A 72,089-nucleotide genomic window follows, 5' to 3' on the forward strand; every position below is an offset into this window, starting at 1 on the left:
TTATTTACCTATTTATTTATAAAAGATTGCTTCTTTCATATCTAATTTTAGTAGTATCAAATATTCTTAGTATATTTTTTATTTTTTTTTTTTATTGAAGAACTTTATTTCTTTATTTTTTTTTTTTTTTTTTAGTCGGTACTTGATTTTTATCAAGGGCTTGACAGTATGCATTGAAAACGTACTAATTGCAATAAGCGTAAAGTACATGCAAAACAAAACACAACATGGAAATAGTCAAAGTCTTCTTGTTTTGTGAATATATGTATAGTTTTTGTTTTCTTTATTTCTTGGACTTCATACAGTCTGTGAGTTGTTTCTGGGGGAGTGCAAGCCTCTGGGGTTAGCATCCCACTATCAGTGACTGCATATTATGTCTGTTCTTTTGTGACTGGGTTATCTCACTCAGGATGATCTTCTCTAGATGCAGCCATTTTCTTAAGAAATTGGTTAAGTCATTGTTTCTGGTGGCTGAGTAGTATTCCATTGTGTATATGTACCACAATTTTTGTATCCATTCGTCTTCTGAAGGACATCTGGGTTCCTTCCAGCTTCTGGCTATTATAAATAGAGCCGCTATGAACATTGTGGTGCATATATCTTTGTTGTGTATTAAAGTGTCTCTGGGGTATATGCCCAGAAGTGGAATAGCTGGGTCTTCAGGTAGTACTATATCCAATTTTCTGAGGTATCGCCAGACAGATTTCCAGAGTGGTTGTATTAGCTTGCAACCCCACCAACAGTGGAGAAGTGTTCCTATTTCTCCGCAGCCTCGCCAGCATCTGCTGTCATCTGAGTTTTGGATCTTGGCCAATCTGACTGGAGTGAGGTGGAATCTTAGGGTTGTTTTGATTTGCATTTCCCTGATGGCTAAGGATGTCGAGCACTTCCTCAGATGTTTTTCGGCCATTCGGAGTTCCTCAACTGAAAAAGATTTGTTTAGCTCTGTACCCCATTTTTTAATAGGGTTATTTGATTCTCTGGTGTCGAGCTTTTTGAGTTCCTTGTACACCTTAGATATTAGGCCTCCATCTGATGTGGTGTTGGTAAAGATCTTTTCCCATTCTGTTGGTTGCCATTTTGTTTTCTTGACGATGTCCTTAGCCTTACAGAAACTTTGCAATCTCATTAAGTCCCATTTGTTAATCTTTGACCTTAGAGCTTGAGCCATTGGTGTTTTGTTTAGGAAATTTTCTCCTGTGCCTATGTGTTCTAAGGTTTTCCCTACTTTCTCATCTAATAATTCCAGTGTATCAGGTTTAATGTGGAGATCTTTAATCCACTTACACTTGAGCTTTGTACAAGGAGATAAGAACGGGTCTATTTTCATTCTTTTGCATGTTGAGTGCCAGTTGGACCAGCACCATTTGTTGAATAGGCTGTCCTTTTTCCATTGAATGTTTACTGCTCCTTTGTCAAAAATCAGGTGACCATATACATGAGGGCTCATTTCTGAATCTTCTATTCTATTCCATTGATCCACTTGCCTATTTTTGTACCAGTACCATGCAGTTTTCAGCACAATTGCCTTGTAATAAAGCTTGAGGTCAGGGATAGTGATTCCCGCTGATGTATTTTTGTTGTTGAGGATGGTTTTCACTATTCTAGGTCTTTTGTTATTCCAGATGAAATTTCACATTGATCTTTCCAATTCCATGAAGAACTGGGTTGGAATTTTGATGGGGATTGCATTGAATCTGTAGATTGCTTTTGGTAGGATGGCCATTTTTAAGATGTTGATCTTTCCAATCCATGAGCATGGGAGATCTTTCCATTTTCTGAGATCCTCCTCAATTTCTTTCTTCAGAGGTTTGAAGTTCTTGTCATACAGGTCCTTCACTTCCTTAGTTAGAGGCACACCAAGGTATTTCATAGCTTTTGTAACTATTGTGAAGGGTACCTTTTCCCCAATTTCTTTCTCCACATGTTTGTTTTTTGAGTATAGGAATGCTACTGATTTGTTTGAGTTAATTTTGTATCCGGCCACTTTGCTGAACTTGTTTATCAGCTGTAGGAGTTCTCTGGTGGAATTTTTGGGGTCACTCAAGTACACTATCATGTCATCGGCAAAGGGTGATGTTTTTATCTCTTCCTTTCCGATTTGTATCCCCTTGATCTCCTTTTGCTGTCTAATTGCTCCAGCCAGGACTTCCAGTACTATGTTGAATAGGTAGGGAGAGAGTGGGCAGCCTTGTCGAGTCCCTGATTTTAGTGGGATTGCTTCAAGTTTCTCGCCATTAAGTTTGATGTTGGCTGTTGGTTTGCTGTATATTGCTTTTATTATGTTTAAATATGGGCCTTGGATTCCTGTTCTTTCCAGGACTTTTAACATGAAGGGGTGTTGGATTTTGTCGAATGCTTTCTCAGCATCTAGTGAGATGACCATGTGATTTTGGTCTTTAAGTTTGTTTATATGGTGGATTACATTGATGGATTTCCTTATGTTAAACCTTCCCTGCATCCCAGGGATGAAGCCTACTTGGTCATGATGAATGATGGTTTTGATGTGTTCTTGGATTCGGTTTGCAAGGATTTTGTTGAGTATTTTTGCATCAATGTTCATAAGTGAGATTGGTCTGAAGTTCTCTTTCCTTGTAGGGTCTTTGTGTGGCTTAGGTACGAGGGTTATTGTAGCCTCAAAAAATGAGTTGTGTAATATTCCATCTGATTCAATCTTTTGGAATAGCTTGGTGAATATTGTTGTTATATCCCCAATAAATGTCTGATAAAATTCTGCACTGAACCCGTCTGGACCTGGGCTTTTTTTGGTTGGGAGGCTTTTGATGACTTCTTCTATTTCTTTAGGTGTTATAGGGTTATTTAGATGGTTTACTTGGTCCTGGTTCAACTTTGGTATTTTGTATCTGTCTAGGAATTCGTCCATTTCCTCCAGATTTTCCAATTTTGTGGAGTATAAGTTTTTGTAGTAGGATCTGATGATTTCTTGAATTTCCTTAGTTTCAGTTGTTATGTCACCACTTTCCTTTCTGATTTTGTTAATTTGGATACTCTCTCTTTGCCCTTTAGTTAGTCTGGCTAGGGGGTTTATCAATCTTGTTGATTTTCTCAAAGAACCAACTCTTTGTTTTGTTGATTTTTTCAATGGTTTTTTTTGTTTCTATTTGGTCTATTTCTGCCCTAATTTTGATTATTTCTTGCCGTCTAATCTTTTTGGGCAAATCTAGTTCCTTTTGTTCTAGGGCTTTTAGCTGTGCTGTCAGGTTGCTGATGTGAGCTCTCTCCAGTTTCTTCTTGGAAGCACTTAGAGCAATGAGTTTTCCTCTCAATACTGCTTTCATTGCATCCCATAGGTTTGGGTATGTTGTGTTTTCGTTTTCGTTGAATTCTAGAAAATCCTTAATTTCTTTCTTTATTTCTTCTTTGACCCTGAAATCCTTTAGCAGAGTGTTGTTTAGTTTCCATGTGTATGTGGGCATTTTGTTGTCTTTGTTGTTGTTAAAGACCAGCCGTAGACCATGGTGATCTGAGAGGATGCATGGGAGTATTTCAATCTTCTTATATCGATGAAGGCTCGTTCTGTGTCCAATTATGTGGTCAATTTTCGAAAAGGTGCCATGGGGTGGTGAGAAGAAGGTGTAGTCTTTTACTTTAGGATCGTATGTTCTGTATATATCTATTAATTGTAGTTGGTTCAAAGTCTCTGCTAGTTTTGCAGTGTCCTTGTTCAGTTTTTGTTTCCCTGATCTGTCCATTGGTGAGAGTGGGGTGTTAAAGTCTCCCACTATTATTGTGTGGGGTGAAATGTATTTTTTGAGCTTTAGTAGAGTTTCTTTTATGAATGTGGGTGATTTTTTATTTGGAGCATATATGTTAAGGATTGAGAGTTCCTCCTGACAGATTTCCCCGGTAATGAGTTAAAAGTGTCCTTCTTTATCTTTTTTGATAACTTTTGGTTGGAAATTTACTTTATTCGATATTAGAATAGCCACTCCAGCTTTCTTCTTGGAGCTGTTTGCTTGGAAGTTTTTTTCCCACCCTTTTACTGTGAGATAGTGTCTGTCTCTGTCTCTGAGACGAGTTTCCTGTATGCAGCAAAAGGCTCGATTTTGTTTATGTATCCAGTCTGATAGTCTGTGTCTCTTTATTGGGGAGTTGAGCCCATTTATGTTAATAGATATCAAGGAATAATTGTTTCTGTATCCTGCCATTTTTGCTTTTTTGGGTTGAGTTGTGTCCGTGTTTTTTTTCTTTTTTTAGTTTTCTTGTTTAGGAGTTTTCTTGTTTTTACTAGGCTGTATTTTCCCTTTTTGTGTTGGGTTTTCCACCTGTAATTCGTTGTAGTGCTGGGTTTGTGGTCATATATTGTGTGAATTTTGATTTGTCTTGAAATATCTTTGTCTCTCCATCGATGGTGATTGATAGTTTTGCTGGGTATAGCAGCTTGGGCTGGCACTTGTGCTCTCTTAAGGAGTGCATGATATCTGTCCAGGCTCTTCTAGCTTTCATAGTCTCTGCTGAGAAATCTGGTGTGAGTCTGATTGGTCTGCCTTTATAAGTTACCTGACCTTTTTCCCTTACTGCTTTTAGTATTCTTTCTTTGCTTTGGGCACTTGATGTTTTTACTATTATGTGTCGGGAGGTATTTCTTTTCTGGTCCAACCTATTTGGAGTTCTGAAGGCTTCTTTTATGCTCGTGGTCATCTCATTCTTGAGGGTAGGGAAGTTTTCTTCTATGATTTTGTTGAAGATATTTACTGTGCCTCTTAGTTGATACTCTTCTCCCTTTTCTTTTCCTATTATCCTTAGGTTCGGTCTTCTCATTATGTCTTGTATTTCCTGGACATTTTGGGTTAGGAGCTTTTTGTTTTTTGCATCTTCTCTGGCTGTTTTGTCTATGTTTGCAATGTTGTCTTCTGCCCCCGAGATTCTCTCCTCGATCTCTTGTAATCTGTTGGAAATGCTTGCTTCTGTGACTCCTGATTTCTTTTTTTGGTGTTCTGACTCTAGGGTTATCTCTTTTAGCGCTTTTTTTATTGTGTCAATTTCTGTTTTAATTTCCCTCTTCCATTCCTTTATTTCCTTGGTTCTGTTTTCGTCTCATTCTTTGAGTTCTTTGAGTGTTTTTCTTGTTTCTTCTTTAAAAGCTTCTGAATCTTTTTGCTTTTCCTCCCTTTCTTGTTTAAGTAACTCTATCAGCGTCTTGAGGCATGTTTTCAGGTCTGTGTCTTCTTTCTCTGGAGTGTTTGGCATTCCTATGTTTGCTACTATCGGAGAGCTGGGTTCTGGTGTTGCTAGATTGTCTTGGTTTCCTTGGGATATACTCTTTCTCTTTCCTCTTGCCATTTTGTTGTCAGTGATATGTTCTTGCCTTTCCCTTGTATCTGGTCTGTGTCCCTGGTACACTTTCCGTGTGCACTCCTCAGAGATCTCTCTACTCCCCAGCAGCCCAGGTTCTGGGTGGCAGCTGGGCCAGGCTCTGCTCTGCGTACTGAAGTCACCTCCGGGTGGGAACAGATGTTCCTAAGATTTGTTCCTGGGCACAGTAGCTCAGCCTGTACGAGCTGCCTTTCCGGCTGGTGGTTGGGCCAGGCTCTGCTCTGCGACCTGAAGTCCTCTCCGGGTGGGAACAGAAGTTCCTAAGATCTATTCATGGTTACTGGATCGGGGAGGACAGGGCAGGTCAGGGCAGGGGGTGCCCTTTCCGTGTACACTCCGCAGAGATCCCTCTGCTCCCCCGCAGCCTAGGTCTCCCACTCACCAGTTGCTCAGCCTGTACGAGCCGCCTTTCTGGCTGGAGCCGCCTTTCCGGCTGGTGGTTGGGCCAGGCTTTGCTCTGCGACCTGAAGTCCTCTCTGGGTGGGAACAGAAGTTCCTAAGATCTGTTCCAGGTCTCAGTAGCTCAGCCTGTACGAGCCGCCTTTCTGGCTGGAGCCGCCTTTCCGGCTGGTGGTTGGGCCAGGCTCTGCTCTGCGACCTGAAGTCCTCTCCGGGTGGGAACAGAAGTTCCTAAGATCTGTTCCTGGTCCCTGGATCAGGGAGGACAGGGCAGGTCAGGGCAGGGGGTGCCCTTTCCGTGTGCACTCCACAGAGATCCCTCTGCTCCCCCGCAGCCTAGGTCTCCCACTCACCAGTTGCTCAGCCTGTACGAGCCGCCTTTCTGAGTAATCATTTTTAATTGAACAACTTTATTTTTAAAAACAAAGATAAATATACAGATTTTAAGCATTTTTGCATAAAAGTAAACAAATACATTTTTGTCAGTACTTTGTTTTTTTAAAGGTTTGATAGTGTGCATTAAGATCTTACTATTTACAATGAGCATAAAGTACATGTAAAACAAGAGAGAAGATGCAAAACTCTTTTATATTATCAATGTTTTCAATAAATATTAAAGTCTTATGGTATGATAAAGATTTTCTTATACATACATGGATAATAGAAAAGAAGGAGATATAGTCATTTTTCTCATGGAGTGTCTAAAGCGAGTGACAAAATTGAAAACAAAAGTTTCCACCTACTCTGAGGTTGAAGGGACATCAGAGAATTTGGACTGGAAAAACTACACGAGGAAGAAAATGGTGAAGAATACTCTCTCTTCTGAATAGCACATGATACTGCAATCATGCACACACAATAGTAGTGACCATCTTCTCAAAAACCCATAAAATAATAAGACAAGAAATTTGGGAGTATTAGAGAACACATATGGAATTTTTTCAGTATGGAGTAAGTAATGATAGAAAAAGAATAAAAGAAGGTAATGGAATATTGAATAATATTACAATAAATTATATCCTTGAATATATAATTACAATAAATTTTGTAGTTACACACAATTGTATATTGAAACTATTAAAAATTGAAAATAGAAATTTATGTGACCAAAGAAATGCTAAAAGCAACCTGATATTTTCAGAAACATTAACAGAGTATTATTGGAGAAATTAAATTCTTTGAAGTTTGTCAGTAAGAGCAATGACTATAGAGGAGAGTAAAAACATCAAGCAATCAAATACATTGAAATCCAAAATAACAGGATATAGAAGAGTAATAATAACAGAATATAGATATTTTATAAGAAACAGAAGTGATTAGAGAAATCTTTATTAAAGACGAGGCAAGACAGAGTATGTATCCTAGGAATCTGACTCTGAGTAAATCTATAGAGACAAAATATAATGGTTAAGCAGCTAAAAGAACAAAGGCATAGATCTTTCAGTAACTAATAGCTTTCAGATCTAGTAGATTTCAACCCAAAGAGCAAGATGAATAATGAACAAGAGACCTTGTGAATAGTAACTGGGAGAGAGACTCACTAGTAAGTGTTCAGAGACAGAGATGAGCTTAGGCTGAGTTTGTTCATGACTTAATTTTTAAAAACTATTTCATAATGCATATACATAATAATAGGTAAAAGCTATGAAAACTGTTGGGGCTTTTGATTTGTTTTCTTGTTTTGTATTTTATTTATTTGTTTTGGATTTCTCAGTGTAATAGCTCTGGCTGTCCTGGAACTCATTTTGTAGACCAGGTTTATCTTCAGCTCACAGAAATCTGCTTCATTGGGAATGAGATTAAAAGTATGTTGGAGATTTTTCCAAGCATTGAGCAAAGGTACTTTGGCATTGTAGAGGAAAGAGACAGGGTAACAAAATCAGAAGTCCAATGAAAATGTGAACGTGTCTCTACTTGGGCATTATTAGATGTATTAGTTATACTAAAGACAAAATACTGCTTCACCTCATGTTTAAAACAAACTTACACATGGCCAGAACTTCAATTTATAATGTGTAAAGAAACATAAAGAAAATATATAAGTATTTATTAATAGAAAATGGTGGATATAATGTATGTAGTATATGTCCGCCTGAACTTCATGCTGCCCTTAATATTTTATGCAATTTAATGAAGCTAATTGTATGTTAATTGTAATTAATCAGTAATTTATTTGTATATTCACTATGATTTTTACTTTGTTTTCCTTGATTTCAATCTTTTGTTGGTTGACATGGAGTAGATATATGGAGGACTTGTTGTACTGATCTTTTCTTGCATGAATATATTTATAAAATTCAGCTAATATACTCTTCTTCTCAAACAAAATATTATTTTATTCTCAAAATATTTTATATTTTATATTTATATTCTGGTATATGTTCTCTTGTTCACTATACATAACTAAATCCACAGAAAAGATATATGTAAAAGTTAGAGTATTATCTTAGTCTGAGTTACTGTTGTGGTCATGAAATACTGTGATCAATGAAACACTGGGAAGAATAACTTATAAGGTATACATTTCCATATCATCATTCATCATAAAAGGATTCAGAACTGTAATGTACGGTGTTTGAGACATCACGTCAAATGGGGAAGGAACCTGGACTCAGGACCAGTTGCCGAGGGCATGAGTGAAGCTTTTTAGTGGCTTGCTCACCATTGAATGTTCATCCTGCTTTTATAGAACCTAGGACAACCAGCTTAGGAACTGCCTAATCCATAATGGACTTGAACTTTCCCCATCAATAACTAATTTAAGAAAATAGACTAAAAAAATGCCTATACCACAATCTTTGAGAGGCATTTTCTCAATCATGGCCCCTCTCTGATGACTATGAGTGTATCAATTTAACAGAAAACTAACCAGGAGTGATATGTCATCATGTACAAACTTTCATTTGGTAATCATTATAAAGTATGCCACTCAGTATTTAAAATAGAGTGTATGGGTCAAATAAGGATGCATGATGGCAGGCTGCTGTTATTCAGAAGGATTTTTGGGTAACCTGAAAACTGTTTTAATCCATTTTTACAGAGCAAACATACAAACATGCATTTTCAGGAAATGTGATGTAAATACTTCCTATGTAACTATTCTGAACTGAAGCTTATTTTAAGTTATATTACAGAAAAATAAATACTTGTCAGTGTGTGAAAATGAAAATCCATAGGCATAATTAAAGTCTGAGGTTTGTTTCTCTATATACATGATTATTTGAGCTATTTATTATTCTAAACACATCAATACAACTTTTATTTTGCAATCTTATTACTAATATTACAAATATGTCAGATAGCATGTTCACTGTGTGCTTCCTTGTCTAGACAGAGCAGCAATGAGGAGCAAAGTTTTGCATGCAGAATAAACAGGTAAGAAAAATCACATATGAATATAAGAAACACATTGTTCTGAGTATCATTTTAATTTTTAGATAAAATGGAATTTCAGAAGACTACATCATTTTGAGGAAGTTTTTAAGTTTTGATTTTTAGTGAGTTTCAGTATACTCTGGGATAATCAATCAATTACATGTGCACTAATGTTGCAGTAATTCTATTCATCTGAAACAAGTAAAACTTAAAAGAGAGAAAAAATAATATGCTTGTTGAAAGGATAATGCAATTTCTATATTTCTAGATAAAAGATGGTAGAGAAAATATAATAAATAAATGAGGTTTATTAATGTGAACTGTGTGAAGGCTTATCTGTGAGCATCAATTAGCATGTCTTGGTATCTGTCTTTCAGAATCAGGTCCTGTATGGCTTGTGCTACATGCTCAAGTCCTTTGACCTGAGTGGTATCATTGATAAATTTGTTTAGGCTTGAGGAGCAGTAAACACAAACTAATGTACATACATTTGTATCTGTAATAAGTTCTCCTCATTAATTATGAATATTTATGTGACTTATCTTCTTTCTCCCTCTGTTTTTGAAGACAATTTTATTCTAAAACAGCTCATGACAAAAAAATTGAATCAGTATTTTATAAAGGACATTATATTTTTCAGAATTATAATTTGAGAATTTCAAAAATGGAAAGTAGATATTACTGACATGAAATAAGTTAATAAAATACTTATGAAAATCTGCAAGGCAAACAACATCAAAATAATAATAAAAAAACTCAAAACAAAACCAAATCTTCTGTCAGAGTACCCTTATCTGTAGCTAATGCAGAAGTCTGACAAAACAGAAAAGGCAATAATACACTGATTTTTCAATCTTCACGTTATGAGAGAAAGAAAGTACAATGATTCTTCTTATTTGGGGCTTTATTGTTGTTAGAGAAGAAGACAGAATAGTGTCCTTGCTATAGCATGAATCAAGCACTATTTATGCTTCCTATCTACAAAAACGCTGCTTTTAGTTTTTCAAGAAATCTCATTTGTTTTTCATTCTGTCACCCCTTCAATTATTAAACTACATGTACATATATATAATTGTGTATGTAATTGTTGAGAAAGTGCATTCTTTATGTGGTCCCAATGAATATGAATAAACTTTGCTTTCTAGTCAATCAATATTCTTTTGATATATTTAAGGCCTTACCTATATTCCATTAGAAACATTGATGTAATTTTTGGAGCAACTTGAATCTGCCCTCAAAAGAACTTCCAAACTGAGGGGTGTAGGTACAAAAACAACGTGTCCTGTTGTAATGGTAAATGGTGATCATATAATATTACATATTATATATAATAGCTTCATATTATATATAATATATAATGGCACATATGTCACATATATAGGATCATAAAATTATAATGAATAATAAATTATGTTAATAACATTAAAATTAAAATTCTAATATGAATATATTTGAACATAAAGACCTTTTAAAATATCTTAATTGCCCATAGTTGAAACCCTGTAGGTATTTAACTACATAGTTAATAGAATTAATAAATGTGTCTTAAACATCTAAGCTTCATTTTACTGAGCAAATATTTTTCTCTGAATCATTCTTCTCATAGCTTCTTTGGCCTCTTTATTTCTCACGTTATATATCAAAAGATTTAGTACTGGCAGCAAAAGTGTATAAAACACAGATAAGATTTTTTCTGTATCTTGGGGAAAGCTGGAGCTGGTTCCTAGGTAAGTAAATATCACTGTTCCATAGAAGAGAGTCACTACAGTCAGATGAGAGGTACATGTAGATAGAGCTTTATAACTTCCCCTGGCAGAATGTATTTTCAGGACAGTAATAAGAATACCCAGATAGGAACTAACTACTATCAGAAAAGTAATTATGGACGTAGCACCAGATAGAACAATGAATAAAACCTCACTGTCATGGCAGTCAGAACAGGAGAGCTGAAAAAGCAATGGAATGTCACAGAAATAATGGTCAATGACATTGGGACCGCAGAAAGTCAAACTGAGAAGGCTCCTCAAGTGGGTAAGTGAGTTAGCGCACCCCAGCAGATAAGAGGCTGATACAAGGTAGATGCACACCGCGGGGGTCATAAGTCCTCTGTAGTGAAGTGGACAGCATATGGCAAGATATCGATCATAGGCCATTGCAGCCAGGAGGAAGCATTCTGCAGTCAGTAACATGTTCACAAAGGAATACTGTAGAAGGCAGGCATGGTAGGAGATGCTGTTTTGTCCTAACAAGTAGTTTATCAGCATTTTGGGAAGAAAGACTGATGAATAGCAGAAATCCAAGAAAGCCAAGTGACTAAGGAAAAAGTACTTGGGGGAATGAAGCTGGTCAGTAGCTAAAATTATCACAATAATCCACAAATTGCCTGCTACGGTAATGACATAAATTAAGAGGAACAGCACAGAGAGAACAGTATTCAATACCGGGTCCTCGGTCAGACCCAGGAGGATAAACTCAGTTATCACAGTCAAATTTCTGTCAGCCATTGATGTGACTCCTTTATAAGAGATCTGTTAAGAACCAGAGGAATAAAAAAAAAATGTCCAGAGATCACATTTGTAGAGATGAAATCACTCAGTTAGCATCTTTTAAATCTGCAAAGGTTTCATCATTAAATAAAATAATCCAAGTTTTATTTAAGTTTCCCAAGTGTGAAAAGTTAGCTTTTTTTTTAAACGACTTTATTTTGCAAAACAAAGATAAATGTAAAGATTTTAAACATTTTTTGCTTAAAATTATACATTTTTGTCAGTACTGTTTTTTCAGACATTAAAATAAATTTTACATAAAACCATGTGAATATGTTTTTTAGTCAGTACTTGATTTTTTTCAAGGGCTTGACAGTATGCATTGAAAAGTTAGCTTTTAAAAAACTTTCTCTTGCCTCTAATCAAGGAATTAAAATTAGAATTATGTATTTTATGAAGAAAAATTCTTGCAGAAATTGCAATAATATTTGTTTCGTACAGTAATAATAAAGCCTTTAGTTTTTTCCTGGTAGAGAGTTCAGTCAGTGGGTTTTCTTAACAGAATATTCTATAAAAACACAATGAGAGAGAAGAACTTTACTTTTTAGTAGTGAACACTTACTATGAAGAATAAAACAAGCAAGAAAACAAAAGATCTTTTGTCATTTACCAATTTAGGAGGAGTAGAGGAAAAAGAAACATGATCTGAATACAATGTATGAAAAAGAATGTTCTCTTGGACAGGTGTATCCTCACAGCAATAGAGAAATAACTAATATAATAAACTACTTTAATAATTTTGACTGGAATTGTACTTCTTTCTTTGTAATTTATAAAATTAAAAAAATGTTAATTATAAAATTCATCTAAAAAGTTCTGTATCATAATTATGTAAGTTAAAAAGTAAAACATAATATAAATGTATTAAGTATACTGTAAGCATGAGCATAATTTTATAAATATAAACAGATATATGGAAAACATGTGATTTAATTTGTAGTATATAATGAAAGAAAATGAGACTGAGAGAATCTGCACTATGAAATGAAAAGAAATTTTCATGTTTAACTCTTTAAATGACCTTACTCCAGTAGTGGACACATTAATCTTTCACGCAATAAATGGTAGTTACCATATGTGCTCTGATTTGCCACAGTCTTTACACTTTAAGTGTGGATTAGTAATCATCATATTTTTTCATAATATTCTGATGTTTTACTTTAGCCATTTGATCTCTGAAATCATTGCTACAAATTTACTTTAAGCAGGAATTTGTATTCTTATGACTTACTTGATGACTTACAGATTAATCTTTTAATTCACAAAAGATAGGATGTTAGGCAACCTTGATTTTAAAATATAACCCTAAATATATAATATCACTTGTTTTTTATAACATATTTCAAAAGTACTGAGAAATGAATGTTTACAAAATATTCTTAATGACATAATTCTAGAAATATATAATATGCTGAGGTGCAAGAGTTTTAGTAAGATAAATTTAGAGAATATTCCACATAAATTTGATGGAAAACTTTATTTTAGCTGACCAACCATAATAATGATATCTGACAATCAATGTTCCTAAATTACCCCAAGGAAGACAGTTTCTTCACCTTTATAGTAGAATGATGGATAATAAAGTATATGCTCTACTATCAAACCTTGAAAAAAAATCAAGTACTGACTAAAAAATATATTCATATAGTTTTATGTAAAAATTATGTTAAAATCTGAAAAAAGTACTGATAAAAATGTATAATTTTAAGCAAAAAATGTTTAAAATCTGTACATTTATCTTTGTTTAGTAAAATAAAATTGTTTAAAAAAATTGCACAATCAAATAAAAGATCAGCAAATGTTAAAAAAAAAGTATATGCTCTGATTTCTCTGTAGATATTATAAAACTAGTAAAATATTGCAAATTAGTATTGACTTTCTGTAGTTTACTGAAAACACAAGTCTAAAAAGATGGATGATTTCTACAAAAGCACTCTGTGTCTTTGTGCACAAACATTGGGATGTTGTAGATTTTACCTGGAAGCATTTTGAAAAATTGTCACATGTCATGTAGGGTGCCCAGAAATACTTTGCTGATACAAGCCTAAAAGTCACAGAAAATAAATCCAAAATAAATTTGTGATGTGTAACTTCACAATTTTGGATTAATTTATTTTAAAATAATTTTTGGTTTAACAGTGTTCAGCATTTGTCCTTATTGAGTTTTATTTTAAGAAAACCAAATTTGTGAAGTTTCCTTTTTTTTCAATTTCAGTGATTTAATAATTGATAATTTAATTTACATAGTTGCTCTTTGCTTTTGCTTAGAGTTATATTTCAATAAATAGATATCTGAGTCTCTTTGCTGATTTAGTGAAGGTAAATTTTAGTTTATTTTTCCTTTATTTAGATTAAGTAACAGTAGTTCATAGGAATTCTTCCTGATTTTGAAATATATCTTCAACGAAATTCTCTTTACAACTTGCAAACAATAAATTAAGGATTAAATATTATAGCTGTCTGAGGATAAGCTTACAGTGTGCCACAGAAGTGAACACTGAACATAGCATTTGTCTAAATATATTTCCTGAACTGCATAGTCAGAATGACAAGACTTACATCATGATATACTGCTGATTAGGGACATTGTTCAGTTTGAAGACTTGGGAAGACAATTGTAGTCATAAATACTGTGTTGCAATACATGAGCAGAATACCTACCTGTTGTGAAGAATCAGAGTTGGCCTGTGTCTAAATTTTCTTACTGTTGAGTTTATATTTGGCTTTTTGCCTTTGGGGTATGGAATCCCCAGGGCACTGTAAACACTGGGATTCATTAAAAAAGACTACCTGTAACCCTGAGGAAGATAAGAGCCTTAGTGTAATTGCAAAATGAAGTACTATAACAGAAATAAAATTATCTTCTTTGTAAACATGAAAAATTATTTTCTATTTTAATATTATGATTTATTTACCTCTCTTACATGTCTTAGTCAGGGTTTATATTCCTTCACAAAACATCATGACCAAGAAGCAAGTTGGGGAGGAAGAGGTTTAATCAGCTTACACTTCCACATTGCTGTTCATCAACAAACAAAGCCAGGACTGGAACTCAAGCAGGTCAGGAAACAGAAGCTGATGCAGAGGCCATGAAGGTATGTTACTCACTGGCTTGCTTCCCCTGACTTGCTCAGCTTTCCTTCTTATAGAACTCAGATCTACCAGTCCAGGGATGTCACCACCCACAATGGGCTGGGCCCTCCGCCCTTGGTCACTAGTTGATAAAAATGCCTTACAGCTGGATCTCATGGAGGCATTTTCTCAACTGAGGCTCCTTTCTCTGTGATAACTCCAGCTTGTGTCAAGTAACACAAAACCAGCCAGTGCAATCACTTTTATTGACAAATCATCCTATATTTTTATTTGTAGCAATTATGGATATATATATATATATATATATATATATATATATATATATATATATATATCCATACATACATATTGAAAACACAAACTTGGAGATAATTTAGTTTGAAGCCTATATATGTAGTTATGTTGCTCTGCATATAGTTATACACTAGATAATTAGTAATATGGCCAATTGGGTTACTTGTATATATAAATTTTTAAAATTTTCACTTTATATCCCATTCACTGACACCTCCTAGTCACCCTCTCTCACAATCATTCTCCCTGCCTCTTCCCCTTCTCCTCTGAGCAAGTGGAGGTCCTCCAGAGTATTCACCCACACTGGCACTTCAATTCTCTGAGGCTAGATACATCCACTCCCACTGAAACAAAACAAGGCAGCTCAGCTCAAAAGAACATATCCCACACATATCCCACATACAGGCAAGAGGTTTAGGGATAACCCTCATTTCATTTGTTCTGGATCCACATGGAGACTAATCTTCATACCTGCTACACATGTGAGGAGGCCTAGGTCTAGTCCATTTGTGTTCTTTGATTGGTGGTTCAGTCTCTGGAAGCCCCAAAGACCTAGGTCAGTTTACTCAGTTGGTCTTCCTGCGGCATTCCAATCTCCATTGCGGCCTGAAATCCTTCCTCCTATTCTTCCAAGTTTCTGCCACTGTTTAAATATGGATGTCTGCATCTGTCTGAGTCAGCTACTGGGTAGAGCCTCTCAGATGACAACTATGTTAGATTTCTGTCTGCAAGTGTAACAGAGTATCATTAATAACATCAGGGATTGGTGCTTGCCCATGGGGTAGGGTAAAGTTTGGACAGTTATTGATGGGCTATCCCTTCAGTCTCTGATCCATCTCCCATCCCTGCTTTCTTTTAGATAGAACACATTTTGGTTCAAATTTTAGTAGGTGAGTTGGTGTCCCAATTGCTCCACTGGGGTTTCTGCCAGGCTATAAGTGGTTGCCTCTTCAGCTTCCATATTCCCAGTATTATGAGCTAAAATCACCCTCATTGATTCTTGGGTGCCTCCTTCATGACAGGACTCTGGTCCTGGAGATGACCCTCCTACCTCCCAACCCTAGTCAGGTGCAGATTTTCATTCATTCTCATGAATATCTGCCTTCATTTTTGTCCCTCTCCTCATCTGATCCTGAACTACCACAATACTCCTTCCCATCTGCTCTTTCACTAAGTTTCCTTTCTTTATCTGCCAATTATGAATATGTTATTCCCCCTTCTAAGTGAAATTCAAGCATCGTGCTTGTGACTGCGTTTTGCTTTAGCTTTTTGGGTCTGTGGAGTATAGTATGGATCTCCTATGTTTTATGGTTAATGTCAAATTATAGTGAATACGTACTATGCATATCATTTTGGGATTGGTTTCCCTCACACAAGGTGGTATTCCCAAGTAACCTCCATTTGCATGCAAACTACATAATGATCTTGTTTTTAATAGATGAATAGTATTTTCTTGTGTAAATGAACCAGGGATTCTTTATTCCATTCTGTAGTTTAGGAATATCTGAGTTGTTTTCAGATTTTGGCTATTAAAAATAAAGCTGCTATGAACACAGTGGAGTAATGTCTTGTGGTATAGTAGATATTTTTGCTTATATACATAGGAGTAGTATAGCAGTGTCTGTAGGTAAATGTATTCCCAATTTTCTGAGAAACCAGCAAACTAAATTACACAGTCATAGTAAAAGATTACACTCTTAACAGCAATGAAGGAGTATTCCCACTGCACCACATCCTCATGAAGAAGTGATCTCTTGAGGTTTGATCTATGCCATTCTGAAAGATCTAAGACAGAACCTCAGAGATGTTTTGATTTGCAGTTCTCTGATGACTAAAGATTTTTGAACATTTCAATAAAAAGACTTCTCAGACAATTCAAAATTCTTCTGCTGAGAAGTCTATGCTCAGCTCTATACACGATTTTTTTGAAATTTTTTATTGTTTTATTTATTGATATTTCAAATATTTTATTTATTTTCATATCCCCTATCCTATCTCACCTCTCCCATGCTTTTATTAAGGTGCTCCACAAACAATCCACCCACTCCTCACTTATAGAACAGAATAATCCACACTTTGATCGTCCTTCTTCTTAAGCTGTATATGGTCTTGAAGTTGTATCATGGGTATTCTATTTTTTTCCTAATATCCACTTATCAGTGAATGCATAACATGTATGGTTTTTGTGACTATGTTACCTAACTCAGGATAATGTTTTCTAGTTCCATCCATTTGCATGTGAATTTCATGAACTCACGATTTTTAATAACTAAGTAGTAATTTATTATGTAAATATTCCATATTTTCTATATTCATTCCCCTGTTGAGGGGCATCTGGATACTTTCCATCTTCTGGCTATTATAAATAAGGCTGCTATTAACATATCAGAGCACATGTCCTTGTTTATGTAAGAACATCTTTTGGGTATATGCCAAAGATTGGTATACCTGGGTCCTCAGATAGTACAATGTACAATTATTTGAGGAACCACCAGACTGATTTCCAGAGTGGTTGCACCAGCTTGCAATTCTACCAACAATGATGGAGTGTTCTTCTTTCTCCATATGCTCACCAGCATCTGCTGTCTCCTGAGTTTTTTTTTTTTTTTTTTTTTTTTTTTTTTTTTTAATATCTTAGCCTTCATGACTGGTGTGAAGTGGAATATTACAGTAGCATATTTATTAGTGTTCCCTTTCTTCATTTCAGATTTAAGAAGACATGTTGGATCAGTTTCATGAGTTTAGCATCTGAAAGTCCCAGGAAAAAAATCTCCTAGCAAACTTTTTAATTCTCTGGTTTTTACAACTTTTCTGTTCACTCTTGAACACTTGTACTATGTTCCCTTAACCTTAGGTATGAACATATTTTGTAGATATATTCACTGGGACTTGGCTCCACAACTGTGCATACTGATTGGTTTTCTGTAGTAGTACCTTTATTGCAAATAGAAGTTTCTTTGATTTGGACTAATAATTACATTTATTTCTTATATAGATTGGTGCTAAAGATTATGTTAGATTATGAAAGTAGTGGTTTTGAATTCTCTTCCAATACCCATGATTTTACGACTATTGAATGTGTAGGCTTTCAATACTAAGCACGGTATCTCACTCACTGAAGAGATATTAAGTTCAATTATAGAGATTTCAGTTACTGTCAAATTTTGTGGGCCATTTTTGGACTCATAAGGTTACCATACAATGCTTGCTATTGATAAGGTTCATAGGTATCCTACTTGGGTCAGACTGTTAGTGTATCCACCCTTTAGATTCATGCATAATGCCTTTGATACCTTGAAGCAATTCCTTAGGTGGGAGGCATCCAGTTCACTTATATTTCAGGGCTCTCTGGGCACTATTTCTAAAGTTCATTGGGTTTTTAGCAATAGTGAGTTACCTTTCCCTATGGACAATTACCAAGGGCAACAGCAAAAGGGTGTATGCTTTGGGTATCCTTTAGACGGCTATGGGCAACAACTCAAAAGTGAGATTTTCATGTCTGATATTGATTTTTTGTCATATGGCATTTGGGTATTAAAGGTAATTTTAAGGTAGCACATTTACTTTAGATATTAGACTATAAATAAGCAGAGAAAGATTTTTAAACACATATCTGGATATATTCTAGATAAAACAATTACCAACACTGCAGTGTGTGGAAATTATATTTTTCGAAAAGTAAATATGCCAAAATCCATTTTAAATATAATTTTTAATTTTTAGGTTTTCTTTTATAGTATTTTTACTAATATGTCTGAATATTTATATGATTATATATGTATACCTATTTCAGATATATACATATTTATATGAATTTCAATTCATATTTGGGAATGAATCTATTACCAATTATCTGAGATAAGTACCCTAAGTCAGAGTTTAGGGCTTAAGTTAGACAACAAAATACCACCCATATATTTGTGCTATATTTTTAAATATATTTTAACACACAGGATTACATTTTTAGAAACACTACAATAAATTATATTTAGCCTTATTTATTTTTTATAAACATTATTATTTAAGTCAGTAATTTCTGCCCCATTGTTATAAATCAACAAGATAAACATTTTATCTCCACAAGCCTTTCATTTCTAGGTGTCCTGTTTGCTTCCTTATTCCTTAAGCTATAAATCAATAGGTTCAACATGGGAATTACCAGTGTATAAATACAGACATCACATTCTTTTCTTCTAAGAAGTACTTTGAGCTTAGTTGAATATAACTGTAGCTGATAGAGGCATAGATCAAGTCACTGTTGTAAGATGGGAAACACAGGCAGAGAATTCTTTGTTTCTGCCTGTTGCTGCATGTATCCTCAGGACAGCAACAACAATGAAGATATAGGAGATCATTGCAGTGAAGACTGTAAATCATCACAATGATGTTCTTGAAGACCAACAGCAACAACTCATTAATGAAGGTGTGAACAGAACAGCTGCAGCAGAGGGTCTTTTGGGGGTAGGAAGAGGTTACAGAAGTTCCTGATGACTTTTGGTCCACAGAGTAGCTTCATTAAGCCAATTGTATTTGTAACTCAAATGATTAAACCTCCTATACATGAATCTAACACCAGCTCAACACAAATTATTTTAGTCATAGTCAGTCTGGAGAGTAATGGGTTCACAATGCCTAAATGCTGGTTAGAAGCCATTGCAACAAGAAAAGTCCTTTTGTAAGCAGAGTTACAAACAAAAATGACTGCAGAGTATATGCAGAGGATGAGATGGTCTCTCTTTTAAACAAAGTTCAGTAGCATTTTGGGTGTAAATACTGAAGAATACCAAGCATGCACAAATGACAAACAGCTAAGAAAGTAATACATGGGTATATGGAGTTTGGGTGTTATGTGGATCAGAAAGAACATATATACATTCCCCAACAATGAAATTACACAGTTAGAAACAATGTCAATGGAAATATCTTGAGCTCCTCACAATCTGTCAGCCCCAAAAAGATATATTCAGTCACAAATGTGATGTTAACATCTACCATATAAGTGTATATCTTGGTACCTGCTAATAGTAAGAGATTCAGATGGATTGGCACTAACAGTAGAATCTTAACATCTTAGTAATTTGAAACTAGCAACATCTGAAATACAAAATTATCTTCTCTGATATTCCTATTTATATAAACATAGAAACATTTTTAAAAGTTGAAAGCATTTAATAAACTATAAGACTGTTTCCTGTTAGTAATATCCATAGTTAGATAAAGCAAATGCAGGGGTTTTAGATAAATATTCTTAAAATGAAAATTTGTATTAGATACTCTCCATATTTACATTTCAAATGTTATCCCCTTCCCTGACCCTGCTTCCCTCTCCCCTCCCCCTCCTCTTGTCTCCACAAAGGTGCACTTTCTCCCAATTACCCTCTCAACCTCAGTATCTTGGTATTCCCCTACATTAGGAAAACATTACTTCACTGGATGAAAGGCCTCTTCTTACATTAATGCCAGACACTGCTATCATCTGCTGCATAAGCAACTGGAGCAAACTCTGGAGAGAAATTTTCACTAAGAACAGTTAATTCCTTGTGTATAAAACAAAGAACTGATGCTGGAAATTTAATCATAGTCTTCATTTTGGTATTCCTTTATCACTTTAATAGACATTAATAGTAATAATTCAAAATATGCATATAAACAAAATATATGTTAAAAGCAGCAAGATTTTAGTCAAACAGCAGGGTTGAAACTAAAATTTATCCTATGTAAAAAAAAAAAACTCAAAGTCAAAGAGTTGTTGAATTGAAAATATGAGTGGGATCATTAATAGTGTCATTGGACATATTCAGATACATCTTTCCAGTTATATATTTGCCTTGTTGAAAATGGAACCATCCCTGGAATAAACTTCTGATTCAAAGACTGTAATGAACTAGATACAATGTTTCCTTGTTTCTTCAGGAACTTAAAACATTCTCAAGAACTTAATGGAAGGGTAGATTACCAGGTGGGGCAGTCCCAGGATAGCCATTCCTTCAGTTTCTGTTTCATTTTTTTGTCCCTGAATTTCCTTTGCAGGAACATTTCTGGGTTAAAGAATTTAGAGATAGGTCAGTGGCCCCAGCCCTGAACTAGGGACCATGGCTATCTACTGGAGGTGGTCTCTAGGAGCTCTATTTCCCCTTCTCTGCACATTTTGGCTAAAATCATCCAAGTTAGGTTCTAGGAGTCACTTGCTTCCTTGACGTCTGGGACCCTCCAGTGGCTATTCCCAGTTCCTCATCTCCCACTGCTAATTTTATTTTTATTTTACTTCCTAGTAACATTTTGAGATATATCAAATATAATGGCTGAAGAGAACAGCTACATTAAAGAATGTATTGGGAGAAACAGTAACTGTATGTGACTGCTGAGAGTAATTTCAATTGCTTCAAACAGATAAAAGTTCAGTGTCAATGAATTGTAAATTCATTCTTTATCTTGCCTACAAAAAGTTACAAAATTGATTCCATGTTCTCTCATGTTCCTATGATTATATGTATTTTACTCCTTTTTCTTGGGTCTATATAAACTCCTTGCTGAATCTACACATTATAAGAGCACAAATGGCTCAGACATATTGTATAATGCCCTCCATGGGACTGGAATGAGTTTCATTGCTTTAATTGTTATATAGCATTTGTGAGATTATGGCTTCATCTCCTGCACCCTAAATGAGTTTGGTAGATTGATATTGACTGACAGTCAATACCATAATCAAGATATGTGTGTGTGTGTGTGTGTGTGTGTGTGTGTGTGTGTGTGTGTGTGGTGTTTGTGTGGTTTGTGTTTGTGTGTTTATATTGAGCTACACGCTATCTCTCTCATTTTATTTATCACATATTATAATTTTCATATTCATTGATTATATTTCTTATTTAGATGTGATGATAGCTAAAATTTTGATTTTGTGTATTATCATAAAAAAGAGAAACAGTAACTTGTTCATTATACTACTTTCAACATGTGCTGCAAGATATCTTAGAATTTCAAATATATTTTCATAATTTCCACATTTCTGCTAAGACTTCATGTAAATATTTGTCATTTGCATCCCCAACCAAGACCTTTGGGGGCAGGAGATAAGAAGGCACAGAATCAACATCACAGTCTCCAGAAGTTGGGCAAGAGGAAAAGGCAGACTTCTTCTAGGCAAACCTTAATACCCTGTTCCCAGCGTCTCAGATATGATGTTTTATTTTTCTCAGTGGCTTTCTCCATCACGTGATCTAGGATCAGAGGTCTCTAGTTATGCTGTCAGATTCTAGGCTGGCTCAAGGAAGAAGTATGAGTGGTCCACATGCCAGCATAATGGCTGGGCCTGATGGCTATGTTCCTCCTACTAGTATTTACTCATAGACTTTTTATGGTATTTATTTTAATTCTAGTGCTAAGGTATCCAATAGCATTGCTGGACTCCTTGGGTACAGAGCTGCATTTACCACAACACACAGCACACAACCTCTGTTTTAGTTAGGGTTCTCTAGAGTCATCGAACTTATAGAATGTTTTTATATGTTAAGGTAATTTATTGTAATGACTTACAGTCTGTACTCCAACTAACCCAACAATGGGCAGCTGTGAATGCAAAGTCCAATAATCTGGTGGTTGCTCAGTACCACAAGGCTAGAAGCTTAAGCAGGTCTTCTGTAGAAGTAGGTTTCAACTGAAGTTTTGGCACTAAGTGCAAGCAGCTGAAGAAAAGTGAATCTTCCTTCTGCTACTGTAATTATGTAGGCCTCCAGTAGAAGGTGTGGTTCTGGTTAAAGATGTGTACCACCAAACCTTGAACAAAAACTTGGTTTGTCCCAGGCTGACCTTGAATTTAGAGATTATCTCAGTTTCCTGCATTTAAAGGCATGGACTACTTTGTCTGAGCCTAAGATTTTCTTGGCCACTTGAGGCCACTTGGCCTCAAGAACTTGGGGGAAAGTGGATAATATTTGAAATATAAATAAGGAGAATATACCATAAAAATAATTTAAAAAATCTTCAGGTCAAGATATTTCTCTGAAACTTGTCTTTCAGCTGCAAGTTCTTGATCACAGGTGTGTCCACCATTTGTGGACAGTAATATATTTCAGATGTAATCAAGTTAACAACCAGGAATAGCTATTACAAACTCAATAGATTTTTAAACAATAATTTGTCTATTAGAGATATCAAAATTATGAAAATATTCAAAATCATTTGAATAGAATATATCTAAAATTGAACAAAAAGATTTATAGATTTATTTTCCTGATTCAGTGCAGAATTTCTTAAAATAGACCTAAAATAAATCTACTCTCTTAGGTGGATTCATCTGAAGAAGTAAACTAATTTTTATCCATTTGCTGAATATGCCAGTCCGGACACTTTTGTTTTGAAGAATATTTTATTTGTTTATATTCATCAAAAAAGAACATGCTGAGAGGCATGTTTATTCTGTGAAATTATTATAATCTTAGTGGTATGTATAAATGTATAGATGCCTGTATATGTTTATATACAATTTCACTTTACATATGGTAATATAAATTACCAATATTTCAGTAATTTTCTTAGGTGTTAGTATAGAATTTAATTTGAAAATACAATACACTATCGTAAACAAGAAACATTGTTCTTAGATGCATACTTTTATCATTACAAAAATTAGTTCTTATAGTGAACAAAACCCATAGTTCCAATAAGTTCAAACTTGATTTGATCATCAAAAGCATTCTTATATGAATCAGTAACCCATGTCCTATTCTGAGAAACACATCATGATATTTTAATGCAGGGATTGTTTTATCTCTATAACTCTTTTCACAGCATCCTTTACTTCCTTGTTCCTTAAACTGTAAATCAGTGGATTCAACATAGGAATCACCAGGGTATAAAATATGGATACCACCTTCTCTTGTTCTAAGGAGTACTGAGAACTTGGTTGAATATAACTGAAACTGATAGAACCATAAAATAAAGTGACAGCTGTTAGATGAGATGCACAGGTGGAGAAGGCTTTGTGTCTGCCTGCTGCTGAACGGATCCTCAGAATAGCAGCAACAATGAAGATATAAGAGAGAACCACAGTCAAAAGTGTAGTGATGGCAATGACTCCAGAGAAGACCAAAAGCAGCAGTTCATTCATGGAGGTGTCAGAACAGGACAGCTTCAACAGGGGAGGAAGGTCACAGAAAAAGTGACTGATAACATTAGGCCCACAAAAGGACAGCTTCATTAAGCCAATTGTATGTGTTAATGATGTGATAGTGCCTCCTAAGCATGATCCCAACACTAACAGAACACATATCAATTTTGTCATAGCCACTGTATAGGTTAGAGGTTTTACAATGGCCACATAACGGTCCACAGCCATTGCAGCCAGAAGAAAGCCTTCTGTGGTAAGCAGCGATGCAAACAAGAAATATTGCAGGATGCAAGCAGAGAATGAAATGGTCTCTCTCTCAACAAAGAAGTTCAGCAGTAATGTGGGTGCAAATACTGACGAATAACAGGCATCAACAAATGACAGAGAGCAAAGAAAATGGTACATAGGTGTGTGGAGTTTGGGAGTTATGTGGATTAGTATAAAGAGTCCCAGATTCCCCACCAAGGAAATGGCATAGATGAAAAGGAACAATATAAAGAGAAACACCTTGACTTCCCCACGATCAGTCAGTCCCAAGAGGATAAATTCAGTAACAAATGTGAAGTTAACATCTGCCATGTAATGGTATGCCTTGGTACCTGATAATGATAGAAGATTCAGATAAATTTGTAACAGTATTAAAATTTCAGCAACTAGAGAATTGTAAATTTTTCTACCCTGAGTCTCCTGCTTATAAGCATACATATTAAAAAGTCTAGAATTTTTGAAAAACCCTGTTCATTTGATTTTTGATATTAAATTCCATTAGTAAAATGCCAAACTATTAACAGAATGTAATGTGTAAGTAAAATATTTATAATTCTAGTTTATAAATCATAAGACCTGGTGATGTAAATATGATCTATGTTTATATTGAAGTGTCTTTTTATGCATTTTTGATCAGCTGGTGTAAAAAAGTATGAAGACATACAATTTATAAAATATTGTTAAAGAATTTTAGTCTTGCAATATGGCTACCATGGCAAGAAAACACATTCAAAGACTTCTAGGTCTGTCAGACCAGCCTGTAATAAAATACTATCAATCCTGCTAGCTGGAATACAAACACTCTCTTAGTACACAACTTTAATCTCAAACAATGAGGATGAAGTTAGTTTGTAGAATCAGTGATGTTTGAATGTGACATCAAGTTGAGTAGCAGACAGAGTGATGAATAAGAGAATGAATCAAAGATGGGATCTGTCCAACTCTCTTGAAAACAGATCTGAGTGAAAACACAGGGAGCTATACAGACAGTTTGGAAAGGGAACAAGATAGACACAGGTAAAGACAAAACAAAGTAGAAAATAAGCTAGAAGATTAAAACAGATTGCCAGAGTTACTTTGATGCCAAACAGCAATTTTTCAGAAGCCTAAAAAGCCAGTTTGAATCAGTCAACTTAGAGAAGAGTTTGAGCCAGAACAGGTGAGTTGATCCAGCCAGGCAGAGTTTGGTAAAAGCTAGAAAGGATGGGTTTATTCAGCAGCAAATCCTCAAGGAAACAATCATTTCTGGGAAATGAAATTACTCTAATGCCCAAGACCTTGTACACATACATATTCTCTGTCTCTCTCTCTCTCTCTCTCTCTCTCTCTCTCTCTCTCTCTCTCTCTCTCTCTCTCCCTTCTCTTCTCTCTCTCTCTGTCTCTCTCTCCCTCCCTTCTCTTCTCTCTCTGTCTCTCTCTCACTGTCTCTCTCCTCTCTTTCTGTCTCTCTCCTCTCTCTCTGTCTCTCTCCTCTCTCTCTGTCTCTCTGTCTCTCTCTCTCTCTCTCTGTCTCTCTCTCTCCACCTCTGTCTCTCTCTCTGTCTCTCTCTCCACTCTCTCTCTGTCTCTCTCTTTCTGTCTTTCTCTCTCCCTCCTTTCCTCCCTCTCCCCCACCTCTCTCTCTCACTAATTACTTTGACAACATTCTATTTAAGACTTCAAAAATCATTAGCTATTCTATCTGTGTATGCAAAAGTGTGTTCATGTGGTTTTGTTTGTTCTTATGGCTATTGAATAAAGTGTTTTGTGTATGATATTTGAGGCTTGTACTATTGAGCCACCTAAATGATGTATTTTTGTGTTTAAGTGTATATACAGGTGGCATGTATACCTGCATGTGTGTTTACCTGTTATAAACTGACAGTACCTAGAAACAAAGGTTTCTATAATAATGCTTAGACAGTTTGAAAAGTCTAATTTCAGGGAGTGCTTTTAAAGGATATATTATGTGAATTGTAAAACATTTTGAAACCACTCAAAACTAACGATTGATTTCAATAGAGATATTTTCTGTATACTTGTCATCACATGTTTTAACTCTAGAATTTTAATCCTTACAGTAATTATTGGTAAATTGTCTTTGCTACAAAGAACAACCCAGATTTTAGAATAGGGAGAATTTTATTACATAACATATGCTTGTCTTTCTGTCTGTTCCTCTGAAACATTTAACTTTATTTTACACTTACATTTTGTCAGATGACATGGTTGAGAATCTTATTTTAAGTGTCATATACAATTTGAGAAAGAACTCATCTTGCCATGTGACCCTTTCTAAATCATATTCTGCATATTTTTCCACAGTGGTATGTAGGGTAACTTCCTTAAACCACCTTAAAATGACCTCATATATTGTGACATTTTTTTTTATTATCGTTATCTTCCTTATTTAGACACAGGGCCATGACAGAGTGTTGACACCTAAGCAGCTGCACCATATTTTGAAACTAAGTCTTGTAGACCGCCTCAGAAGTTCTCATTAGACCTTCCACAATGAAGAAACCCATTGACCTTAACTACCTCTTGTTACCTCTGGCTTCATCAATTGTTCATTTTGTGGTACTGTAATTTAGAGTGTATTTAATACTCAGAAAACATACTGTTTCGTAAGCATGGTAATTATTTTCTTTTAAAAAGGGAACACAAGATAATTGTATCACATCTACATTATAGTGCTATTTGAAAGACATTTTTAAATATAAAACTTTAGATTTAATTTATTCACTTGTTGTTTATTTTAACACTGGATATTGTAAGACAAATATGATATTTAGGTATTAAAAGAAAGACCTCTATACAAGATGATAAATGGGTAAGCTACAACTTATTTTTTTTCTTTTTATTGCGAGGTTTATGAGTTTAAAATTTGAACATATTTTCTTAATCACTAAACCTATAATTTAATCATAAAAATATGTATATAATTACCAGATAAAAATTTACATCTAATAAAATAATATTTATGCATCACCCCATTTAGGATCATTATATCATTCTATTTGTTGATTTTTAAAATAATTCAGTATATAACATTCTATAAATAAAACCAAATACTAACATCTCTTACTTTTAAAATGATGCACAAATTCAGCAAATGACAGTAGTGATATGTACAAGGGATGATGTTGAAATTTATCAGTACATATAAAAGAATAAAATGAACGGAGCCCTTGCAGGAACAATATGAAAGAAAACATTAAATTCATGTCAGAAGACACATCAAAATGACACATTTTGTTATATATTTGCTATGATTAAAAAAATCATCCCTAGAGTAAATTTCTGAATTAAGATTGTAATATGCTCACTATTATGTCTCTCTGCATTTCTCTAGGGTTTCACAAAACTATCTAGCAGTTAATGGATCCCATAAGACAATACTCTACCTGAGTCTTGTAATAAACAGTAATATAGTTAAAGGAAGCACATATAGAACACATATAAGAACAAAACATGTAATCACGAGCCAAAGGTAATAATAAAAATACCAAAACACCTGTAGTTATTATCAACAGCATAGAAAGATGATAAAGTACATTCATCTTTAACTTCATTGGATGACAATAAAAATCACATCAAATAAAGGCGTAGCCCATTGCGTTAATGCTTTTTTATCTAGTATGTTCCTGAATATGCACAGTTTTGTGTTCATTTCCTCATCTTCAGTAACCTTAATACAGAATTTTTAAAAAGTGCTTCATGTCCCTCTCTCTCTCTCTGTCTCTCTCTGTCTCTATCTCTGTACATATACATACATACACACAGTAACTTAGTAACTATAGAACACTTTCAGGAAACATAGCATTTTGTATTTGATGAAATAAAATTTGTCATAACAAATAATATGACTGACAAGATGTTTATCTTGAACAAAGCTCTATGTTCTTTTTAGTAGGTAGTATATTAAATATAAAATATATCTCAAAGTCTTTAGGATTATCTTCTGAAATTGTTTTTTTTTTAGTTTTCTCAGTATTTATTTCTTTTTTTTATTTTAAAAAACAAAGATAAATGTACAGATTTTAAGCATTTTTTAGCATAAAAGTATACAATACATTTATGTCAGTACTTGGTTTTTTTTTTAAAGGTTTGATAGTGTGATTACGATCTTACCAGTTACAATGAGCATAAAGTACATGTAAAACAAGATGTAACCTGGAAATAGTCGAAGATTTCTTGGTGTATAAAGATTTTTCTTTTTTTTACAATGAGCAAACAGTACATGTAATACAGGGTGAATCCCGGAATTTGTCAATGTGTTCTTGGTGGGTAAAGATTGAGCATGACTTTTTTTTTGTTTTGTTTTGTTTTCTTTTTTTTCTTGGACTTCACACAGTCTGTGAGTTGTTTCTGGGGCAGTGCGAGCCTCTGGGGTTAGCATCCCAATATTAGTGACTGCATATTATGTCTGTTCTTTTGTGACTGGGTTATCTCACTCAGGATGATATTCTCTAGATGCAGCCATTTTTTAAATAATTTGTTGTCATTGTTTCTGGTGGGTGAGTAGTATTCCATTGTGTAAATGTACCACAATTTTTGTATTCATTCATCTACTGAAGGACATCTGGGTTCTTTCCAGCTTCTGGCTATTATAAATAGAGCTGCTAAGAACAATGTGGTGCATGTATCTTTGTTGTGTACTAAGGTGTCTCTGGGGTATATGCCCAGAAATGGAAAAGCTGGATCTTCAGGTAGTACTATGTCCAATTTTCTGAGGAATCACCAGACTGGTTTCCAGAGTGGTTGTATCAGTTTACAATTCCACCAACAGTGGAGAAGTGTTCCTCTTTCTCGGCAATCTCGCCAGCATCTGTTGTCATCTGTGTTTTGGATCTTGGCCAATCTGACTGGTGTGAGGTGGAATCTCAGGGTTGTTTTGATTTGCATTTCCCTGATGGCTAAGGATGTCGAGCACTTCCTCAGATGTTTCTCAGCCATTCGATATTCCTCAACTGAGAATGTTTTGTTTAGCTCTGTACCCCATTTTTAATAGGGTTGTTTGATTCTCTGGTGTCTAGCTTTTTGAGTTCTTTGTATACCTTGGATATTAGGCCTCTATCTGATGTGGAGTTGGTAAAGATCTTTTCCCATTCTGTTGGTTGCCATTTTGTTTTCTTGACAATGTCCTTAGCCTTACAGAAACTTTGCAATCTCATTAAGTCCCATTTGTTAATCTTTGACCTTAGAGCTTGAGCCATTGGTGTTTTCTTCAGAAAATTTTCTCCTGATATTTGACAAAGGAGCTGTAAAGATTCAATGGGAAAAGGACAGCCTATTCAACAAATGGTGCTGGTCCAACTGGCACTCAGCATGCAGAAGAATGAAAATAGACCCTTTCTTATCTCCTTGTACAAAGCTCAAGTGTAAGTGGATCAAAGATCTTTACATTAAACCAGATACACTGAAACTATTAGAGGAGAACGTAGGGAAAACCTTAGAACTCATAGGCACAGGAGAAAACTTTCTGAAGAAAACACATATCTTCTGTAATTGTAAGTGTCACTTTTATTTTCTCAGTTGAAAGGGTAAGAGATTGCTGTACCCAAGCTTTATGAATGCATGGTTTGGCCTGAGCCCAGAGCATTTAGACTTAACATTCCTATGCTGAGGCTGGGAAGCTTCTTGCCTCTATACAATGTAGTCTTCTGTAAGTCTGGTCAGTGAAAGATTTCTACTACCAAGGCATATAGTATTTAAGTCTGAGATTTACCATTATAAAAATTTGCCTTTTGTAGTTCTTTCTGAACTCTGGCTGGGTGCTTCAACTCAACTTTTCTGGCTCAAACAGCTCTCCAAGCTGACTGATTCAGATTGGATTCTCTCGTTTTCTGACTAAATTGCTCTGCTTGGTAAGACTGACTTTCAACTACATTAACTGAACTGATCGTTCCTCAACTCTCCTAAATGAACTGATTTCAACTCATCTCAACTGCTCTGCTCTTAACTGAGGTCTTTTAAACTAATATGAATTGACTGACTCCTCTCCCTCATTGCTCTCTAAGTTACCTGTCTTTCCTCGTCCTAATAAGAAGTTGGAATATACTATCTCTGACTCATCTGTCAAATGTTGCTCTAATCCTTCACAATGTTTGCCCCTATATTAGAAGTCATTTCTGGAGATTAAAAGTGTAGACTAGACCTTCTGTCAGGGCAGACGTCCAGCTTTTCTGCTCCTCCAAAAGACCCCACAATCTGAAGGCCTCCCAGGAGTTCTGCTAAATGCAGGGAAACAGGTAAGGGACCCCTCACACAACTTCAGAGGAAGGGAATGCTGAGGAGCCCAGCTGACTCGGGACCCATCATCCCCCCCACTACTGCTGCCTTTCTGTCCAAACTCCACTCCCTTTCCTACCTGCACTTTCTCCCTGGGAAAAAGACAAGCTTGTCTGGTCCCCTGACGACTCAACAGTCTGAAAGACTCCCAGGAGATCTGTTGCACTCAGGGTAATAGGTAAGAGACCCTCCCAAACAACAGGAACAGCTGGAAACCCTAAGAAACCCAGCAGACTTGGGACCCAACAACGCTCCAAGCCCCCCTTCTGTAACTCCTTCTGGCCTGCAATTTTTTTTTCATTGCAGATCATCAGCTTGTCTGTCCTCTGAGAAATCAAGAGTCAAAACCGAGTCCCAGAAGTTTTGCTGCGTATAGGGGTTAAGGAAGTCTCTCAAACAACTGTAGTATCTGGAAACTCCTAGGAGCCAATGAACTCAGGATTCATCATTCAGCCCTCCCTGACCGAGCCTAAACCCCAACACCAAACACTGCTCTCCTTTTGGCCTGTGTCTTTCTCTGGGATAGATCTTCAACTTGTCTGTTGCTCTGAAGACCCAACAGTATGAAAGACTCCCAGGACTTTTGCTGCATCCAGGGCACTGACAAAAGTTTGAAGGCCTCTGAGGAGTTCTGCTTCACTATTGGCAACAGTTTGACTACCTGTCTGAAGACCCCACAGTCCGATGGCCTACAGGAGGACTGCTATGGCCAGGGCCACAAGCCTGCCAGGAGCTCTACAGAGACCCAGTGACACAGGAGGCAAGCTCCAGACTGAAATACCCAGCCCAGCTAAGGACAGAGATAACCAGATGGTAAAAGGCAGGCACAAGACCATAAACAACAAGGCCAATATATTACAACATCATTAGAACCCAGTTCTTTCAACACAGAAAACACTAAATATGCCAATACACGTGAAAATAAGGGGGCTGACCTAAATCTTATCTCATGAAGAAAACCGATCCCTTTAAAGATGATATAAGAAACTCAACAAAATACAAAAAAAAAAAAAAAAAAAAAAAAAAACACACACACACACATAAACAGGTAGAAACCCTTAAAGAGCAAACAAATAAATCTTGTAAAGAAATATGGGAAAGCACAAAAGATACAGGAACTGAACAAAGTCTTCCATGACCTAAAAGTGGAAATAGAAACAATAAAGAAAACACAAAAGGAAACAACCCTGAAAATGGGGAACTTAGTAAATCTGTCTAGAAATACAGATATAAGCATCACGAACAGAATATGAGAGATAGAAGAATCTCAAGTGTAGAAGATACTTTAGAAAGTATTGACAGAATAGGCAAAGAAATGTCAAAACACACAGGAAAATAATACTCCTAAACCAAAAACACTCAAGAAATATATGACACAAGGAAAAGACAAAATCTAAGAATAGAGAAGAGTGAAGATTTTCAGATCAAAGGACCTAAAGACATTTTCAACAAAATCATAGATCAAAACTCCCCAACCTAAAGAAAGAGATGGCCATAAAGGTACAAGTTGCCTATAGAACACCAAATGGATTGGACCAGAAAAGATATTCCTCTTGTCACATAATAATCAAATCACTAAACTCACAGAACAAAGAAAAAATATTAAAAACTGCAAGGGAAACTGTTAGTTGAAACAGACCCACTAAAATCAGGGAGATCAGGATGTGCACTCTGATTTTCTATTCAATATAGTACCAAAAGCTGTAGCTAGAACAAAGAAGCAACAAAAAGAGAACAAGAGAATGCAAATTGACAAAGAAGAAATAAAAGTATCACTATTTGCAGATGATAGGATAGTATACATAATCAACTCTGAAAACTCTACCAAAGAACTACTACATCTGATAGACAACTTCAGGAAAGTGCCTAGATATAAAATTAAGTCAAACATATCAGTATCCTTCCTTTATACAAATGATAATCTGGCTGAGAGAGAAATTATCGAAAAAACACACTTAATCCCTTCCTACCAGTCACAAATAATAAGGTTACCCTAACAAAGCAATTAAAAGATCTGTTTATCTTTGTTTTGTAAAATAAAGTTGTTTAAAAAAAAAGAAATCTGTAGGAAAATGGAAAAAAAAAGATCTGTATAAAAAAACTTCAAGTCTCTCAAAAAAAAAAAAAAAAAAAAACCGGATACAGGCAACCTTGGGAGGTAGGAGGTGGGGAACACCCTAGAGTGTACCAGAGACCAGAGAATTGAGAGATGCTCAGGATTCAAAGGCAAGGAACTTACATGAAATACCCACCACTGGGTAGAGGGAATGTGTAGAGCCTATGTCCAGTAAAAATTCAGGGTGTCAAGGGGAGGAATGGGGTTACCATTCCACAGTCAAATCTCTGACCCATAATTGTTCCTATCTGAATGAACTGCAGAGATAAAAATGGTGAAGAACCTGAGGAAAAGCTTGTCAAGAGAGAGGCCCAAATTGGGATCTAGCCACAGAGGATATCCCAAGGCCTTACACTATTACTAATGTTGTGGTATGCTGACCAAAATGGTCCTATTATGAGTGCCCTCTGAGAGCCCAAACAAGCAGCTGAGTCAGATTCAGAATTGATTTGAGTTTACTTAGTAGTGGATTATGTTAATGAACTTTCATATATTGGACCAAACTTGCATCCCTGAGGAAGTGTTTCCTGAGAGCACAAAGAAGCTGTATTCCAGAAGAAGCCAAGGTTGTACCTCTTGCTGCAGCTTGGAAATTTGTAAGGTACTGGTTTGAAGGCATGAAGGGTTCATGAAGAACAATGAAGGTTTCACACTGTGAAACACCAGGGAAGGCTGTGGTTGAAGGTGCAGCCTCAGTTTTAGTTGATGGCTCCGGACAAAATTTGTCCTGCAAAGGATTGAGTCTTTGCAGCATTAAGAGAGCCTATGAGCAGCTGTTAGCAAAGGCAATTTGCAGCAGTAAGTTTCCAGTATATTAGCGATGCCAGTACCATAGTGTGATCATAAAGAACAGCAGTGTCAGAGGACTGGATCAACCTGAACTACAGAGGGCAGAGCTAGAGAAGTGACAGAAGCCCTCTGGAGGAGGCCAGAAGTTCGTGAATGAATGTAAGATATTGAATTTAGTTTGCCTTTTGCCCTAATATTTTCCCTCTTTTAGTAAAAAGGTATTGAATGAAGGTCACAGTTAAGATAGTCTGAAATGTAAAAAGACTGAATTTTAAATAAGATTGTATATTTTAAAGGGATTGAAATTTTAATATGTAAAATTTTGCAAATACAGTGAGATTTTAAAGTTATTTAGAGCTTGGAAATGAATAAGAAAGTAAGAGTTAAGGCTTAATACTGATGTGTTTGTGTGTCAAGTAGAAAAAATGTCAATTGTCTTGGTTGGTTTTGTGTCAACTTTACAAAAGCTGAAGCTATTACAGAAAAAGGAGCCTCCCTTGAAAAAATGACTCCGCAAGATCCAGCTGTGAGGCATTCTCTTAATTATTGATCTAGGGTGGGATCTGTAGGTGATGCCATCCCTGGGCTCATAGTCATGGGTTCTATAAGAAAGCAATCTGAGAAAACCAGTGGGAAGAAAGTCAATAAGTAACATCCCTCCATGGCCTTTGCATCAGCTTCTGCTTCCTGACCTGTTTGAGTACCAGTCCTGACTTCCTTTGGTGATTAACAGCAATGTGTAAAAGTGTAAACTGAATAAACCCTTTCCTCCCCAACTTGCTTCTTGGTCATGATGTTTTGTGCAAGAATACAAACCCTAACCAAGGCAATATCCTAGAATAATGTAGACTTCATCATGGTTGATAACCTTTTTGATGTCTTCTTGAATTTAATTTTCAAGCACTTTACTTTGAATAATTTTATGTATAGTAATCAGTTAGATGAGCCTATGACCAGAAATAAAAAATATAAACAAATGGTTTATCTTCAAATTGCTTTTCTTTGTTTTTCATATAATTAACATTGCTTGCATATACATGTAAAAATATTTTTATTACAAATTCTCATTTTTATCACCCAGTTTTAAACTTGTAAATAAAAATATCTTGGATCATGTTTTGTTCTTTTCTATTTATTACTGTCTTTACAAATATTTTATTAAAATATTATTGGAGAACTAGAAAGTCAACTCATAGACATTGAATACTCAAAATACTTTGATTAATAATGAAGGTTTATCTCATATAACTAACTTATAAAGAAAATAAACAAAGTTATCAGATATATGAAGAAATGGTAAAACAAATATGGTGGTTTGAACAGGTTTTGTTGCTATAAATTCATGTGTTTGAATGATTAGCTATAGGGAGTGGCACTCTTAGGAGGTATGGACTAATTGGAAGCCGTTGGCCTTGTTGGAAGGAGTATGTCACGGTGGGGGCAGCTTTTAAGTTTTCTTATGCTCAGGCTCTCCCAGGGCAAATGATAGTCTTTTTATTGCTGCCTTTAGATCAAGATGTAGAACTCTTGGCTTCTCCTCCAACATTATTGTTTGTATGCTGGCTTACTTTTCCCCATGAAGAAAATGGACTAAGCCTTTGAAACATAAGCCACCCCAACTAAGTTTTCCTGTATACAAGTTCAGAGGTACTTTTTTTTCTTTTTTTTTTCTTTTTTTTACAATCTCTTCAGAACAATGAACCTCTCCATGATAGAAATTGCTACCATGGAGTAGGGTTTCATTGTCACAGTAGGACTGATAATGGTTTCCTTTGGAAGAATGGATTTAGAAGCTTTAGATTTGGAAAGTGGTAGAATGTGTTAAGCACTGTTTAATGTCTATCCTAATAATGTCTGACAGTAATTTGAACTGTGTGGGAAGACAGTCCAATAAGTATTAGGGAGGACATTTTTGTATATTGACTAGAGATCTTTCTTGTTATATTTCAGTGAAGAATGGAGCTATTTTTGCCCTTGTCTCAACAGTATGCTGCAGATAAATTAAAGAAATTTATATTAATTGCATTGAAAAAGGTAAAGTCCAGCATAGAATCTGTCCTGTGGCTCACTCTTACAAAGATCATTTTCATCATCTTAGCAAGATCAGGTTAATTGAGACTACAGGTCTTCCTATGGGGTCTTCCTCCTCTTCAGCTTCTTCAAGCATTTCCTAATTCTACCACAGGAACCAGCAGCTTCTGTTAATTAGTTGGGTGCAAATATTTGCATTTGATTCTTCCAGCTGTTTGTTAAGTTTTTCAGAGGTCAGTCATGACAGGCCCCTATTTGTGAGCACTCTATAGCATCACTCAAGATGATATTCACTAGATGCATCCAGTTTCTTAGAAATCTCACAAAGTCATTGTTTCTGATAGCTGAGTAGTACTCCATTGTGTAAATATACCACAATTTTTGTATCCATTCATCTACTGAAGGACATCAGGGTTCTTCCCTGCTTCTGGTTATTATAAATAGAGCTGCTATGAACATTGTGGTGCATGTGTCTTTGTTGTATATTGGAGTGTCTCTGGGGTATATACCCGGAAGTGGAATAACTGGGTGTTCAGATAGGACTATGTCCAATTTGCTAAGGAACTACCAGACTGATTTCCAGAATGGTTGTACCAGCTTACAACCCCATCAACAGTGGAGGAGTGTTCCTTTTTCTCTGCATCCTCTCCAGCATCTGCTGTCATCTGAGTTTTTGTTCTTAGCCATTCTGACTGGTGTGAGGTAGAAAATATCATCCTGAGTGAGGTAACCCAGTCACAAAAGGACAGACATAATATGCAGTCACTGATAATTGGATACTAACCCCAGAAATCTCTGAACACCCCAGAAACAAATCACAGTAAATATGAAGCTCAGAAGCTCAAGAAAAACAAAGTACAAAAGGTGAAAGCTTCAGTTCTATTTAAGAAAAAAAAAATGCATAGCACCTTGTCAGAGTTTGGTACTCCTGGACCTTAAATCATTAACAATCCAAGACCTAAGAAAATAGCACATCTATGTAAACTTATTGTTTATATATTTGCAATTATATGAGGTATACTTATGTAATGTTAAGAATTACCATGACCTGGGTAGTGTTTTCATTTAAACATAGGAAGATATGATTGTGTGTCAAATTGACTTTGGCAAAGGATGGACAGTGATGAGTATTCTCAGTTGTCAGCTTGAGTATATCTGAAATGAACTATAATCCCAAATGTATAAAGATCTTATGAAAAACAGTTAAAGAAAAGCCAGGCATGGTGGTCCATTCATTTAATCCCAGGAGAAAGGCAACCAGATCTCTTAGTTCAATGCCACCCTGGTACTGAGCAAGTTTCTGGCTTAGATCCAGGTATGATGGCACATACCTTAATTACAGCACTCAAGAGAAAGAGGAATGAAGATCTGTATGTTTAAGGTTGGTTGACAGAGCAAGTTCTTGGACAGCCAAGAAGTGAAGGAACCCATGGAAAAAGAAAGCTGTTAGAGATATAACAGAAGACTCACCTGTGGATACCCCAATTTCACCTAGAAATGGGAACAAAATAAATAGGGGAGGCAGAGGGAGGTCATTCAGGGTCAAATATTTTGAAGATAAGTGAATAGCTTTATCCCTCCACTGGTGGCCTTGTCTATCTTCTGGAGGTGTTCTCTTCAGGTTCTATCTCCTCACCATTGGGCATTTCAGCTAAGGTTACACACATTGAGTCCTGGGAGACTTTCACTTCAGAGCTATCTAAGACATTGTAAAGAGAGGCATGCCCTGCAGCTACATATTTTCATTCTTTGTCCAGGCCCTTTGCACTTCTTTCCTGTTCCCCCTCAATACCTAATCCTGCCATTTTTATACACCTTTCTCTTCTTCTACCCAGTCCCTCTCCTATCTGCCACACCTCATAATTTTTATCAACCTTCTGAATGGAATCGAAGCATTCATAATTCAGCCTTTCCTCTTGTTAAACTTCATATGATTTGTAAATTGTATCATGGGTATTCTGTACTTTTGGCTAGTATCCACTTATCAGTACATAAGTGATATATATATATACTATGCATGTCCTTTTGGGTCTGAGTTACCGCACTCAGGATAATATTTTCTAGCACCATTAATTTGCCTGAAAAATTCATGATGTCCTCATTTTTTTATTGCTGTATAGTATTCCATTGTATAAATGAAACCATATTTTCTGTATCTATTCTTCAGTTGGGGAACATCTGGATTGTTTCTAAATTCTGGCTAGTAAAGATAAGGCTGCTATGAACATAGTGGAGAACAAAGCGTTCTTGTAGGTTTGACCATCCTCTGGGTATATGCCCAGGATCAGTATAGCTGAATCTTCAGGTAGAACTTTTTACAAATTTCTGAAGAACCATCAGATTGACTTCCAGGGTGATTGTACCAGTTTAACACCCCATCAGTAATGGAGAAGTGTTCCGCTTTCTCCATATACTTGCCAGCATGTACAGTCACTTGAGATTTTGATCTTAGCCATTCTGATTGATATAAGGTAGAATCTCAGTTATGTTGTTGTACATTTCCCCAATTTACTAACCTTTTTAAAAGTACTGTTCAGCCATTTCTGATTCTTTTGTTGAAAACTATGATTGATTCTGTACCCCATTTTTCAGTTGGGTTATTCTGGATTTTTTAGTCTAACTTCTTGTGTTCTTTACATATTTTGGATGTTAGCGCTTTATCAGCTATAGGGTTAGTGAACACCTTATTCTAATCTATAGATTGGCATTTTGTCTTATTGATAATGTCCTTTGACTTACAGAAGAAGCTTTGCAATTTTATGAGGTCCCATTTGATTATTCTTGATCTTAGAGTATAAGCCATTGGTGTTCTCTTGAGAAAATTGTCCCTTGTGCCTATCTATTTCTTCAAGGTTATTCTACACATTATCTTCTAATACTTTCAGTATATCTTGTTTCATCTTTGGGTATTTAATTCTCTTGGACTTGAGATTTATACAAGTACCAGTACTATGCAATTTTAATCACTAGTGCTCTGTAGTACAGATTGAGATCATAGATGGTGGTTCCCCCAGAAATTTTTTCATTGTTGAGTATCATTTTGGCTGTTATATGTCTTTTTTTCCATATGTACTTGAGAATTTCTCTTTCTATGTCTGTGAAGAACATGCAACTCTGATACCTAAGTGACAAAAAGACCCAACAAAGAAAGATAACCAGACCATTTTTGTTTATGAATATCAATGCAAAAATATTCAACAAAATTCTCACAAACAGAATTAAAAAACACATCATACCTATCATTCACCACAATAAAAAGGCTTCATTCCAAGGCTGCAAGTATAGTATTATATACAAAAATCCATGCATGTATCTTAATATATGATCAAACTAAAAAAAAAATCATTATCTCCTAAAATGAGGAAAAAGCCTTTGGCTAAATACAGCACCCCTTCATGTTACAAGTCTCCAAGTAATCTAGGATTGATGGTACAAACCCAAATATAATAAAAGCAGTATACAACAAACCAACATCCAACATTAAATTAAATGGAGTAAAACTTGAAGCCATTTCACTAAAGTTAGGGATATAAAAAGGCTGCCTACTCTTTCCCTATCTATTTAATACAGTAATGAAAGTTCTAGATTGAACACCTAGAAAACAAAGAAGATGAAGGGGATACAAAATGGAATAAAATAAGTCAATATACCATTATTTACAAATGACGCTATAGTATATATAAGCAACCGCAAAAATTCTATCAGAGAACTCTCCAGCTGATAAACAAGTTTGCCAGCATAACTGGATATTAAATTAACTCAAACAAATCAGTAGCCTTCCTGTATAAAAATGATAAATGGGTTCAGAAAATAATTAGGGAAACAAAACCCTTCATAGAAGGCACAGATAATATAAATTATCTTGGTGTAACTCTATCCAAGAAAGTAAAAGTTCCATATGACAAGAATTTCAAGACTCAGAAGAAAGAAACTAAAGAAGACATCAGAATGTAGACAGATCTCCCATGCTCATGCATTGGTAGGAATGATGTGAAGTGGCTTTAAAGTGGCTGTCGTTCCAAAGGCAATCTTTAGAGTCCATGCATCCCTGTCAAAGTCTATAGGCTACTTTTAAATTAAATTGTTAATCTACTAAATTATATAATTTATAATTATATGTAATTTAATTATATATACATAATTTATATATTATAAATATGAATTAAATATAATTGAATGTATATAATTATAATTAAATTGAATTAGTATTTCAATTTGTAGGTTGTTTGTACTTTTTAAATATTAATATTTTGTTATGTCTATAGCTGCAAAGATGTTTTCTTCTATTATATGTTGCCTGCTCACTTCATGCCCTTTACTGCACAAAAGACTTTTAGCTCAGCAAGACACCTTTTGTTGATTGTTGCCTTTCATTTTTTTCATATTAGATGTGGCATATTTTGTATTTATTTACAAATTTTACTCCAAAAATTATGTATAGTATCAAAGTAAAATTAATAATAATATATTAATAATAATAATAATAATAATAATAATAATAATAAATAATAAATTTATACATCCCAAGTCCCAGAAACTTGGATTTTTCAAGAAATCCCATTTCCTGTCTCCATACTCAAAAACATTGAGGCATTGTCCCTGTATTACCTCCCAGGAATGTTTTTTATTTTTCTCCCTTCTAAGAATGACTGAGGCATCCTCATTCTGGCCTTCCTTCTTTTTGGGGCTTTATAAGGTCTGTGAATTGTTTCTCTGGTATTCTAAACTTTTGTGGCTAGTATCCACTTATCAGTGAGTGCATGCCATGAGTGTTCTTTTGTGACTCGGTTACCTCACTCAGGATGATATTTTCTAGTTTAATCCATTTGCCTAAAAATTTCATGAAGTCATTGTTGTTAACATCTGAGTAGTACACCATTAGTATGATTGTAACAAATTTTCTTTATCCATGCTACTGTTGACATCTGGGTTCATATATATTTGTATGTGTGTACATATGTATGTATGTAGGTGCGTGCATGTGTGTGCGTGTGTGTGTGTGTGTGTGTGTGTGTGTGTGTGTGCATGTGTATGTGTGTGTGTGTTCCTCTGTCTTTGTCATGAGCTGGCAGAGACTCTCAGGTGACGACTATATCAGTCACCTGTCAGCATAAACTTCTTGCATGTTATAGTATTTATGACTATTGTGAAGAATGTCAATTCCCTTTTTTCCTTCTCAGCCTGTTTATCCTTTGAATAGAGGAAGGTTACTTCTTTGTTTGCATTCACTTTATATCCAGCTATTTTGCTGAAGTAGTTTTTCAGCTGTAGGAGTTCTCTGGTGAAATTTTTGGGGTCACTTATATATGTGATTACATCATTTGTAAATAGTGATATTTGACTTCTTGCTTTCCAACTTTTATCCCTTTAACCTTCTTTTGTTGCCCAATTGCTATGGCTAGAGCTTTGATTACTATATTGAATTGGTAGGAAGAAAGTTTGCATTCTTATCTAGTTTTTTATTTTACTAGGATTGCTTCAAGTTTCTCTTCAGATAGTTTGATGTTGGCTACCAGTTTGCTGTACTTATTTTTTTCTCTTACAACTTTATTTTTTTTTTTAAAAAAGAGGGATACCTGAACATATTTTTAACGGCATTTCGGCATAACACTATATGAATATATTTTTGTCAGTACTTAATTCTTTTAGAAGTTTGATAGCATGCACTGAAATCCCACTAGTTATCATAAGCATTTTACAAGGTTTAAGTTTGGGACTTGAATATCTGATCTTTCCAAGACTTTTAACATGAATGGGGTTGAATATTGTCAAATGTTTCCACAGCATCTAATGAGATGATCATATTATTTTTATTTGAGATTTTTTTATATATAATGGATCATGTTGATGGATTTCTATATATTGAAAAATCCCTGCCTTCTTTCTAGGTTCTGGCTATTATAAGTAAGGTTGCTATAAACTTAGTGGTACATGTGTCTTTGTTGTACGCTGAAGCATCTTTTGGGTATATACCCAGGAGTGGTATAATTGTGTCCTCAGGTGTACTATATCCAATTTTGTGAGGAATCCTGAGACTGATTTCCAGAGTCGTTGTACCCAGCAACAATGGAGGAGTGTTCCACATTCTTATGAAAGATGTTCTTTCACTAATTTCTTTCTCAGCCTGTTAAAGGAAGGCTTCTTACTTGTTTGAGATAATTTTATACTCAGCCACTTTGCTGAAGCTTTTTCTTGGGTTTAGAAGTTCTTGTGGAATTTTGGGGGTCACTTAAGAATACTATTATATCATCTGCAAAAAGAGATATTGTGACTTCTTTCTTTCCTTTTTCTTTCCCATTGACCTCTGTTGTTGTCTAATTGCTGTGGCTAGGACTTCAAGTACTATATTGAATAGGAAGAGAGAAAGTTGTCAGCCTTGTCTAGTCCCTGATTTTAGTGAGATTTCTTTATGTTTTTTCTATTTACACAAATGCTGGCTATTGGTTTGCTGTATTTTTTTTTTTTACTATATTTAGTTATTTAGATGATTATGTGGTTAAGTCATTGCTTCTGATAGCTGAGTAGTACTCCATTGTGTAAATGTGCCACATTTTTTGTATCCTTTCATCTACTGAAAGACATCTGGGTTCTTTCCAGCTTCTGGCTATTATAAATAGAGCTGCTATGAACAGTGTGGTGCATGTGTTTTTATTGTATGTTGGAGCGTCTTTTGGGTATATGCCCAGAAGTGGAATAACTGGGTCTTCAGGTAGTACTATGTCCAATTTCCTAAGGAATCGCCAGACTGATTTCCAGAGGGGTTTGGTTGTACCAGTTTACAACCCCACCAACAGTGAAGGATTGTTCCTCTTTCTCTGCATCCTTGCCAGAATCTGCTGTCATCTCAATTTTGATCTTAGGATTGAGAGTACTCCTAGCAAATCAGCTCTCTCTGGGCAGGATCTGTGTGCAAAAAGCTATGAAACAGCCTTAACTTTGGGCACAAATGAAGATTAGAAGTGTCCTGTCTTAGGCTGTTTTGAAGTTCCTGTGTCCTTTGAGCTCCTGGTGGGTTCCTCTTTGGACAGTTATTGGAGTGAAAGTGGTGGTCTCACCTGGAGGCTTAGGAGTGAGAGCACTCTGGGAAGGCCTTCTTTCTCCTTGTAGGAATTGGATACAAAGAGTGCAGCAAGACAGTCTTAGTTTGGGCCCATATGGAGATAGAAAAGATCCTGTCCCCACATATTTTGAAACTGATTTTTTTATGTGAATGATTCAAGTAATCTGCAGCTATCTGTAATTTGAGAAGAGGGAGTCTATAGATTTATAGTTAGATACAGAAGCTCTTAGCATTCCTCTGGTATACAGTCTATAAGTTAACAAGAACCTATGCTTTCATGATATTCAAATTCTTGTCAATATTGTATGGTGGAGAGTGTGTCATGTGACAGAGAAATAAAAAAGAGGATAAGAAAATATCTTTCTTTTAAAGTGATTTCCTTCCATATGACATGGAACATGCTGCAGAGACATGACATTCATACTTTCATTCAATGGTTATCTTAAAGGATTATCCTGACCCTGTCACATGCTGCTAATCTAACTTATAGACTTCCTACTGCCTCTTACTGTATTCTCACTCCAACTGCATCATGTCGACACTGTAAGCTCATGGCCCAGAGGGGAGCAGAACAACATTATTATGTAGGTAAACAAAACAAAACAAAGATACCTGTAGTAATTATATTATATGAAAGACTCAATACATGTATTTATTCACTATAAGAAATGAGTTTTGTTTATTTAAATTGGAATTATTTTTCTCATGTAATATATTTTGATTATAATCTCCTTACTCCCTAGTTCCCTGAGTTCCTTCCAACCTCCCTTCACATGTGAGTGCACCTTTATTCTATCTCTCATAAGAAAACTATGGGCTTCTAATGGGTAATCTTAAAATAAAATAAAATAATAAACTGCAAAAAAAGAAACTAGCAAAATAATCATATAAAGAGATAGAATGAAAAGAAAACCAAAAAAAAGGCACAAGACAAAGATACAGATTCAGATATCTCTTCATTAAATACTCATGAATCCTATGAACAGACTATATTCAGAGCCATAGCATATACACAAAAGAAGTATAAGGTAAGAACAGAATATATGGGCCCTTATGACTCAAGAGTGTCATAGATGGGTTTCTTGAGCCCAGTGTACCTTGTTTGTGGCCATTCTGGCTCACCTCAACTCTCGCACAGCATGGGGGTACAACATAGGGAAAACCCAGAGACCATGCTAGCTAAGTCTGCAGTTTCTTACTGTTGCCATATGGCTTCCATGTGACATCCCTTTCTAACTACTTATGCCATCTATTAGAGGATAATGGCATATGGTGCTTCTGTGGAACAGTAGGTGCTGAGTTAGGTTGTGGCATTATTGTTGGTAAAATCAGGCATGGTGGGTGGGGATAGTCCATGCCCTGATAGAGTGTAAAGCTAGTATTAGCCCTGCTTGCATTTAATTTGGGGAAGAGAATGGAATATGTGGTCAGGACTTTGAACCCTGGGTGATTGAGGTTTGTGATCTTCATTCTGAGTTCCAAAGTGTATCCCTCCAAAGTCATTTCTGTGAAGCAGAGAAGCCATATTCTAAACACATTTCGTACCTAAGAAATTCACATTTCAGAATCAGGCATTTTATTCCAAAGTCTTTTGGTGCACCTATATCCACAGTTCAGAAGATAGAGCCAGCAGTGTACCCAAAAGCCTAACAGCAGGTTGGGGTATCTCTTTGTGATCTATATTCCCACAGAATCACAGCAGGAATCTTTTAACTCCACAATTTTCTGTACACAGGAAGGATAAAAGAACTCTAAGCCTCATCATCTTGGAATGAAAGAAAGGGCTGATTTGTTTTAGAGCAGGAGGAAGGAAAGGAAATGGAAGCTCTCTCTGCAGAGAAAATTTATTTTTCCTCTGAATTACCCAGGGCTGTTCCATCTGATAAGTAACACTGCCTTAAAACAGAAATATGCAGGCATTGGCTTTTTTGGCAAATGAATGTATATTTATTCACAAAGTGGTTCTCATTTAATTGCAAGATGTAGTCCTTTGACATGAGGCCAGGGCACCCCTCATGGACCTCCCCTAGAACACCCAGGTCTTCAGTCCATCTCATCAAGTGGTGGGAGGAACAAAGAAACATGACTAGATTCATTCCCAGTGACTTTTCACTGGGTTCCCATCTTGTCATAAACAAGGGATGTCTTCTAAGATGTACTGTCTTCTTAGACTAGATGTGTTTCAGATTCTTTGGGTTTTTGTGTGTTTTGGCTGAATTTTATAGTTTGTATTTGAATGAGAAACACATAGGATGCCTAGAAATAATACTGAAAAGCCAAATCTTTATTTTCAGGGTGGGAAGCAGAGATCACACAATGAAAATACCTGTCTGAAGTTCCTCTTAGAGAACTCTGGATCAGCCATCAAGAGGCTGGAGTTTTGCTCATGTCCCCAATGAAAAAGTCTCTCTTTGTGTCAGCCATATTACAGGGCCACTGTTATGCAGACATCCAATGAATCCTACAGCCATACAGAAAACAGCCCTTTTCAAAGAGGGCCATTGGTTCTTAATGGGGAGTACATAGTTATGGACAGTGATGTCTTTGATGAGAGTCTGGGCTTGGAGGTCCCCTACCTGTATCCTGCCAGGACCCCTAGTCACAGGACCTGAGATGCAAAGTCTCGCTACCTCCAGCCCAAACCATCAAAACCTTGTTCCAAGGCCAGCATTTGTGCAGGTGCAGGAATTCACCAAAGTACAGCCTCCAGGTGTGAAATCCTGCACCCTTGCGGCCCCAATGAGGGATGATAGGTATGAGAGAAGGTGATATTCTGTGTTACCAAGAGAAATGTAGCAGGACAGAGGGGTTACCTTTCAAGACTATGGCCTCCCAGTCCCAACTCCATCCAGAAAGTTGGCGCTTTACTTGTCAGAGGCAGGTGTTATGATGGGATGTACAGGGTCACAGCATTTCCTAAAGGCTCCATCTGGGATCCCACCATGAAGGCTAAATTCCAGATGTTTGACTCACCAACCTGAAATCACTAGGAAGAACCATGTCCTGTGACAAATCTTCTGATTCTGAGTTTCAAAGGTTTTCCCTGGACACAGTGTAGAGAAATTTGAACCCAAACATGGATGCACATTCCAGCTTACTACTGGACTCAGCATGCTGGAGCACTGCTGAGGGAGAGGTCCCAGTTCACCAGGGAAAAGAGGCTTGCTTCCTTTCCTTGATGCCTACAGGTTTAGTGGACTTGCTCTGCTGCTCTCTATCCAACCCAGAAATAGTGCACCCATTCCCTATCTCATAGAGCTTTGAAACTTCATTACTTTTATTTAGAAACAAACAGGGTGGCAGAGAAGACATCTCTGCACCCCTGGGTGTGGGCAGGAAACATAGGTCAGGCATGAGGGCAGGTTTTCTACCTGCTCTTTCTCTAGAGTACTTACTGTGGGTCAGCTGCCTCTGCTCATTCCCTGAATGCCTGTGGGCCTGGTGGCTTGCCTCACTGCTAATAGCCTAGACTTAGCAGAATTCCTGAGATCTACTTCCCTGGTGGCTCAAATACTGCCTGGTCATTTGGTCCAGTGGCATACCTAACAGACAATGTCTACCCTAGTACATGGGTGGAAAGATCTTTCTGTTACCACATTGAACATTGGAGAGGCCCAGTGCGGGGCCCAAAAGGACAGAACAATAAGGATCCCTGCTGAGCTACTATGAATTGTGGGGTGAGAGCTCCTGTCACTCTTCTGTGACTAGAAATCCCTGCTGTGGTTTTGTTGCACATCCTTTTCCATAGGAATATATATATATATATATATATATATATATATATATATATATATATATATATATATATATATATAAACCTAACTCATAGCATGCTTCCAAAGGCCAAGTTCTGTCTTCTTTGGGTCAATACTGTGAAGTATTATAGTTGTACAGTTCCCAATCTGGCCTTTGCTTGCTCAGAGAAAAGTTGTTATGTATTTTGTAAGGCCTAGATTCTGTATTATAATTTCTGCAGGAGGAAGCTTCTCTGAATAATGAATGAACAAGTGATTTATCAATAAGTATAGTAAAATGGCATTAAGAAGCATTTCTGGTATCTTTTTGTAGTCAATTAGTCAGATGTATATGATTTTTTATACTATGCCCCTGAGCTAGCTAGTTTCGTGTTCTTGGCCAATTAAACAGTACTAGGCATGTGTTTTGTTTTACATAAAACCAAACTTTATGACTAATCTTCATTATTTTATTATGCTGAAGAACTCTTTTCATTCCCTACTTATCTAATAACATTAATAGAAACTTTTTTATTTAAAACTTTAAGTCACAAGGTAGGTTTTTGTTCAGCCATTTATCATTCTATTAAAATTACATACAAAACTGGACACAAAAACGTCTTTTTTTAATGGAGGTTTTGTAGAGTCATGTAAAACGGTCCATAAAAACTATGTAATTAAGACTGTTTTAAACATTCCCTGATCCAATACAATATTTGAGAAATAAGGATGACTAAAATATTTTGACCTAAATCTTCACTTGCCTTTTATAAAAGATGAATGAATTTTAGCCAAATCACTTTGAAGTTTCATATCAAGCTTTCAAAGCTACAGAAGTGACATATTCAAGAGATACTCCTCTCCCTACAAATTGACCTCTTGGCTGCTTCCTTCACATCCTTATTTCTCAGGCTGTAAATCAGAGGGTTCAACATGGGGATGACCAAGGTGTAAAACACAGCAGAGACTTTTTCCTGTTCCATGGAATATTGAGAGCTTGGCTGGATATAGCTGAATGTCACAGAACCATAAAATAATGCCACAGCTGTCAGGTGTGAGGCACATGTGGAGAAGGCTTTGCGCCTCCCCTCAGCTGAGCGGATTCTCAGGATGGCAATGACAATGTGGATATAGGACACCATGACAATGATGAAAGTGAAAATAGCAATCACTCCAGAGAAGACCAAAAGCAGCAAATCATTGATGTGTGGATCAGAGCATGAAAGCTTCAGAAGAGGAGGGATGTCACAGAAAAAGTGATTCACAATGTTGGGACCACAGAAGTCTAGTCTGAGTAAACCTATTGTGTGAGTTAGGGAATTAATGAGGCCACCCAAGTAACATGCAAGGACCATTTGACTGCAGATGCTGTGGGTCATGATAACTGTATACATTAAGGGGTTTGCAATTGCCACATAGCGATCGTAAGCCATCATTGACAAGAGAATACCTTCTGTAGTTATATACACTGCAAAAAAGAAACTCTGAAGGACACAGCCAAAGAATGTGCTAGATTTGTGTTCTGACAATAAATTAATGAGCATTTTAGGAGCAATAGTAGTTGAGTAGCAGATATCACAGAAAGAGAGGTTACTAAGAAAAAAGTACATTGGAGTGTGAAGTTGAGCATTCAAGCAGATCAAGAAGATCATCCCCCAGTTACCCACAAGAATGATGAAATACACTAAGCTAAAAAGCAAAAAGAGAGGAACTTGCCAATTAGAATTTTCTGTCAAGCCAACTAGTATGAATTCCTTCACACCTGTGTGATTCCAAACACTCATGCTTTCAATAGTCTAGAGCCTCTGGTTATCATGGAATGTAAATAAAAAATAAATACCTAAAAATATTTTCTCCAGATTCTGAGAGTCAATGTTGTGAGACATTGAGAGATTGCCCTGTGGTAGATGAAACAAAGAGCAAAACCTCAGTGCCCTTAGTGTGCTACAAAATCTATGCAATGAGATTCAAATGATTGCAATGCACATTTGTTTATTCCCTGTTGTCAACTAACTCAATGGAAAAGCAATGAAAAGAAAGCATGACCCAAAGTTCTCTGTTGGTTGAATTTATACTTAAGTACAGAGTGTTTGAACTAAAACTTTATATTATTCTTTATTATGTATCAGCCTTCTGTGTCTATGGAATATAAGCTTGCCATAATATCGGGGCAAAAGATATTCAAACATTCTGTAGATAATTATTTCAATATATTTCAATTCCAGTTAATCTAAACACACTGACTTCAATACCATGACCTGATACCTACCTTTCCAAATAATTAACCTCAAATATGTTACACATTTTCTCAATGCTATCTTATAGGTAGAACCTTATCCAAGACTATATACATACACACATATATACATATATGTATATATAGTTTTAGAAAGTATATATATATGTATACATATGTATACATATATATATCAATGTTTTTATTTGCTTCTTATTTTAAGAATAAGCAAGAACTATGAGTATCATTTTACATGACACTTCTTGTAGTTCATTCAATATTTTTGCATTTTTGTAATATAGTTTTTAATGTTAATTAAACTATAATATAGATTATAAAAAATAAATTTTGTGAAACACAAAAAACTGAAACTATACATATATTTTCTTTTCTTTTCTAAAGGTAAGGTTTTTCCACTACCAAAATTATTCTGAAATGATGTGTTTTTTAATTTAATTTTAATCAAGGTAAATTTCAATATATATATAATATACAATCACTAAATGTCTGGCACTTATAATAATGTTCCCATATGATTCTTTTTAACTAACAGAGCACATAAATCATTAGCATCATGACTTTAAGCAGCTGATGTATTGTTACAAATATAAATATGTTGATAAGCAGAATTACTAGAATATAAAATTAAAGATGGACAGAGAATAAGAGGAATTTGTGAACACTATATTAATGGCATTAGTTTCTGGTTAGGGTAGCTGTCTGAAGCATGGCATCTGATTTCAAAGGTGGAATCTACATAGTTATGAAGCTACACTACTAGGAGGAGTTCTACAAGATGGAAACATTATTGTAGCCAAATACCTACCTTTTGAACCTCTAAACAAACTACCTGTATTAATGAGGCACTTCTTCGGAGACAACAATACATTGGAGTTTTCTTTCATTGCTGTTTCTTTAATTCTTATCTTGAAAAAACACTTGATTATATACAGTTCTAACACTCATAATTCAAGGTAATTTTACCTCTCATGGTCTTCCTCTTACTCACAGGTCAACATACTGTTTCCCCATATGAAGTAGTATGTGTGGTTCCTAGAGATTAAGATTTATACATCACTAGGGATTTTCAATCAGTCTGTCAAATATAAAATGTCCAGTGAATGACTGTACATAGAATAATTAACTTAATGATATATGTGGGTGTGTAAAAATTATTATAAAAAGAAAACACAGAAAGTTCAAAATCCAAAGTAAAGCTCTGTGTAATAAATTTTTCAAAATGTTCTTAAGTGAAAACAAAAATAAAACAAAATAAACAAACACCAAAAATAGCAAAAGAAAATTCCTAAATGTGACTGAAAACTCTCAGTAGATGGTGAAAACATTTGCTCAGTACAATACTTGCCAAAATAATTTCACTATTTTCAATAGTTGTAGCTTAGCATTCTACATTTAAACTGCTTCTACAAATGTATTTCGCATGAAATAAATTGTGTTCTTTTATGTTACTGCTCTAAACAACACCTGTATTAAACTTTATACATTGTAAATATGTTTGGTTTTATGAGCTATGTATGTATCTCATTAACAATCTTCTTTCACATTCAAAGAATATTTTGTAAATTAAAGAAAGCCTGTGTGGTACCTGAGACATCAAGAACACATTGTGTCCTCACATTTTCTAGGCAGTATATAGTAAATCTGGCATACTCTTCCATATTGATGGATATTGGTATCACCATTGAAAAGAGCACTCTTTAAGCTCAGTCCCATCCACTTAAACCTAGCCACCTTAGTCCCTGATGTTCAGTTTAGTGGTCTTTAAAGAAAAGATATCACTTTATACTAATAAGGAAAAAAAGCACCATAAACCTGAATGCTTATTTTTAGAAATTAACTTTTTTTGAGAGTAAAATGTAATTCAATTATTTATTTTTAGTCTTTCTCCTTCTTAACTTCCTAACAAGGATAATCTTTATCCTTGCTTTCTTTCAAATCCAAGACTTCCTGATAGAAATAAAGGCTGATTTACAACACTAATGACTGTGAGTATTCTGTCCTCAAACATTTTTACTCCTAAAGATATGTTCAAATTTTATTTTGTATTCTTTATATAGCATGTCTGATGTATCATCAAAAATCAATCTATTTAAATGAATACAAAATTCCTGAAGTGTCATCACATGATTATAGGACAACTTTCCAAATGCATGTTCATTTATGAACAATACAGTAAGAGTAGTCCTACAACCTTAACTTTTTTTGAGTTAAAAAAGGAACCCTGCAAAACCTTATCAGATGACCTAGTGATTATCAAAATTTTACTGTGTTCATACACAAGAAGTTATTTTCATATATAAACAAATTACCTCAATGATATCATTATCACAAGAATTTAAAAATACTTTTATGAAGTATTGAGTGTATATATATGAATATATAATGTATGATTTATATTTTATACATGAAAAACAAGATAATTTATTATACAAGACAATTAATAGAGAAGTGAAGAAAATATCACATAATATTTGTTGAATATAAAATTGGACATTGATTTTAAAGTTGCATTTAACTTCTATAATTAACAATAGCAGCACAAAGTGAATGAGACAAAACTATAGATTAGATATTCTACCTTATTGCCAGCACAGCATATAGAACAACAGAACTCCTGTGGCAAGTTGTCTGAGCTTTCATAAAATCCAAATTATGAACATATCCTAGGATAAAAAACAAATGAAAAAAGATAGAAAATAATACCTAAAATATTGCATTAGAATGCTTAATGAAAAATAGTTTCAAACTGTTTAGAAATTTTAGTATTTTATTAAATATTATTATTTTATTAATAGGGAATCATATGCATTTTATACAATTTTCAATTCTTAACATTCATGTTTTTAAAAAATTTGTGTAATATCTTTAAGGTACTGTATGGATATAGAAGTAAATAATAGAAACATATTTAGTCTTACCATATGCAAGAACAGTTAACATAATCATAATATAAAAGTGTATACATAATATAAATAATATCCTTTGTATGTGATATGTGGGGAATTGAAAGAAAAATTTTTACAAATTAAAAAATAATATTTTAAATTATTGACTGTGATGTTTCAACTAGACGCCAGGGATGAAATTTTGTAATTTTCAGGAATCAACAGAAAATATCAAAATCTTTAAATGGAAACTTCACAGTTTGTTACTTACAAATTAAAGCTTGAACTAATAATGCATCTGAGGTAAAAAAGCTGGTTTCACAAATCTTTAAGGACTTATTATCTGCAATAAGGTGGCTGATGGTACTTACTATTCTACTGGGGAAAGAATTAGTAGCACCTTCTTTGTGTGTAAGTCTCAATTGTCCACAGTTGAGTCATTAGTACCTTTCTTATTTCACAAATGTGAAAAATACCAAAGAGCTGCCAGGCCTTCCCATGTTTGTTCTCTGAATACCTCTTTTTGCGCGAATGCAAGAATAAAATTCACAAATAAGACATTAAAGTTATGTGTGCTTTTTCACTAAGTTCAAGCATGTTGCTATAATTTTCAATAAAAGCAAAGAATGCAATGACAGGAGTTGAGAAAAAAAGTAAAAGAAACTGTTAGAGTTTTATGTAAGCCACCTGGAATAATATTAAAATGCTCTGCTAATTAAAAATAAATTTATTACTATCTTTTCAAAATTTTTTGAAAATTATTATCAGTATTATTTACAATTATCAGTATTATTTTAACATCAAACTTTAAATTTTGTCAATATTCTCTAATATATTTAATGCTCTTTAGAGATACATTGTATAAAATCATAAGAGTTCCAGGGGTTTACATTTTATTAAAATATAATAATCATAAGCTAACATTATGAAGAATTAGAAGCATACTTTAGATTTTCCGTCACTGGATAACATATAAAATGTAAATTTCTAGACATGTTGTACATCTATTTTTTATAATTAATTAATGATACTTTAAATATCAGCTCATGTATAAAAATTAACATTCAAATTAAAAATATGTAAAAAGTTATAAAAAATTAAAAATAATTCACAATTCAAATATATCTATTATATATATATGTATCAGTTTTGGCTGTTTGGAAAGTAAGTCAACAATGAAATCTTTCTGGCTTTGAAAATGTCTATTTTTTTAAAGATTTATTTATTTATTACATATAGGTACACTTTAGTTATCTTCAAACACACCAGAAGAAGGCATCAGACCTTTTTACAGGTGGTTGTAAGCCCCCATGTGGTTGCTGGGATTTGAACTAAAGACCTATGGAAGAGCAGTTAGTGCTCTTAACCGCTGAGCCATCTCTCCAGCCCCAGTAAGATTCTTTTATTGTTGAGAACTCTTTTGACTGTCCTGTGCTTTTTGTTTTTTGCATATGAAGTTGAGAATTGTTCTTTCTATGTCTGTGAAGAACTGTGTTGGAATTTTTGTGGAGATTGCATTGAAATTGTAGATTGCTATTGGTAAGATGGTCATTTTGACTATATTAATCTTACCAATATATTAGCATGAGAGATCTTTCCATCTTTTGAAGTTTTTCAACTTATTTTTTCAGGGGCTTGAATTTCTTGTCATACAGATCTTTCTCTTTATTGGTAAGAGTTAAATAAATAGTCAAAGTCCTTAGTCATCAGAGAAATGTTTATCAAAATGACCCTAATATTACACCTCACACCATTCAGAATAGCTAAGAACAAATCTCAAGTGACAGTACATGCTGGCAAGGATGTGGAAACAGAGAAACACTCCTCTATTACTGATGGCATTGTAAATTTGTATAACCTTGCTAGAAGTCAATCTGGAGGTTCGTCAGACAATTGGAAATAGTGATACCTAAGACCCTGCTATATCACTCTGGACATATACCCAAAAGATACCCGTCTATACCACAAGAACACAGCCTCCACTATGTTTATAACAGCATTATTTGTAATAGCCACAAACTGGAAATAATCTAGATGTCTCCCAACTAAAGAATAGACACAGAAAATGTGGTTCAGTTACAGAATGGAATACTTTTCAGTTATTAAAAGCTATTAAAATGGCATCATGGATTTTTGCATACAAATGGATGGAACTAGAAAATAACATTTTGAGTGAGGTGCTCCAGGACATGCATGGTTTGTATGCACTGATCAAAATACCTGGGATACAACCCACAGACTATAAGAAGAACAACAAACAGAAAGATCCACATAAGAATGATTCAATTCTACTTAGAAGGGAGAGGCAGAGGGAGGAAGAGACCTGGGTGGGAGAAGGTAGTTGAAGGAGAAAAGTGGAATAGAATCATGTATGGGATGGGAATACAAGAGAGAAGCCCAGATATCTAATAAAATATAAGCAACATGGGGGTAGTATGTGGTAGGTGGTGATAGTCTCTAGAAAGTACTATAGATCTGGGAGGTAAGAAACTCTTAGGACTTAATGGAGGTGAGCTTAGCCAAAATACACAATATTGGAGAAATGGATATCAAAGAATCCACCTCTAGTTAATAGACAGGGGGCCTTAAGTAGAGGGACAGTGTTACTAACACGCAGTCAAAATTTGTCACCTAGAACTGTTTCTGTCTAAAAGAACGGCAGGTATCAAAATGGAGAAGATACTGAAGGCAAGGCAGTCCAAGACCTGTACAACTTGGGATCTATCTTATGGGAGGGCACCAAGGCCTGACACTATTACTGATGCTATGATGAGGCCTATTAGCAGCTGACTGAGACAGAAACTGATACCCACACCCAACCATTGAATTGAAGTAGGGGACTCCTATAGTTAAGTTAGAAAAAGGATTAAAGAAGCTAAAAGAAAGAGTGACTCCTTAGGAAGACCAGCAGTCTCAACTTACCCAGACTCCTGGGAGCTCCTAGAGACTTAGAAAACTACTATAAACATAAAAACACTGGTTTGAGGCACCTGACAAAAATATAGCAGAGGATTGCCTGTTCAGGCCTCTGTAAGAGAAGTTGTGCTTAATCCAGGAGAGATCTGAGGCCCCAGGGAAGAGGGAAGCCTCATATGGGAAACCACCATCTTTGAGGAAAGGGGGAAGAGAAGTGAGATGAGGAAATGTAAGAAGGGGACTGAAAAGGGGGGGGTGTCAATGATTGAGATTGAAAAAAATAATAATAAAAAGGAAATAAAAAAGAAAAAGAAAATGTCTAAGGAGTGGGAACAAGAGAGCTCCCATTACATTTAAATGCTTTTCTAGAAGTCCTATATTCAATTTGCACATTTCCACAATCATGAATAACAGGATCTGATGTCTTCCTCTGGTCTTCACATATTTACACAGACCTCATAAACATTATTCAATAAATAAATAAATACATGTCAACTGATAATTTCAGTGGTTGGCTCGATAAGAAATATGGTTTTTCTTATATGAGGACGTGAGTTCTCAAATTATAGAACACATATTAAAAAACAAAAACAAAATATGTTGCTGAGAAATATGGAAAATGCTTAAATTCTAGCCCTTGGAAGGCTGAGACTATTAAATTAGGAGAGTAATTGACGAAGGTGCTGTTAAAATATTTAGGGCCTGCAATGGTAGAGAGATATTACCATGATATTATTGATTGAATTTTTATGCTAGTCTTTTGTATTGGAAATAATTCTAGTTCTCAGTGGTGGTTACTGCTTTTGATTTGTTTTTCAGGTGTTTTGCTGTAAGGTTTCAGTTTTAATTCTGAATTTTCACAAAGTGTCATTCCTGTGTGTAACTTGTTTTCCTAGTATAGTCAGTTTTCATGGTCACAGGTAATATCTGCTGGTGTTAGAGCATGGGATACTGGGATGAGTTTGGAGAAGGAATGTTGAAATTGAAAGTCTTGTGATCTCTTGGGATATGGTCAGATAGGAAGAAAACCTTACATTAGTTCAGATTCTCCTAATGTACTAGGTTGACCTCCCCAGGGCTGGAATTTATTACATTTCTTGCTATAAAGTTGTGTCTGACACTATATGGTAGATATCAGGACCGTGATTTCACCTTTATCTTCTTTGTGGTCTTTGGACAAACAGCCTTTGGGATAGCAGGCAGTGCCTGCTTCTCTTGAAGTCTGTGACAAAACCAGAAGTTAAGGGAAGAATAGACAGGGGGGATCTACGGCGTCTGTTGTGGTAAATATTAAATGGGTAGCTTATCCTTATTTTTATATTATGCACTTTGCTGGCTCCCATAGGGCAATCTGGCATTATGGGCATTTCTAACTTGTCATTCTATGCTGACTCTAAGTACTCAGGTGCAGTTCATTCCACCACCCCTGCTGCTTTCATCCCAGATGACCACCACTGCATGTTTCTGTTCTCCATTGCCTGGTACAAACATGACTCACACCCATCCAGCTTGCCCCAGCTGCTCCTCTATCATCTAAGAACGAAGTTCCATTCTCCGCAGCCTTGTTGAAACATGACTCCACAGCACAGTAACTTATCAAACAGGTTTATATGTTAAAATCTCAATCCACAAAAGCTTACAAGCAGCTGACAAAGATAAAACTGCCCATCCAGAAAAGATAAATTAGAGCCATAGAAACCCTTAGAAATAATTACAACAAGCTCATCAAGCTAGAGATGTGCAAAGAGAAACATACAAATCTGCCTCAATCTCCTCCTCCATCAATCTCCTCCTACTGCTTCTCCTCCTTCTCTGCCAACCTTTATCCCTGCCTACCTCTCTATTTTCCAGTCATATATCACCTTAATATCAAGATATAGGTATCCACATGAGTTGGAATCAGACAGACAGGAAAGGCTACTATAGGTGTTCTGTTTCATAGATAGGGATGCTTAGGGAAGACTGGATAGAGGAAAAAATATGTCTTACAAGGAACCTATCTGCTTTTCTGGAAGGCATAGCCTATGTAGGTGAAGGGTGTCTTCAGATTTGGGTCTTGGGTAAATCAAATAATGAGAGAATGGAGATAAGAAAGGAATGGTCTGTGGGATGCACAGAGGATATGGCTGGAGGACTGAATCTGGTGTTCGGTTTCAGAGCTGGTATCCTGATCGGGTGGTGGGATTTGGAGAGGGAAAGGGATGGACTTCATTTAGTTTTACATGGTCTGTTCAGCAAGTATGTTCCAAGTGTTCCCTGCTGGTGTTGGAGGCTAGAATAATTGGATGAATTGTTAGAAGACATTTTAAAGAAGATATTGTGATCTGTTATAGTTGGGGTCAGGGAGGAAAGGGAGACTACAACAGGTTTCTTCTTACAGAAATAGAATGGGGGAATTAGATAACAAGATCACCAGAAAAGTTGGGTGTCTGCCTGCAGCATACTATCATTGCCCTTGAAATAAGATATATATAACTTAAAATTCTCTTTGGCAAGAGTCTGCAGTTAAAAAATTGGACTTTTTAAACATTGAAATTTGAAGACTATGAGACTCTTAAGGTTATCTATGTTTTGTATTATATTATTACCATGAAATCATGAAAGGAAGAAAAGGTTATTGCTTTAACAGTGGTTGCTTTTATGTCAAGTTGTCAAGTAGTTGCCTTATTATGAGTAATCTGCAATGTCAGCTTTAAAGACACAGGAAAAAGAATCAATTAAATCACTGCCCCTATATGATTGCCCTGTATTCAGGATTGTGGGGCATTTCATTTGTGACTAGTAGATGTAAGACTGAACATTCCACCTGGAGTTTATTCATCTCTATTGAGGTGTGACTTTGCAGCAAAGAAAATTAATAGAACACAAGTCTGAAAGTAAGCCAATAGCAGCATGCAGCAATGGTTTATCTTTTGTGTTTCTTCTTTGAGTTCTCGTCCTGACTTCACTTTCTGTTTTTGTATACTTTATGTATTTACATTTCAAATGTTATCTTCTTTCCTTATTTCCCCTCTTCCACTCTAATCCCCTTTCCTCTGCTTCTATAAGGATACTCTCCTTCTGACACACCCACTCCCACTAAACCACCTTGGCATTTCCCTACACTGGAGAAAAAAGCCTTCCCAGGACTAAGGACTTCTCTTCCTATTGATGCCAGACAATGCAATACTCTGCTACATGCCATATGCAGCTGGAGCCACTGGGGCCTCCATGTGTACTCCTTGGTTGGTGGTTTAGTCTTCGGGAGCTCTTAAGAATCTGGTTGGTTGGTATTGTTGTTCTTTCTATTGGGTATTCAAACTGCTCCAGCTCCTTCAGTTCTTTCTCTAACTCTTCTATTTTGTTCCCTGTGCTCAATCTGATAGTTAGCTGCAAGCATCCTCATCTGTACCAGTAAAGCTCTTGCAGAGACTAAGGCCACATGCTCCAGTATGTTCACAGAAGCCTTATGTATAATTGGCGGAAGCTGAAAAGAACCCAGATGTCCTTCAGCAGAGGAATGAATAGAGAAAATATGGAACATTTAGACAATGGAGTACTACTCACCTATTATGAACAACAATTGCATGAAATTCTTAAGCAAATGGATGGAACTAGAAAATATCATCCTGAGTGAGGTTACCCAGTCACAGAAAAACACATATGGTATGTACTCACTGATAAGTGGATATTAGCCCAAAAGCTTGAAATAGCCAAGATACAATTCATAAACTATATGAAGTTCAAGAAGAAGACCTAAATGTAGATGCTTCAGTGCTTCCTAGAAAAGGGAGCAAAATACTGACAAGAAGAAAGATGAGGACAATGTTGAAGCAGGGACTAAAAAAAAAAAGGCCATCCTGACATCTCTCTCAAACCCCACACTCATAAAGAGAAAATATGAGGTTAAGTTCAATTGAAAAAAAATCCCTAATATCTATCCTTTGCATGTATTTGCACATGCACACAGGTGAATGTGTACATACAACAACACGCACAAAATCTCACACATGCATACACACAAAGAACTTTGTGTTTTATAGGTTTCACATGTACTCCATCAATTTAATTTAGAACTGAACATATTTCCTTAATTTTCTTTAAATTTTATTCACTTGACACCTGAAACGTAGTTAATAAAGTGAATAGTTGAAATATACCAGTAAATTTTTCTCTCTGTACAAGGTGTTTTCATTAGTATCAAAATTATTAAATGCACTAGGATCTGAAATTTAAACTTTACTTATTGAAATTCTTCATCCGTTTAGATTAATAAATGTTCACATATATTTTCAGATTGTTGTGGATTTTCCTGCAGCTGTTTGTATTTTGATGCTAATTTCACTTCCTCAAGAATGGCTGCCTAGTCAAATACTCAGGTGGCTTCATCAGAACCTTCTTCCCATTTTAATTTATAAAGTATAGGCAAGAACCTGTGATTGGGCAGGGAAAGTAAAGGTGGAGCTACAGGGTTGGAGAGAGGTAAAGGATAGAGTCTCTGAAGGACAAGGAGGTAGAAGTAATATGGAGCTGAAATACATTGTCTGGAGAAGCTGCAAGGTATAAGGCATCTCATAGCTGGAAAATAGAGTAGTGTGGTGGTAGATCTGCCCAATCTAGGTGTACAGCTTGTATTTATATTAACTGAGGTATGTTTTCATTGAATGAGCTTATTTGGATTGGAGAAGTTACTACAACAACAGGTCTATGAAATTTAAGAGATATATGGGTCAGAAGGAATTTCCAGATTCTCCATTTAAAATTTTCATAAATCAAATAAACAATGTGACAAACCCAATAAGGTCATATGAAGCTCAAGAAAAAAAAAGGCCAAAAAATAAAAGCCTCAGTCCTTCTTAGGAAAAAATAAATCTATAGCACCCTCTCAGAGTGTGGTACACCTGAACCTTAAATCATTAAAAATCCAAGAGCAAGAATATAGTCTTGTAGCAATTTTTGGGATTCAAAGATAATTATGCTTACTCTATCCTTATCAAGAAATCTGTTTCCATGTTACATTCTGTCCTACATGTACTTTATGCTTATGGTAGGTAGTAGGATTTCAAGGCATGCTATCAAACCTCTAAAAGAATTAAGTACTGACAAAAATATTTATATAGTATTATGTCAAAATGCCTTTAAAAATCTTTATATGTACCCCTCTATTTAAAAAATAAAGTTGTAAGAGAAAAAAAAAAGAAGAAGAATAACCTCTCTGGAGCCAGGTAATTATCACTGCTATATATTCAGAGTATATCCTATAAAATAATTAAAAAAGAGTGTCTGTGTCAAGAATGCCATGAGGTTGACATTTTTACTTCAGTTATCTGACTGAATCTGTACTTTTTACATGTGCTTACATATTTGCTAAAATCGCTCTAATATTGAAAAGGAAATTTATACTATAGCTGTGCTAAAGTAAAAATTTAGATATTCTATAAGCTTGCATGTTACTTGTGATGAATAAAATATTTGTCACTATACAGAAAAAAACATACTTTAAATTAGGTCCATGGTTATGACATAATTTTTCAACATGTTTTACATCTACTTGCATAATTGCTAAATGATACTTTAAAATATGATAACAGTGTAAATTGCAAAACAATTCTAAACAACTCTTAAGTTACAATTTATTCCAGAATTAGAATCAAGTGTTGGAAATTTTCAGAACCATTAAATAATTAATGTACAATTTAAAAGTATATTTTGGTCTTTGTCTCTTTGAAAAGTGCATAAAAATCAAAAAAATAGTTTTGTGCATATGTATCCAGCCTGTTAATATATACCTTTTTATTGGGAAATTGAGTCCATTGATATAGAAAGATATTAAAGATCCATGATTGTTGCTTTGTATTATTTTTGTTAGAGGTGGAAATAACAAGAAAACATCTATGGGAACCACTATCCCTGACCTCAAGCTATATTACAAGGCAATTGTATGGAAAACTGCATGGTACTGGTGCAGAAAAAGGCACGTGGATCAATGGAATAGAAGAGAAGATCCAGAAATGAGCCCTCACATATACAGTCACCTGAGTTTTGACAGAGGAGCTGTAAACATTCAATGGAAAAATAATAGCCTATTCAACAAATGGTATTGTTCCAACTGGCACTCAGAATGCAGAAGAATGAAAATAGACGCTTTCTTATCTCCTTGTACAGAGCTCAAGGGCAAGTGGATCAAAGATCTCCACATGAAACCAGGTACACTGAAACTATTAGATGAGAAAGTAGGTAAAACCTTAGAACTCATAAGCACAGGAGAAAATTTCCTGAATAGAACACCAGTGGCTCATGCTTTAAGGTCAAATATTAACAAATGGGACTTAAAGAGATTGCAAAGTTTTTGTAAGGCTAAGGATATTGTCAAGAAAACAAAACGGCAGCCAACAGAATGGGAAAAGATCTTTACCAACTAAACATCAGATAGAGGCCTAATATCTAAGGTATACAAAGAACTCAAAAAGCTAGACACCAGAGAATCAAACAACCCTATTAAAAATGGGGTACAGAGCTAAACAAAAAGTTCTCAATGGAGGAATATTGAATGGCTGAGAAGCATCTAAGGAAGTGCTCAACATCCTTAGCTATCAGGGAAATGCTAATCAAAACAACCCTGAGATTCAACCTCACACCAGTCAGACTGACCAAGATCCAAATCTCAGATGACAACAGATGCTGGCGAGGATGTGGAGGATGTTGGTGGGATTGTAAACTGATACAACCACTCTGGAAATCAGTCTGGCAGTTCTTCAGTAAAATGGACACAGTACTACCTGAAGACCCAGTTATTCCACTTCTGGGCATTTACCCCAGAGATGCTCCAACATACAGCAAAGATACATGCACCACAATGTTCATTGCAGCTCTATTCATAATAGCCAGAAGCTGGAAAGAACACAGATGTCCTTCAGTAGATGAATGGATACAAAATTGTGGTACATTTACACAATGGAATACTACTCAGGTATCAGAAGCAATGACTTAACCAAATTCTTAAGAAAATGGATGCATTTAGAGAATATCATCCTGAGTGAGATAACCAAGTTACAAAAGAACAGACATAATATGCAGTCACTGATAATGGGATACTAACCCCAGAAAGCTCTGAACACCCCAGAAACAACCCACAGACTGTGTGAAGATCAAGAATAAAGAAAAAAAAAGAATATATTTTAATTAAAATAGAACTGTATCACATCCCCCTTTTCTTCCTACAGCCCCTCTCAGTTTCTCTCCTGTCTTTTCAAATTAATAACCTCTTTTCTATATTATTGTTACATATATACTTATGTGTATGTATATGTACCCACAAATACTTAATTACCTTATAAAAATGTACTCATATACTTCTATGCAAAAATGCTTAAAAATCTGTACATTTATCTTTGTTTTTTAAAAATAAAGTTTAAACAAAAGAGAGAGTATCTAATGTGAGAAATATCAAGGCACAGAGTGTATAAAAATATGGTGTTTTTAGGATTCTCCTTTGGGCTCTGAGGTAAATAATTTGATACAAGCATCCATTTACATCTGAGTGCTCCAAGGTCTATCACTTTCTAATTCTGGCTGTGGATCTTTACAGTTGGTTCTATTTGCTGCAGTAGGAAGTTGCTTTGATTTTCAGAGTCCTCTCTGTTTATCTGAGAAACACTGGTCTATGAGGACAGGAAATATAATTATGGCATTTTATTACTTCATTTTTTAGAACAATAGTAATTTCTATTCTCCTAGTTCCATCAGCTACCTACTGTCAAGTTTCTTGTTAAACATACATTGTCAGAAGAAATGGCATAACAATTGTTAGAGCCAGAAGAAAAGGAGAACACCAAGAAAAAAGTCTCTTTGAAGCAAAGATTATAAGAACTCACAAAGTTTGAAACAGAATGTTAGTGTTTTTATGTAATTCTGGAGTGAGTAAATGAGTCAATAAATGACTCTCAAATCTCCTTTTGGCTTTGTTAGCTTCTGTGGGTTTATTTTATTCAAGTCCAATGTGATAGTATTTGTTTTATATTATATATTTCTATATTTTTAAAATGTGAATGAATGGAGGAATGAATGAAAGAAAATTTAGATGATATGATAAAATTGACCATTGAACTGTCTGAGAGAAAAAATACCTGTTGTGAGTGGGAATATCAGTTTTCTGGCCTCATGTTCAGGAAATGTTGACCACCATGGATGAACTGCATTGTTTCTTGCTTTTCAGGTTTTTTTATTTTTTATTTTTATTTTTTGATTTGTGTATTCAAGTATCCACTAACATCTATATATACTCAATTTCTGTCTGTCATTAAGAAACTAACCAATTCTAATGGATAGTGACTAATACAGTAAAACATAATAATATAATACACTATGACAATAAAAAACACATTTTAATCAGACAAAAACAAACAGAAGGAAATGACTTCAACAAAATACAGAACTAGAGACCCTCTCATTTGCATACTTGGGAAATTCCAAAACCACTAAATGTATTCTATGAATTATACATATGTATTTGTGTATGTATGTATGTATGTATGTATATATGTTTAATCTATAACTTGTAACAGAAAAGTGAAGCTCATGTTCATGCTTCCATAGACTCTGTGTGTTCCTGTGATCTTTGATCATGTTTGTTTAGAAAGCCTTGTTTTGTTTTGTTTTTTAAATATCCTCTATCATCTCTGGCTCTTGTAATCTTTCTGCCTCTTCTTCCCCATTGTTCTCAAAGCCCTAAGAAGTCAAATTTGACCTGATATCCCATATAGTGATAAGTATTCCAATATCATGCACACTCTGAACATTATCTGGGTATAGACCTCTGTAGTTTTTCCAACTGATTTAGAGAGAACCTTCCTTAAGGATGATTGATCAAGACATTCACTTAAGACTACATGTGGTGTTTTCAGGAATATTTTTTATTGCTAGCTCATTATAGCAGAACTGCACTGTTTGGCTGTACTCTTGTTCTCTAGGCTATATCTCAGAATCTTAGTTAGCTAGATATTGTCAGAAATTATATCTTTACCATAAAAAGAGGAAAAAGTAATAAACAACTGCCAAACTGCTATGTGGTGCTAAACTGAAAAACTTTTCTTCCTTCTTTACATAACAATTTTATTTCCATCTGGTAGTTAAATTATATGTAAGAACATTGTACACAATGCAAATATTTTCTAAAAGTTACTTCATTTAAAATCTAAGAACTGAGCTTAATTTTAATGCAGCATGTTACCACACTATTAAAATTATATACGAACTGGAAAATAATTGTTTTAAATATACCAATACATATAGATGAAAGTGATAGATAAAGAAAATCATGACATTTGAAAAATTTAGGATTTCTCTGTGATAATAGAACATTTGATAAATAAAAGTTAGTAAAATATATTTGGGTTAAATTCCATTTATTCTCACAAGAAATAAATATATTTTACCAAGGTCAGTTTGAAGATTCACATAAAGTTTTTAAAGTTAGAGTAATGACAGATTCAACAGGTATTTCTCTTCCCACAAATGAACTTCTTGACTGCTTCCTTCACATCCTTATTTCTCAGGCTGTAAATCAGAGGGTTCAACATGGGGATGACCAAGGTGTAAAACACAGCAGAGACTTTTTCCTGTTCCATGGAATATTGAGAGCTTGGCTGGATATAGCTGAATGTCACAGAACCATAAAATAATGCCACAGCTGTCAGGTGTGAGGCACATGTGGAGAAGGCTTTGCGCCTCCCCTCAGCTGAGCGGATTCTCAGGATGGCAATGACAATGTGGATATAGGACACCATGACAATGATGAAAGTGGAAATAGCAATCACTCCAGAGAAGACCAAAAGCAGCAAATCATTGATGTGTGGATCAGAGCATGAAAGCTTCAGAAGAGGAGGGACATCACAGAAGAAGTGATTCACAATGTTGGGACCACAGAAGTCTAGTCTGAGTAAACCTATTGTGTGAACCGTGGAATTTATGAGGCCACCCAAGTAACATGCAAGAACCATCTGTGTGCAAATGCTGTGTGTCATGATAACTGTATACATTAAGGGTTTTGCAATTGCCACATAGCGATCATAAGCCATCATAGACAGGAGGATTACTTCTGTGGTTATATAAACTGCAAAAAAGAAACTCTGCAGAATACAGGAAAAGAACTTAGTAGACTTGTGTTCTGATAGGAAATTGATGAGCATTTTAGGAACAATGATTGTAGAATAGCAGATATCACAGAAAGAGAGGTTACTAAGGAAGAAGTACATTGGGGTATGAAGTTGAGTGCTTAACCAGATCAAGATGATCATCCCCCAATTACCCACAAGAATAATGAAATAAACCATGCAAAACAGCAAAAAGAGAGGAACCTGCCAGTTAGGATTTTCTGTTAAGCCAACTAGTATAAATTCTTTCACATTTGTATAATTCCAAACTCCCATTCTTTCAATAGTCTACAGCTCCTTGTTACAGATGAATATAAATTGATCTGTTTTACATTGGCAAGTGTGTTTACATCATTAACACAGTATTTTACAATCTGTTTAACATACCCTTTATTTATGGCAGCATGTGAGGAACTTTATATATAAAATGTTCTGTAGCCTTAGGAAGAATGGTGACTCCAATTTCCATCTATCCTATGGACAAAAAAAAAAAAAGATGCATTTCAACTATGAATGATTTTATAAATTACTTATTTTTCTGAGATTATTATGTACTAAAATCATTTCCCCCTCCATTTCCTCTCTTTCAACTGTCCTATATTCCCATATAGAAGGTAAATATAACCTTGTTCTATTTCAAATACTTATTGTTGTTACATATAAGCACACACACACACACACACACACACACACATATATATATATATACATATATATATATATATTCTTTTATATATACATATATATACATATAAATATATTCCTAAATATATAATTTCACCTTCCTCAATCTATATAACCTTTCAGTCCCTCTTTTGAACATCTGTATATTTTGCTTAAATCTATATGTCTAAATGAATACTAAAGACATTAAAGTGTGCAATACTAACAGTTAATATGAAGTACCTACACACACACACACACACACACACACACACACACACATACACACACACACACAAACAAATTATCGGGCAGCTTTATTTAGTCTGAGTTTTCACATTGTATGTAAAAACATGACTGGATTGGTGATCATGTTGAAATAAGGAGAAAAAAGCATGAGTGATGGCAGTATGTTTCAGTTTTGTGCATTATCTACTAAGCTCAAAATAGAAAATGATAAATATAGAAAAATATCACCATTTGTCAATATATGGATAGACCCTTTGAAGCCAGAATTTTAACTAGAATCTAAGTGCCTCTCAGGATTAAATTTGGGGTTTTTCTCTACTTGACTTTGCCTTCTTGACAGAAATAAAAGGCTGATTTACAACACTAATAATTGTGAGTAGTCTGTCCTCAAAAAATTTACTTCTGAAGACATATTCAATTTTTATTTGAAACCTCCATATAACCTGGCTGATGTATCATTACAAATAAACCTCTTTAAAAGAATATAAAATTCATACACAGCTACTGCACAGTTCCAGGACAGCATCAGAATGTATGTTCATTAATGAAGATAAATACAATAGAGTAGATAGAATCATTGAATGTTTTTCACTATATTTAAAAAAGAAACCAAGAACATCTTATTAAATGATTATCAACATGTTTCTAACTTCATAAGCAGGAACAGAGCTATTAATGCAATTAGACACAGATCCTCAAAATATATGAGCAAGTTGGCAAGTATTTATCAAAACTCTATTGTAAACTATGTGTGTGTTATTAATGTACTATTCATGCTTTAGCCATTAATAAATAAAATAGTTTTTTGTACAGGAAACATTTTGTATACATTCAAAATTATGTTAATTTATGTTTAAAGACATACTTAAGAAAAATATATATTCTCTATTTAATAATTGTAAATTAAGTGACAAATTAAGAAAAATATTGCACAACATGTATGAGATTATAAAATTTAACACTGAGACTAAATAAAAATTTAAGTCCTACAATCAGTATCAATAACAAGTAAATAAGATAAATCTACAAATTAAAATCTGTGACTCATAGGGAAGAATTGAACAGCTGTACTAAAGAGTCTGAGTGCTCTTAAAATCAACTTTAGCTACTTTAGATAGGATAGTCTCTTCCAACCTCTGTGCCCACATACAGATGTGATTCACTTACATGCATACATACATAATATAACTCTGTTTTTAAAAAGTAAAAAGAAAATCAGAACTATGAACATTCCCTTATATGTAAACCAAATGAAAGAAAATAGAAAATAATTCTTGAAATATTTTACTGAAATCCTTAAAGAAGTATAATTTTAAATATTTTATAAATACTGTTATTTTATTAAATTCATAACAAATCAAATTATTATGTATAAATTATAGTTTTGATATTGTTTATTTCTCAAATTTACAGTGTTTAAATATCTTTAAATGTATGTATGAATATAATATTAAATAAAAAAATACATAATGGTACTTACCATATTCAGTAAAATGTTTGACAATAAATTCATATACATATTCTATATGTAATTACCATATTCAAAATGTTAATTAATATATATATATTATATAAAATATATTAATGTAAACAAATAAAATATAAATAGTTCTCTTGTATATGAGATATGAAGATTTGAAATATATATATAGAGAACCTACAAGTTAGAGAACATAGTTCTATATTCTTAGCTATGTTGTTTTATCAGTTGGAGAGTTGGCAATGATCTTTCATTAGTGTTAGAAAATAAGAGAAAATGTCAAAATCTTTAAATAAAAACTGAGTACTTACTTATAACTTGCTAGAGCTTGAACCAACAACACATCTGCTATAGTGACCTGGCTTTCACAAATCTTTAAGGACTTATCAGGAAAATGGTTGTTGATGTTAATTTTGACTCTACTGGGGAAAGACTCTAGAGCCCCTTGTGTGTGTGTAAGAATCAGTTGTCTATAGGATTGTCATTAACATTCTTCTTATTGCTCAAATGTGAAACTAATCAGAGAACTGCCAGACCTTTTGGTGTCTGTTCAGTGGATAATTCTTTCTGCAAGAATGAAAAAAGTAAAATGCTACCTTTCAGATACATTTTAAAAGCATCTGGAATTTGCTACAAATTCAAACAACTTACTTTATTGTCCAATAAAGACATGGAAAGAAGTCTCTCCTGGTAGCTTAGCGTGTATTAAAAGCCCATGGTGTGAACTATTTAAAAAAAAATGTAGGAGAAAACTACAAGTAATTATTCTGATTCATTATATGTGGGCAAAAACAAATTTAGTGACTCTGTATTAAAACTGTTGGTAGTCTTTAAACAAATAAGAAAAAACAATGATACTAGTAAGCTGTTCTTAGTATTTCTGAATAAATTGACAAAGGATAGGATTGAGCTCCATTAAAAAAAATTAGCATCTCAGAATCAGTGTAGGAAAACAATGAGTTTCTTCCAAAATTGCCTGGCTCAAGTGCACATAAGCTATCCAAAGGATTCTTTTCTGGAAGAGAATCTTCTCATTAGCAGGCACAGAGCTCATTTACACAATTTGGTATTGCTCAGCTGTTTTATTTTTTTAATGACATTATAAAAGTTACAGGCAAATACAGGTAACTCAAATAATATATTCTGAAAATGTAACAGATCCAGAAATAAAAACATGGTATATATTCACTTATAATTGGATATTAGCTCTAAAGTAAAAAAAGATCACACTACAATATATAGACACAAAGAAACTAAGTAATAAAAAGGTCTTAAATGATGACAAAACGATCTTCCAAGGATAAAACATTAGATTTAGTAGATGAATGGGGGGGATGTATGGGATTGTGAACAGGAGAGATCCAATGTTAGTGGAGAGAGTGAGCAGGAGACAATCTGGAGAGAAACAACTGGAATGGGCAGGCATTTCTAGGATGAGGTAGAAACCCAGTGCAATGGAAACTCTGTGGAATAAGTAAGAGTAATCCTAGCAAAAGCTCCTAGTATTCAGAGATGTGAGGGCCCAATATATTTTTGTTTGTTTGTTTGTTTGTTTTTCCTGTAACCAGGCAAGGCCTCAAATAGAGAAATTGGAACTCCAACCCAGCCCCAAACCTTCAACCTACAGATTACACTGCCTGAAAAGAGTTCTAGGTCTAGAATCTAGCAGAATCATTAAAGAGATCTGAGAGAATCTTCATTCAAAAACTAATGGGAGCCTCTGCAGAGTCCTATAGCCAGACATTAAGTGTAACTCCGTGAGTCTTGTTGATGGGGGAGGAAAGTTCAGAAGAACCAGAATGCAAGCATGAGCAGAAATAGCCTATAGAATCAACTCACCACGACTCATGGGAAATTTTAGAATTCAGGGAAATTTTATGGGTCTGATTTAGGTCCTCTGCATATACTTTATAGCTGAAGTACATATACTTTATAGTTGAAGAGCTTATTGTTCTCATAAAGTCCTTACAGTAGGGGCAGGGCCTGTCACTGACTTTTTTGCTTCTTTGTAGGCCCACTTTCTACTGGGTTGCCTTTTCCAGACTTTATGTGATGGTATATGCCTAGTCTTACTGTATATTGTTATGAACTTTTTTGATTGATGGTCCAAAGATACCTATTTTTTTCTGAATAAGGAGGAGGTGGTGGATCTGGAGAGAAGGTAGGTTTATTTCATGGAGGTGAGACTGTGGTTGCGATGTAATGTGTGAGAGAAAAATACAAGAAATTAAAAAAAAAAATACTGACATCTTTGAACTCCCAAAATAGTTGCTTATAGACTTATAACCTACCTTTATGCAAAGGACAAATGTAGAAATCATAGTCTATGAAGAGGCGTACTACACTTATAGAGAGCTTAATGAGTTTGCTAACTCATGAAAAAGTAAGTATGAGAGATATTTTTTGGAATAGGTTTTCATAATATGGTATGATGTTGGAAGGAACATAAAACAGGGTCAGGTTCAATTTATTTATATGAGCCCTCTTAGTGTTGAGGTGACTCTAAGTATAATATACAAACTTCCATGGCTTACAAATTGTCAAAAGTTCATTTAAATGGTTGGGTGAAGCATATGTCAAAAGATGGTCAACTGAAAAGGAGTTGAATATGACTTTTAGTGGAGGGGTTTTTAAGGCTCAGAATAATTGCAATGCTGGAGTGAGTAATATGTGTGAAGGCGCTCTAACAGGCCTGAGTGTGGCAAACATTTGCCTGATAGCACGGCAAATTTTTTCAGAAAGGATTTTCCTATTACTCATATTTTTCTCCTTGAGCTATCCCTGGCAGAATGAGGTGCTCTTGTGAAACTTTGGCAGGCCCTGATGGGTGAATCACAAAAGATTAATTTGGTACTTTGTAGCAATGGAAGCCAACCACCTGAAGAAAACTAATATCCCTTGAAAAGACACTGCCATTGAACTGCCATTGGGTATTAGTAGTGTTAAATATTTGACAATACAACACCAATATACAGTGTGACCTCAACAGCCACACAGGGTGATATCTAACTCACCAAGTCATACTGCAGAACTTGAACAGTAGCAATCTACCATCAATTGGAAGTGAAGTCTATGTGACTGCACTAGAGATGATTCTGAAGGCACAAACACACTGAGTGAAGAAATTGTCCAAATATCTCTAGTTTCTATTCTTGTTCCAATGTCATTTGCTGCCAAGTATGAACCTAAGGCAGCATGGGGTGCTCTCTATGACCACATTCTTAAACAAGAGGAGACCAAAGCCTCGTTTATTGATAATTCTGCATGTTATGGACAGACCACTTAGGGATGTATGACCACCATATCACTGCTCCTTCCTGAGACAATGCTAAAAAACAAGGGTGGAGGGATATCTTCCCAGTTCTCAAAACTTTGAGAAGTACACATGCCCATAACGTTTTTATTTTATTTTTTGACAGAGAAATGGAAAGATGTATAATTATTCTTTGAATGATCCATGGTTAGCAAAAATGGAAAATTAGTGATAAATTCATCTAGGAAAGCAGTATTTGTATGTAACTCATCAAATGGACTAAGAATATAAAGATATTTGTGTCCTGAATAACTGCCAATAAAAATGTGATTTCATCCGAGAAGTTCAATAATCAAATAGAATGACCTATTCTCTGGAGAGTCTTTCTCTTTCCCAAGCCATTCCTATGATTTTGCAATAAACTCATGAACAAAATGGTCATGACAGCAGATATTTGGCCTCTATATGGGACGGATAACATAAACTTCCACTTACCAAGACATTCCTAGCTACAGCTGCTGAGTGTCAAATCTTGAAACAACAGAAACCATCACTGAACACTGAATAACACAAGATACTATGCTGCATTAACATTAAAATGAGACAATGATAGAAAAGCCAGGACCCTGCAGGTTGTTATCCAAGTATACATAGGTGGAATAACATGGTATAAACTGTATTAGCAAACTAAATTTAATAAGATATAATAAAGACCATTCACTATGATGAAATAACACTTATCCAAAGTTACAGCATGAAAAGCAATAACACTTATAAACTGATTAACATTATAAGATTCCAATAGTACATACTGATTGTCAGTATAAAGATATATAACTAGTGAAGAATAGGTCAAGAAAATAAATTTTAAAAAATCAGCATGCCTTCCAGATAAAGCATTTTATTTAGACCTACAAAACTGTTTTCTTTAGCATCAGAAAGACATTTAGGACAAGGGTAATAAACAGACACATAGCTCTAAAAATATCTCAAGAATGATTTACAGGCCACTTTACTAATATTCTTTGCCTCTGATCTCTCTTGATCCAGACTATTATAATCTACATTGCTATCTGAAATGGAAATTTCCATTTTCTTTGGAAACTTGGTTGTGTCCCACAATGTTGTTCTAGAAGCTGTTTTGTGAGAGTCTGCTTTGTAGAAACAGATATGCAAGATGACATGCAATATTTTTCTGGAGCAGACATTTGAGGTGGTATATGATGCTTGGGAAAGAATGTAAGTAGAATGAAAGGAAGAGAGTAAAAGGAAGGTCTTGCCTTGTAACACTTAGCTGGCCTTTACTGTCTTCACATCACAGAATAAAAAATTGCCAAAGAACTTCTCATGGTATTCCAGCTGATTCTGGCCACTTCTAATAACTCATGCTGATTCTATAATGATTTTCATTTTCTACTGGGTGTCACCATTATTGATTCACATTTGGTGTTTAATATTGGCCTGGTCTGCTTCGCTTCAATTAGATAAATGCTTCTAGCCTCATGTTGGCTTTGGTCAATGTGTTTATCATAGTAAAGTAAATTATATTTTGCTTTGTTCATGCACTGCTATGTGATACAAAACAAGATGATCACTGTGTGCCTCAGACTACAGAGATTCCATTTAAAATGAATAACATAATGCCTCAAATAAAGATTAAATCAATGTCATAAGAGAACTTTATAGTAGTGAATACCTGAACAAAGCTATAAAACGTATCATTAGTGTTTATTTTAAAACACAAATGATACCTTCTGTGGATATATACATTTATTTGTCTATCTGGTCTTATAGCTTAGTAGTTAATTTACCTCTCTCAATTAAACTGAATGT

At 35.0% G+C, this 72,089-nt stretch overlaps 4 protein-coding genes across 4 annotated transcripts; all 4 read right to left on the reverse strand.

Annotated features, from left to right (window-relative positions):
* Window positions 1-10,676: 10,676 nt before the first annotated feature.
* LOC308429021 (olfactory receptor 5J3-like) lies at window positions 10,677-11,615 on the reverse strand (the record flags this gene model as incomplete). Its single annotated transcript, XM_080927667.1, has 1 exon — window positions 10,677-11,615. The coding sequence occupies one exon, from the start codon at window positions 11,613-11,615 to the stop codon at window positions 10,677-10,679; it is 939 nt and encodes a 312-aa protein (XP_080783793.1).
* Window positions 11,616-23,793: 12,178 nt separating this feature from the next.
* Window positions 23,794-24,732, reverse strand: LOC308429019 (olfactory receptor 5J3-like; the record flags this gene model as incomplete). The annotated part of the gene is made up of 1 exon (XM_080927665.1): window positions 23,794-24,732. One exon carries the CDS (start codon window positions 24,730-24,732, stop codon window positions 23,794-23,796), a length of 939 nt encoding a protein of 312 aa, XP_080783791.1.
* A 22,536-nt stretch (window positions 24,733-47,268) lies between these two features.
* Window positions 47,269-48,207, reverse strand: LOC308429016 (olfactory receptor 5J3-like; the record flags this gene model as incomplete). Its single annotated transcript, XM_080927662.1, has 1 exon — window positions 47,269-48,207. The coding sequence occupies one exon, from the start codon at window positions 48,205-48,207 to the stop codon at window positions 47,269-47,271; it is 939 nt and encodes a 312-aa protein (XP_080783788.1).
* Window positions 48,208-63,948: 15,741 nt separating this feature from the next.
* Window positions 63,949-64,887, reverse strand: LOC308429226 (olfactory receptor 5J3-like; the record flags this gene model as incomplete). The annotated part of the gene is made up of 1 exon (XM_080927959.1): window positions 63,949-64,887. The coding sequence occupies one exon, from the start codon at window positions 64,885-64,887 to the stop codon at window positions 63,949-63,951; it is 939 nt and encodes a 312-aa protein (XP_080784085.1).
* Between the last annotated feature and the right edge of the window lie 7,202 nt (window positions 64,888-72,089).

The sequence above is a fragment of the Micromys minutus genome (assembly GCF_963924665.1).
Source record: "Micromys minutus genome assembly, chromosome: 13".
NCBI classification, from domain to species: domain Eukaryota; kingdom Metazoa; phylum Chordata; class Mammalia; order Rodentia; family Muridae; genus Micromys; species Micromys minutus.